The sequence below is a fragment of the Pollicipes pollicipes genome, unplaced genomic scaffold, assembly GCF_011947565.3.
Source record: "Pollicipes pollicipes isolate AB1234 unplaced genomic scaffold, Ppol_2.1 Scaffold_7262;HRSCAF=8765_pilon_pilon_pilon, whole genome shotgun sequence".
In the NCBI taxonomy this organism is placed as follows: domain Eukaryota; kingdom Metazoa; phylum Arthropoda; class Thecostraca; order Pollicipedomorpha; family Pollicipedidae; genus Pollicipes; species Pollicipes pollicipes.
In genome coordinates, this window is record NW_023597055.1 from 25,880,463 (window position 1) to 25,952,551 (window position 72,089).

General features: G+C 50.6%; 2 protein-coding genes across 5 annotated transcripts in view; both read right to left on the minus strand.

Moving 5' to 3' along the window:
• The window catches only part of LOC119114374 (uncharacterized), a 7,228-nt gene extending 7,018 nt beyond the window's left edge, over positions 1–210 (minus strand). For both annotated transcript variants that reach the window (XM_037238569.1, XM_037238568.1), the window contains exon 1: positions 1–210. This exon is cut by the window's left edge and continues 174 nt beyond it. The gene's annotated coding sequence lies outside the window, so the exon portion shown is untranslated.
• Positions 211–10,669: 10,459 nt separating this feature from the next.
• On the minus strand, positions 10,670–55,083 carry LOC119114326 (beta-1,3-galactosyltransferase 5). Of its 3 annotated transcripts, none has more exons than XM_037238522.1 (6): positions 54,736–55,083; positions 27,518–27,944; positions 26,856–26,986; positions 21,395–21,585; positions 19,596–19,737; positions 10,670–13,386 (listed from the first exon to the last, which is right to left on the minus strand). In XM_037238522.1, the coding sequence occupies exons 1-6, from the start codon at positions 54,753–54,755 to the stop codon at positions 13,167–13,169; spliced, it is 1,131 nt and encodes a 376-aa protein (XP_037094417.1). In that variant the 5' UTR covers positions 54,756–55,083; the 3' UTR covers positions 10,670–13,166. The 3 variants fall into 3 exon arrangements, with proteins under 3 accessions (XP_037094417.1, XP_037094418.1, XP_037094416.1); XM_037238523.1 differs by having other exon boundaries at positions 54,973–55,063; XM_037238521.1 differs by lacking the exon at positions 54,736–55,083 and adding an exon at positions 52,480–54,710.
• Positions 55,084–72,089: the final 17,006 nt, after the last annotated feature.

Below are 72,089 nucleotides of genomic sequence, written 5' to 3' on the forward strand. Positions count from 1 at the left end.
TAAACACAGCAGCATCACTAACAGCGTTTATTATTTGCAACTAGAAATGGAGACATACCCAAAAATAAACAATAAATTCGAAATTGCCATGAATTAATTGTCAAGGTATTGTTAATGTTGTGGTAAAAATTGATGAATAGGATAAACCACTGAGCTTTTGTGTAAAACTGATGCAAGGACTATGCACAGCAGGCAAATATAGGTCAAAAATCCGGCATTACGATACCCAACATTTCTCATGACAATATATGACGGTTTTCACAGCAGGCCATACGTTGATTTATATAAACTGGCAAAAAACTGGCGATTGTTACGTTGCGCATGTCAAACAGTTCACCAAACTTTTCCTTCGCCCAGGAACAAGACACAAAGAATCTGAACACCGCCCTCTTACCCCGCACCAGACGCAGCTGTCACCACGAAAACGGCGGCTGGCATCAGCTTGCGTGTATTTAGAGGTGTTCCTGAGGTGTGGTTACCAAATGGAAGCAGATGTTGCTGTCGTCACACAACGAATCCATGACGCCATCAAACAATGCCGTAATGGGACGCATTTTTAAAACTTTAAATTTTGCTACTTAGGGTCATTTTTGAACCTTGAAAGCTTCCCAATAGTTACAAGTAAACCTTTAGCATCATATCCGATGCTTATCTCAAAATCTTCAAGTGTGGAACATTCCCTTTAAGCGATGCTTGTCTGGAAACATTCAACGTTCAGTCAGAGCCGATAAGTGGTGCAAATAATGTAACGTTGCGTTACTACAGTATTTTTGAACGGTAGTCTTGAACATGTGGGAGTTCTGAACATGCGCGATCGCAAATGTTAGCAACAAAAACCTAAACGCTAGGCGTTGCAGTCTCCGCGGGCCGCGGAGCCTCGACCTGGTGGCTAACATTAAGCCACGGCCAAAAAGTGGATGCAAATTATGGCGTTTCTGAGAGAGGTACCCTTGAACGCTCTCAGACGCTACATCCTACATTAAGGAGGTATTACGGGCGTATGTTTCAACCGTACGGTTTTAGAGTGATAAAATGCATTGGCCTTTACCGTAACGTGAAATGGTGTCGGAATCTAGTGGTGGGACTAGAGAAGTAAAGATAGCACCTCTATTTTTGGTGTTACTATAACTGCTAGTCTGTTTAGAAGACAGCCTCAAAGCTGTAAAAGTGATGCGCCCAGCCTAGTTTTTAAATGACACGACTTACTTTTGAAAGACGTTCGTAACCATCATTTCATCCCGGTCGTTCTCGCGCGCATGACGTTCGACGTTTGGTGTTACTTGCAGTGACCAATGCCGTTCGGTTTTACGGAAACTGCAACCCTGGCCATCGCTGTCCTTGCTCCCGAGATTGCGGGTACGCAGGCTCAAATCTTTTGATGTAATTTATTTCAATAGTCGATTCTGTAAAAGAATGGGCGTTCTCAGGCAAATGTGGAATCGCCTTGTTCGCCTTTGATCTCATTTTGACGCCCTCCATTCAATACTAACAAGACTCCTTATTTCTCTCCGAGCAAAGGGCCCCTTGAGTAGAACACTAGAGGCACAATTTTGTTTCTCGTCAAAGGCTGAACGGCCATTCTGTCCCACCACGGAGTGCCTTCCGTTTGTCATTCTGGTGACACGGGGCGGGATCCCCTGGCTGATCCGGAGACCCTTAGAGGGATACAACATGTTACATTGTTCCCCTCCTTGACGCGGGAGGCCAACCGGCGCGGTTGGTGCCACACCGACGTGGGAGCTCTCAGTGATGTAACAACATCTCTATGGGCCCCTCAGAGCACAAGGGGGGGGGGGGGGTACGTGCCCCTTGTGCCCCCCCCCCCCCCTCCCACCTGCGCAGCTGCCTCATTCTGCGGTGCCGTGCAGTACAGTACCGACCGTGCAGTGATTTAAGGGAATGCTTTAAATTTGAAAATGTTGAATCAAGCATCAAATGTGGCGAAACGGTCTCACTTGTTGGTATACTTTTTAAGGGACAAAATTACTCTAGACGGCACAATTATATGGTTGGTAAATATGATTCTCGATGCGTTTTGGTTTGACTACGTCATCGTACCCTGCACAGCATTGATTGAGAGCCAGCTGACGGCCGTTGCATTTGAAAACCCCACGCCAGATATGAACGCCTCGACATCCGGATTTTACTTGCGAACAGCACCAAATGGCATTCAGGATGGCAAGTTCACTTCAAGACCCCATATAAACGTGCAGCGCATTTTTTGAGCAGCGCATCTAGGAAAACAGTGGCACGGGGTTCCACCCCCACGGTGCCCGCTCTTCCTGTCAGGGTGAGAGGCGGACGCGCCATACAGCCTGAGCAGTTAAGTGTGTCTCAAACCCTCAACCAGACACACTCGAATGAACAGCTGTTGGCAAGTTCTGTGGCTGAATACACCATTGTTGATCACGCCATCCACATGCGATCAAGACCTGCTTGTTTGCCGGACATAGAAGGCATCAGCATCGTATCGATCGTTGCTAGTCGCTGCTATGACAACAGCGCCGAGCGACAACTCACCTGTAAATACTTATTCACTACTTATTGCACTTATCACCTCTTGGCCGACTAGGTAACGGACTTACGTAAGGTACGGACGGTCGTCAGGCGATTGCATTTGTTCACAAGCAAGTCGTCACTGCTTACAGAGCAACGCCTAGGAACGGTGGACGTCCGGTTAACAGTTTGCATAAGTCTCGAACCTAACGGGCAGGGGTCAAGAGAGACTTCACCAGCCATGGAGGCCGCGCTATGGTCACCGTGTGTGCTTGCGTCGGGAAACAGCACTGGCGGGAAACCCCCTGCGACAGCCCGTGCACTGAAATGGGACCATGAAAAGAGGCCATCCAGAAAGATCAGTGGTTATGTACAGGATTGCAGCCAAGAGGGGAGGGGGGGGGGGGGCTCAGGCCAGACCAGATGTTTTCTTCCGGTCACCATGAAAGGCTCCTCCCAGAATGTTAAAAATCGGTTTGATTCTCTGCCACCAAGGTCCCCTTTCTTTTGAAGGTCCCCTTCTCGCAGATTCGTGCTCTTGGCTTCACCAACACGGCACCCGACGCATTGGAGGCGCAGTGGAGGGTGCGAGTGCCAGACTACATGACGGACAAAACCTTACAGGGCCTCCAGGACCAGGTGATGTTACCGACCATCGCCTGGATGTATTAGTAATATTTTCGAATAATAATGCAACCGACGAATTCCAATAACACTGTTACAAAGGAACGGGGCTCACTGCATGGAACACAGAGAGTCTGTCCGAATGCTGGGTGGATACTCATGCAATATTTCGGTATAATTCCTCGTGCCCCCCCCCCCACCCAAATCGCCCGGTTTGATCAGCCCATATATGTCATGTATACACGATAAGCAGTGGATATCGGCAAGGTGAGCACCGTGCGACTCCCATGGGTTGCTGACCGTGCGACTCCCATAGGTCACTGACCGTGCGACTCCCATAGGTTACTGACCGTGCGACTCCCATAGGTTACTGACCGTGCGACTCCCATAGGTTACTGACCGTGCGACTCCCATAGGTCACTGACCGTGCGACTCCCATAGGTCACTGACCGTGCGATTCCCATAGGTCACTGACCGGCCCTTTTACCCGTCTGGATTATGTAACGCTGGACGACAAAAATGTGGATTCATATAAAAACAAGGATGTGCATGTTTATGTCAAAGACGTTTTGCTCTTGCAAGGGCAAACAAAATGGCTGACATGTAACAGGATGTAATTAATGCGCCTGTTCGTCACATCGAAATGACTGTGTCGTCGTAGATCCAAGATCCAACTGTGGTGGAAGCGGCGGGACATGCGGACAGTGTGGAGCTCACGACCTTCCAGCAAGCAGCCGCGACTCCTCCAGTACTCTTCCTGAACGAAGTCGACGAGCACGACGGGGTTAACGAATGAACGAGGACAAGCTGCGTGGCGGTGACAGCGAGAGGAAAAAAGTATCCTCTGCCGCGGGGGCGAGATTACAGGCAATGCTCCACATTTGAATACATTAAAGCAAACACCAGATGTGATGAGATAAGCTCACTTACAACTATTGCCTAGATTTAATGTATAAAAGGCTGCTCCGGACAAAATAATTTCGTTATTTCGTGAACATGTTCCTCAATACGCCGTTGTTTGAGTGCGTCGTCGTGCCTTGCACAACATTGATTGGAAGCCCATTGACGGTCGTTGTATTTGGAAACTGTGCCCACGAGCACCTGATATAAGCGACTCGACAATTATATTTTGATTGGCTTTGATCGCCGCATGACAAATTTAATGAGAGTAGCTGAATGACGCTGTTATGGCGCAATGGAACCCTGGGTGAAAATGCACAGAATGATCTTCGCAATAGCTATTTAAGTTCAAGCCCCCATACAAACATGGACACTTCCCTTATCATTCAGCACGAGGCGCTGGCCTTCGTTGCCGGGCTCGCGGCGGCTAAGTATAGACACCTCGACCCAAGCATGGGACCGTGGACCCGTGAAGCGTCACCCAGCTGCGTGCCGAACAGCCGGATACACATGAACAGTAGCGGTGATCTGATGGCACCGCCACCGGTCTGTATGAGCGTTGTTGATACCCCAAGGTCGTGTTCCAGCTAGTCATGTGCTCAGGCAAGACCGAGACATTGGGGTCGTCGACCGCCTCACGAAGCTGCTGCTGCTGCTGGAAAAATGCTCCGTGCTAAACAAGTGGGTCGCACGACAGCTGATGACGACGTGCAGCCATCTGCACATCAGATGGCTTAGTCAAGCTAGGGCTGAGCGGGCTGCGGCCAGGCGCGCGGCCAAACAGGTGCGACAGCACGGTACATTGCGTAGTGAATATCACTGTACCTTTCTTTTTGGGCTTTGCAGGGGTATGTATCTTTCTGAGCCATAGGTGTTTTCTTGTCAGAAAAACGTTTGGACTATTTTAGACGGGTTTGTCATGTCGCATCACCATGGAATTGGGATGCAAAAATATAGCTGTGTTCCCCATCTCTGCCGCCCCCCCCCCCCCCTCTCTCTTTGCTCTGTGTCATCACAAAGTGTTCGCAATGATGCGTATGTCGTGTACAGGAATCGTTTTGATTAAAATACGGTGAATGATGTGTTCGATGAATGGGCAGGATGGCTTGACAGATCTGCTATTGATTTACGCCATGCGCCTCGGCCTTCGGAGGCTTCGTCGAATAGTTGACACAGTGTGCAACAATGCTCTATTTCCTACCAGGCATGAGACAGCACACCGCCTCCGCCGTCTCAAACTATCTCAATCGCAAACCAGCGCGACCCCGCACGCCATTATGCACAGTGCTGAAGTTCACCGCGACAGTCCAGATGATGACGCTGGTGTCGCTCAGCTTCTCCTTCGTCAACAGCTCGACCCTGGGCAGGTCCGCCAGGTTGGACCTGAGCACCTGTAGGCCGGCCAACTTCAATGCATCGCCATAGACTCAATATTTGCCATTCTCAGAAGGCGGAGGTGTTATGACACACGGACTCTCGGTTCCTAGGCCTATGTTCGCCGTTATATACTAAGCGCGGAAAAAATATCCCCGCTCCACATTTCCCCAGAAAATTTCCTGAAGCGCCCTGAGGCGAACAGGCCGCGGTCGCAGGTATGCCGATGTGGCAGACGCGACGGCACTGCAGGCGGTGTGGCGATGCCAAGCTGCGATCTTGTGACGTCACTGTAACAGTGAGGAGAAGTGCCGGAAAAATCCCCCGATGATCATGCCTTATTACTCGGCCTTGGTATGCGGGGAAGATGAGCAGGCCTCGATCGCATGTCATGATCATCAATGGTGTTCTTGCCACAGACCTTGCCGATAATTGTTCAATCGAGCAATAATCAAGTCCACCATTCCAATGCGCTATATTGTGCATGAGGCTTGATCAGAGCGCTCTTCATTGACGGGCGTCTGTGACGACACCGGTTACTACCTTAATGAACAGAGCCTGGGCCCGAAGTTTGCGAACAGCTGGGTCCTGCAGTGACGATGCTGGGCGGCGGCGGCAGGCGCACAGCGTCGAGGCGCTCGCGGTTGGAGCAGGCGACAGATGATCTTAAATAATTGTATCCTTCCGTGCCCCAGGAAAGGCATAGAAGGACTGCTGATCATTAGTCAGTCAAAATAAACCGATCATGTTTTCAGAGAAATTACGGAAAAAATCATGCAACTGATTGCTGCCAACTGAGACGTCGCCGGTGGATTTAATTGCATTTTTGAGTTCCAGGAAGGAAACAGGTGCCTCCTAGTCTTCTGTGTTGTCAGAAAGAAGGCCATGAGGATGGAGACAAAACGGGCATGCACATGATACACAAAATCTGTCTGGTGATTTCCAGAGAAGCTACAATGAGCAGGGCTCTCAGCGGGAACATGTCATAGGTGGCCCTGGCCAACTGGTTTGGCTACTAATGCGTAAATGAGGCAGGGAAAAAGAAGGGCGTTCTCCGGAAAGTGCTCTAGCCATTATCTATAGTTGGCCCAGGAGAGAAGCAGCGTTCAACAGACAAATATAGACTTGCCAGAGCGACGTTTGGCATTCCTTAGATTCAACGGGGCTTGAGGACGTTCATAATCTCGGGCAAGAATATGGGGTACAGTCACGATAGCGTCGAAAGTAGCGGAAATCCCTGGTTCCAAGGCTCGCTTGCGACCCGTTCGTAGCATCTTTTACGTGCCCTAAGTTCGCTTCCGGTCTCGCACGGCGTGGTTCAGAAGGCCGTTTCATGACCGAACTTGCGTGTACTGTTAACGAATAACCTGCTTCCCTTTGTTCTTTGAGAACAACTCGTCATGCATGCCGACGACGCTCATTCTATTAAAAGCTTCGCTCAATATTGGTGCCCTCCGCGTTCGGATATAGACAACCCTTGCATCGCACTAAACTGGTTGGCGGAGCATCGTCTTAAAATCAATCCTCGGTAAACTGTTCTACCCTTAAAATGACTGGACTCAAATGAGAGAAAAAATGATGCCAACTTTGAGCAGCCAAAAGCGTAAAATATCCTCACCTCCAGCAAAGGTTGTTGGGATCATTGCTGATGCTTACTTTATGTGGGAACGTCAGGTTTCTGTGACCGAGGAACGATGCTATAGCACTTCAGCAGATCTTGCCAAATTGAGCCACCAGCTGCCAGTTGGAACTAAAAAGATTGCGATTGACGGGTTCGTTCATCTCCACAGAAGATGCTGTCTCGCAGTGTGGGGTGGCTGCTCTCAAACACGAAAACAAAGTATCCAAAAAACGTTCAACTTTGACGCCAGAATTATCAGTGGAACCAAGAAATCCGGACAAATACCACCACCCTGAAAATGTTCTGGTAGCCCAAAATTAATGGAATTTTGGACGAGCGCGACCTTCTAGCCCTCCACCATCCACTAAGATCACCAACCGGCCAGCGTGTTCCCGTGCCCTTGTTTTCCAGCGCTGCCACGTGTCTGCCCGATCTAGGCCAGGCTCTGAACGCCTTCGGTTACAGGCTCCGCGCGCCCGAACTGAACTCGGCTGCCTATCATTTGCGCAGCGCGCCATTTACACGTGGGGTTGTCCACCGCCGGATACCAGGGCCCTAGAATCGGCGCGCCATTTTTGAGCAGGTGTCAAAGTGGTCACAAGCTGAGTGTGCGGAGAGTGCAGCCTAGGTCCTTCATAGCCCCTAGGTCATTCTCTTCATAAAAGATGATAAATTCGTACGTAAATTGCTTATGGACCACCAAATAAGTTCGTCGCTGTGTTATGTACATGTACTGACTCGGAAATCGGAAGAACGAGGTTTTGGAGACTTAAGAATGCACATACACACGTACGCACGCACGCACGCACGCACGCACGCACATACACACACACACACACACGCACACACGCACGCACGCACGCACGCACGCACGCACATATGCACACACACGCGCACGCACGCACGCACGCACGCACGCACGCACGCACGCACGCACGCACACACACACACACACACGACCAGGTTTCCGGCTGCAGCAGCACTTTGGTACACCAGTGGTTCACCACTATATTGGGATGCGCCAAGATGATGGTCTTGTGAGTGGAAATGTTGCATCTGCTGCCGCATGGTTAGTTACTTAGATTTGGACTTTTTGGCCAGAAATGATCATTCCAGGCTAGCTGCAGCATGCAAAATATCTATCGCAAGTCTAATACCATGTTCTGATGAATCGTAGCAATGGTAGCTGACAAAACAAAGTTCGTGAACTTTTGGCCCAGTCGGCTTTCCGCAAATTGCATCTGGATGTAAATCGTGGAGCTGTGCTAGCGGTGAGAAAAGGCGGTGTTAAATTTGATTGGGAAATGATCGCTGTCGGGCACACCTCCCTCAGCACTCCGATCAAAGAAAGTCGCTACTGTGGGGCGCGCAGGCGACGGGTTGATGGCGGTTTCCGTGTATGTGGATGGATGGTCGTAGGCACCATGTCGTGTGTTCAGTGCGCTAAGACATTGCACGTGTGGGCTGGTCACCGGCTGGGCGCGCCTTGCCTGGAGCGGGTGCACGGACCAGGACGGGCGATTTGCAGTTTGCCGGCGCGCACTCCTCTGGAGGAATGGGATCGCCTGGAGGGGGTCCTTTTTCCGCTCGCGCTCGCATCACAAATATAGCTTTCACGCCGTTAGAGGTTAGCGGACAATAGTTGTCTTTATATGACACATTTTGGTAGAGTTTGGACTCTCCAGTGCGATATTCTCTATCTGTGAGTGTTGAGGATTGGGCTGAAAAATGCTTCGTCTGATGTCGGTACTTGTTTGATTGTCAAAAATTGTGGTACTTGTTTGTCAACTGAAATTACTTGGGACTTAATCATTTCTCTCTTCATTCGGCGCTTGGTGGTGATGGCGGCTACTTTAAACATTTCCAACACTGTGTGCAGCCGGTGACGTCATCGATAAGCATGGCCTCATGGAAGTGGCATTTTGATCCATTCGTGCATTCTTGGCGATACAATGGTTTCATAATGCCTGAGTGAATACATAAAAGCGTCGTGTTTGTCGCTCAGCCTCTTGACCAAGGGAAGCATGCTTCACGTTGGCGTGGTAGCGTTCGTTTTTGGTTCTATATTGCTCACCTGCGTTCGGAAGCCATGCCATAGCTCTTCGCAATAGTACAAGCCAGAGTTATGAGAGCGATCAACCTTGGTGGCCGCGGGTGACTAATGTGAGCACAGATAATATCTTCGACCAAATTTCGTGGCGATTAACAGTGTGTGTGCCGTTGTTCCAAGCTGGGCTGTGGCTTAAACTGTGTCGTCGCAATGATGAAATGAGTGATTTTGCAGGTTGAAGCTATACGAGTCTGTGGCACGAAACCAAGCTTCCCATGCAATGATAGTGGGTTGGAGCTAACATGGCAAAAACGCTTTTATTTCAGATCGTTTGGGAACAAGATCGTGGCGATGCCCTTAGATGAGAGACGACGCTTAACGATGCGTGAACCCATCCACACGGGATGGTGGGAATCAGCCGAACGAAACATTCTGTGCTCGTCCCATGGCCACCCTCGCCGCTTGGTGGCACCGGCAGTCTTCGCCCGGGCTTATTACGGCTAACGTACAGCCGGAGGGACCCGGCTGCTGGCCGTTCGTAGCTGAAGGGCTTGAACATCGGCCGGTCACGGGTACCATGCGTGGCCGGAGGGCGGGCACTCCGGCCAGCCTGGGGACGGCAGGGCACACGCGGCTGCGCATTTTAACGACTGACCAGGGCCGGCTCGAGGGAACGCGCCTGTTGGGATTATGTGTTTGATCTAACCGATGCAGTTTTGAGTGGAGCACACATTTTCAGGAGAGACATTTGGTAAGTCGGTTCAGTCTAGGCACTGTGTACCACACGCTTCTTTTATTTTTGCTCCTTGTGCGATGATTCTGTGGAAGACGGCAGACTTTTGCCTCGACATTGCTTCGCGCCTGTTTGTGGGACGCATCTGTCTTGACCTTTTCTGAGCAAACTTCTCTGTCCTGTTGCCATGTAATGCGCTGAAAACAGCTGGCGTGTGATAAACTCGCACAGCTGAAGCAGGTCTGTGTCTTTGTGCAGGCGGGTCCCCGAGAGCGGTTTCGCCACACTTATGACATCTGGCACATTGTCAGCAAGTACTGTAAACTTGGTTTGCAGCGCTGGCTGCCGTGTCCGTCCCGCTGACCTGAGTGGATCGGGTGACCCTGACGTCACATCCGAGCGTGGTCAGCCGTCGGGCGTGGCACGCGCACTCGTCTCTGAGGTTCGCCAGAATCTCCTCAGTCATGCAGCGGAGCCCGTGTGCGAAGAAAGCCCCTTTGATTTGTTATGTTGATAGTGCTTTGGTGTTGTGTTGGTGGCGCCGGGCCTGCTGGTTCAGCCGCGGCCGGTTAGTCTCGCGCACGGCTCGGCCGCCTGCAAGGCTGATGGCGTTTGCGATCGGCATTCTCGTTCTAAAGTCGCTACGCAGGCACAGTTTCACCCGGCTGCCATACAGTTGTTGCAGACTGTCAGTCACACGTGACTGGCCGTCGTATGATTAGCCTCCTGTCTTGCGATGGCCGCGAGTTGCACCCAGTGGTGCAACTCGCGATCTCCTGACCCTCTGACCGTGGGCAGTGATAGTCACGCGCGTTCGTGTGGACTTGCCCTTTGTCAGCACTCGTACAGGTACAAACACAAGCGTGGACACTCCTCGGTCTTGTATTTAAACCCACACCATTAAAACTTCCACGTTCGTCAATGACACCACCACCTGAGAGTACGCAACCACATCACGAGCAGAACTCCCAGCGGGCTACATCCTGATGGACGCCGCCGAACTCGACCTGAACCCAGTGGGTTTGCACTGCCTGACACAGGTTCAATTCTGTACGTGCTTGGCGCATCACACAAAGCTGGCCTGACCCGTGACCAGTGCGACAGAACGCTATACTGCTGCCAGTGCGGTGGGCGCTGCCCCTGCGCTACATTGGACACTGACGCGTGGTAACACTGCAGCTGCAGCTGCAGCAGCACCTGACACTGCAGCAGTCGGACGGTGGCCGCTGCCGGCCGAGTCAGGTCACCATCGTGAGCCTGGACGGCTTTTATCAAGTATACGCGCCATTTATCGAGTTGCGCGCCTCTCCGGTTCGGGCGATGCCCGAGACAACCAGTCATATTGATAGAGCGAAGCAAGGCCCAGTCTCTAGGGCCCGGAAAACCAATACGCAAGGTACATCCGTGCGTTCAGATTGTGCTCCCGATGGTCAGGCAGCCCTTGTGGGCCGTCACATTGATTCCTGCCGACATAGTGTGAGTATGGTCACACTGGTAACGTCTAGTTAACGACATCGAGACTAGGATTGGTAAAAACGAGGCCAGGAGAGGGATCGGGGTCCTGACAATGGTAAGAAGAACTTGCGGGCAGGAATGGTGAGCAAAAGCCAGGTGAGACACAGCGTGAGAGGTGGAAACACCAGACAAAACAAACCGTTGATCAGGTCCAGACAGAACAGACTGTCGATCAGGTTCGGACAGAGCAGACTGTCGGTCAGGTCCAGACAGAACAGACCGTCTGTCAGATCCGAAAAGAATAGACTGTCGAGGAGGTCCAGACAGAACAGGATGTTGATCGGGTTCGGACAGAACAGACTGTCGGTCAGGTCCAGACAGATAAGACTGTCGATCAGGTCCAGATATAATAGACTGTCCATCAGGTCCAGACAGAACAGACTGTCGACCAGGTTCGGACAGGACAGACTGTCGATCAGGTCCAGACAGAACGGACTGTCGATCAGGTCCACATAGAACAGACTGTCGATCAGGTCCAGACAAAACAGACCGTCCGTCGAGTCCAGATAGGACAACGTCTCGCACCAACCAAACGATGGGCTGCTACTTGGCTGCCCAAGCGCAGCATCACACCGGTTCTGGAGCCACAACACGCAATCATTGTCTGGCATTGGAAAACTACTAGGCATGCGATGCAGGGGAGCGCTTAAGTCACCACGCCACAAGTCACCACGCCATCGCTTAAGTCACCACGCCATTGTCACAACCACGCGTAGTCGCAACCGGACAAGCTAAAAAATTAGCACCCGTCCACCTTAAGCCGCACCAGTACCGACGACGTTTAACCACATTGGCACACCAAAATAACATCGAAACACTTCCAAAAGTCTTACCCAGCTGGGCTGAGAGCCGCATCACGTATAAATCGGCCGGCCTAGCGCCCGTCCGGCAGCCGCCGTTTGGTCTAAATGCGTCCATAAAATCGCTATCAAATCACTGGAGAGGCTCGCTGTGCATAAAACGATAGGAACGTAACTTACCCGCGGCGATTACGCAAATAAGTGTCAACAAACAACCGGCATATATCACGGCTCATACATCATTTGTGCGCACATTGCCGCTCTGTAAGTACAAATAAATATTGTGACGATTGCCATGCGGTTAAGGCATTTACCCCCTCCCCCTGACAGCGCCCTGCTATATTCCAAATACGCAAAAATGCTTTCCAGCACTAACCACTAGAGGAGCGCACGCCGAAAAGTACAAACATGATACATTGTGACGCGGCGAGGTCCATCAGCTTTAGTCACGTCGGTCGATCGCCCACTCACTCGCTCCACACCGGCCGCCGCTGTGGCTGCGCCACAAGCGCAAGACGCGTCTGAGATCGAATGCGCTGTTACACAGCCAGGTAGCAGCACAGTCGCCGTGGCCGTGACCTTTCTCCGACAATCACCGGCTGCGGGCGAGGCTCGCGCGGTGCGTCCACCGCGCACCCGTCCGCCCCTCTGCGGGAGACCCCAGTGCGACGCGACGGCCCTCGCGCGCGCGGCCAGCAAGCCGGAGGCGCCACGGCAGATCATCAGCGGCGGCTGCTGACGCTGCTGCAGCTGATCAGATCATCAGCAGCTGCTGCCGCGCGCCGCTGACACGTCTGACAGGTCTGGTGCGGTCCGACATCGGTCCGACACAATTCGACACGGTCCGACACAATGACACGGCCTGACATTGGTCCGACACAAATTGACACAAACCGACACGGTCCAACACGGCCCGACATCGGTTCGCAAATGTCCGACACCGATCTGACACGGCTCGACATCGGTCCACCACGGCTTGACATCGGTCCGACACATGTCCGGCACGGCCCGACACGACCTCTGACACGACCTGTTACCGTCCCTAGCCGCCGATCACAACGTGTTTTTGCAGTTCGGCAGCCGGGCCCTCACGTCGCAATGATAGATGTGGCAGTAGCGTGTCAGCTTGTTGAAGTCTCGCAGGGCGGTCAAGTTCCTGTCGGTGGGACCGACCACGAAGCTGGGCTTGAAGACGGGCTTGGGGCTCTGCTTCTCCAAGCTAAAGGTCTGTTGCACCGTCAACTCGATGCACTTACTCAACGTGACGTACATCCTGAGGGAGAGCCAGGCGAAAAGCGGGTCAAGAGGATAAGGTCTCAGGCACGGCTTGAAGAACAAATGTGCCATAGATGGTCCTCATGTATTGCTGTTGCCTTCAAAAGGGTCAACGCCTTTGACGGCAGCAGTTTCGGACAAATTCGCCCGCGGTTACTGCTGGAGACAGGCCCGTGAATTGAAACCTAGCTGGGCTCCATATCTGCCTCGTTCTTCAACTGACCTGATGCCGTTTTTTGTGCTTTCGTCCGCGTTTTCTTCCAATAGGTCAAATTCTCAAACCGCCCATGTTGCAAATTGTATCGTGCGTGCTGTCATCAGGTCATCCATATTCTCCATTAGACCATCAACCGCTTTTGGCTGGCATTCGCCGTTAATAGCGCATGTGGTACACCAAGCACTTCTTGGCTAGTATTTTAAACGTTTTCCTGGTGTTTTCAGATACACTTTTTGGATGAGTTTGGAAATATTGTTGAGCTGAGACATAGTTAACGTAAGGAGATAATATTTCAATCAGCCTGCTTTGATTGAACCAGGGCTTTCGGACCGTCTCTTTTTGGTTGGTTTTGGCCGGACAAGAATATGGAGAACAGATTCAAGCACACAGTTACGAAACCCCAACAAATGCTAAAAAATCACGACCAAGTTACCCGTTTAGTTCGATAAATCGATGCACGGCATGAGTCACTACTGTATCAATACAGCCATGTAGAATAACCAAGCACATGATACATACGCATAGTGCGGTGACAGCTTACTGTCATATGACATGGTAAAACTCAACGAAAACTATATTGAGCGGATGTTAACAAGCGCTCGGGTGGGGGTCAATCTGATCCCCCCCAAAGGTTTTTCCAAAATGGCTTCCAAACGGTGCGGCGTAGCTGCGCCCAATTTTACATGACTGTATAAAATTGAAGAGCGGATTGTTTGGGATCACCAATTTAGATGTACTTTGTAAGGTCGCTGACCTATGGCAGGTCCAAAGTCAGGCCATGGTTTCAGCGAAGGCAATTTCTGGGGAATCCTTCAATCTGATCCAACAATGGAGCGTTAGACGAACCCATACATCTCTGAGATACTTTATTAGGCAACACAACAGTTGAATGAGCAAATTACATTGACCTAACGTCAGGTATGAAGGTCACACCAAGGTCAAAACCAACCTGTTTTGTTACTCTTGGGTTTACTTTATGGGATAGTTTCTAGTGCTCATTTCGAGTTTATTGATAGCAGGAACTGCATTACGCATCTTCCATGGACTTCTTAGAGGTCAGAATAGGTCATTGACCTGAAATGACCCAGGTCAACATCTTGTTTTAGGAACATACTGTCTAGCGTAATCTTTGTCGCTTAGTCAAATACAAAACCCAAAGCAATCTTGCATGATTTTGGTCACCTTGACCTTCACAAAGTCAAACAGGATCACTGACCTTGAATGAGAATGTAACCTTTTACTTAGAAACGGTCATCTACGTTCTGGGGGCACTTTGGAGAGCCAACCTGGAACTTGACGTTGCTTGACCTTTTTGACCCGAAAGTCATTCCCAGGAACCTGAAACTTTGACCTAAGTGAGTTCACGTACAGGTCAACACACCCTGTAAATTTAGGTGCCTTTAGCTTTCTTAGTTTTTGAGATCTCAGGGTGGTCAAATTGTCCCCCTCCCCCACCCGAGCGAAGGGTTTCTAGCCGGCCACCCTGGTGCGTGTTAAATCGTGAATGTATTGCAAGTGCTTTTGTCAGGGTTTGTATTATCTGTCTGCCTGAAATGTATCACCGGCCACCTATCTTCCTATCGTTGCCTCAAAGGAATGCGTACGTTAAATTTTGTGTAACTTTTTTAGGTTTTACTAGATTTTCTTAATGCGTACCCGAATTCGTTTTTCATCTTGTTGCCCGCGCAAGACTGGAAAAGAGGTAGAGATGATCCCGAAGTCAGTCAGTTGGAATTAGAGAGAGAGACCAAAATTTCAATTTTCCCCGCAATACTGCTTAAAAATACGTAACAGAGTAACATTAGTTTCTTAAATGTATTAGTGGTGTACTCACTTAAATATAAACTACAATATTATGTTCACAAATATATAAGGAATATCTTCATGCAAGGATCAACTAACGCCTTCATCGAGCCACCTTCTTCTCGTACACTAATGACCGGGTTTTTGCCGCGAAGGAATTCAACATAAGGAAAAGGTCAACGGCGTGGAACCTTGAATAACGACTAAACATTTTTAAAATCTTACTTGCTGTGTAAGATGCGCCTGTCTGTTTGTCAGTTGTTTTTTTTTTGCCTTGGCCCGTCTGCACCCCATGCAGTCGGCAGGTGTTGCGCGGCGCACATTACCAATGGTATTTTTAACCCATTGGTTTTGCATGTGCGGCGCAAAAAATTAAGCCCCCCCCCAAAAATCAGCAAGTGGCCGTCAGAAGCAGAAGACATATCTCGGTAACGAGAAGTCGGAGTGTGTGGTGCCACGTGGCACGTATCACGCGCGCACGAGCTAGAAAGATAAAATTATTAACCATTTTCGGCGCTTTTTGTGGTTTGATTTGAGGCACATCTCGGCACCCATCACAGGTAGAGTCGGGAAGTATGTTTGAAAAGGTTGGCAAATTTATCGGTTTCAACGTCACTTGCATCACGAGTTTGTGTCACGCACTGATGTGAGGACATGATCGGGAATTCCGCGGATGTTGGCATTTGAAAAACGTCGCCGTACACGAGACGCTGCTGTTAAAACTGTGAGCATTTAGTCAACAAAAACTACACCAGCGCGAGCTTCTCTCTCTCTCCTCTCCCCTCTCCCCCTCCCCTCCCCCTCCCCCTCGCCCTCGCCCCGCCTCGCCCTCGCCCTCGCCCTCGCCCGCCCTCGCCCTCGCCCTCGCCCCTCGCCCTCGCCCTCGCCCTCGCCCTCGCCCTCGCCCTCGCCCTCGCCTCGCCCTCGCCCTCGCCCTCGCCCTCGCCCTCGCCCTCGCCCTCGCCCCTCGCCCTCGCCCTCGCCCTCGCCTCGCCCTCGCCCTCGCCCTCGCCCTCGCCTCGCCCTCGCCCTCGCCCTCGCCCTCGCCCTCGCCTCTCCTCGCCCTCGCCCTCGCGCCTCGCCCTCGCCCTCGCCCCCCTCTCCCTCGCCCTCGCCTCGCCCTCGCCCTCGCCCTCGCCCTCGCCCTCGCCCTCGCCCTCGCCCGCCCTGCCTCGCCCTCGCCCTCACCGCCCTCGCCTCGCCCTCGCCCTCCTCCCTCGCCCCTCGCCCAGCCCTCGCCTCGCCCTCGCCCTCGCCCTCGCCCTCGCCCTCGCCCTCGCCCTCGCCCTCGCCTCGCCTCGCCTCTCCCTCGCCCTCGCCCTCGCCCTCGCCCTCGCCCTCGCCTCTCGCCCTCGCCCCTCGCCCTCGCCCTCGCCCTCGCTCCTCGCCCTCGCTCCTCCTCGCCTCGCCCTCGCCCTCGCCCTCGCCCTCGCCCTCGCCCTCGCCCTCGCCCCCCTAGACCTAGACCCTCTCTCTCTCTCTCTCTCTCTCTCTCTCTCTCTCTCTCTCTCTCTCTCTCTCTCTTCTCTCTCTCTCTCTATCTCCTCTCTCTCTCTCTCTCTCTCTCTCTCTCTCTCTCTACACCCTGATGTAGACTTTTTATATGACTTTACTATTCTAATTTTTATGTATTCATAACCTAAACATTAATTTTTAATAAGCACATTTATATTTAGTATTTCGCCACCACAAAGTTTTAAAGCAGAATGGCTGACTGCACGTGAGCGTCCGTAATAAACCGCCGTCGCCAAGCTGCTTCGCCATCGGTAAAACAGGTTATTGGAAGTTGGCTTCTGCTCGTCTTGAGTACTCACCGGCTTGGTTACCTAGCGATGAGGCACGGCACCTGTGCACGCTATATCAATTTGCCTCGGGTTTTAATTGGCGCTGTGTCTATCTGTTTATGCTGCCACTTTGTAAAATTATTAGCATGGCCTCCCCAGCCTGTGCACAAGCTTGCCCCAAAAACAATGTATGACCCCAACAGTACGAGTGGCCAGCATCACTGTTTTGTCACTAAAAACGGCGATTGTCTCACACATGGTGACAGGGGGCTTTCGAAGGTTTACCGGCTTGACCGAATTAATATGTGATACTCAGCTGTCTTATGCTATGGGGCGAATCAAGAGTGATCTGGCATTAAATCTTGACGAGTCACTTATCGAAGTAAAGATAGGTTATTCTCAACAGGAAAATGTTTTTGAGTTGTCATGGTATCTCTTAACATCGGTTTCGGTCCAATCGTGAGGTGGACACTGATGTACATGATGTACATGATGATGTACATATGCGGGTTTCCTTCGCCAATTTCCCGGATCAGCGAGTGATGAGATGTACAATAAACTGATTGTGGAGCTCGAAGTAACAGTGAATCCACCTCAAACTGATCTCAACAGTCGACAAAGACGAAGCAGTCGAGTCACACTTGTCTTTCAACGGTTTGCTTAAGATGCGTTTGTCTGTGTGCCCCGTTTTGCGTAGCGTCGTGCGCGGCCAAACGGCAGGTCACTGCACGATGAAATTTGGACCCGACATGCCGGCGCACGAGGCGGCTTTGCACGGTTTTCCACGAGCCGTTCCTGTCCGTGTTCGGGCGTGGCACTTGGCGGAAAGCCGTTTGAGACCCCATCGGTTTTGTTCGGCTGGCTCGAAAATGCGACCGACGACAAAGCCGACAGGCAGCTGCTCAACACTAATGCCACATCCCGGCAACCAGTGGTCGCAGTGACAAGAAGTTGACCCGCTAAGCTGGTGACTGACCGGCGCGTGGCGTGGTCCCAAGCGCACGGTCGCACGTGTTACAGGTCACGTACACAGAAGCGGCCGAGGACAATTTGGTCGGTCTTTACATTTTTCGCATGTCATGCTGTACCTCGGCAGCCAGGTACGTGAAGGCTCAGTCCAAACTCCCAGCGTCGCCCGGCGAACCGCCGACGACTCGTGTGGCCAACACGAGTTTGTACCCCGCACGGTTGCGCCGGTAATCGTCGGGCAAGCCGGAAATGTCCGCATTTCGAAAAACGGCGCCAACTACCATATGCTGTCGTTAAAACTGGCCAGGGTCGCGGCTAAATTTCCATCGCCGAGTGCACCGATTCCTTGCCGATGTCTGCCGCCCATTTGTAAGCCATTCCGTGCATCGCTCCGTCCAACCATCAGCTTCACCTTAAGCGTTGCAATGTCACATTTCGTTGTCGCCAAAATGCCACCAGTTGACCGCCCCGTCGTCGACGGCCAGTACTTTATGTAAACGACTAAAGACGCATGCGCCGTATGTCGCCGACGTCGGGCAGCCATCATTCATTCAATCATACATTCATTCGTTGTGGCGAGAAACTAAGCCATGGTGACGATCAAATGCGTTACCAGAACTACTTGCTTTGAGAAATTCCAGAGAAACTCCGCGCATCCAGTGAAAAACGATTTGCAACGGGTACCATAGGTGGGTCTACGAAGTGCGAAATCCTTCAGCGAAGCTCTCTGCTACGGCAAAACAGCACTTCCACTAGCTTCGCGGAGTGTGTGCTGGAGTCCCTTAAGAGTCTCGCTACATCAACACATTGCAGCAGTATTGCCAGGTAGCAATGACGAAATTAGGGAGCTCTGGCATTTGCGACCGTAGCAAGGGCGGTTTTCTTAAGCTTCTGGAATGCAAAACAACGCTCCCACCGCATTGGAAATCTGAAGAGCAGCATTTAAACGTCCCCGGTGGACAGCGCGTCACACCCGGCCTCCGTCAGGCATCCCGGCAGCCAGAGCGGCAGCCAGAGCGGCAGCCAGAGTTCGGCTCGGCCAGGGAATCCTATGAATGATGTTATAGGAACTCCGTCGCTTAGCAAAGCGAGTGTGCAGACTTTTGTATGTAACCATTGAACAACAGTGCCACATTGCGCTCTAGTCCTGTGTCATGATCATGCACAGAACGCCTTTTTATATCATGTACACTGAACAGTTTCCCTTGACATGGTTTGCATAATAATGGGAAGCAGCCATTACTACTGTCATTGTATCACCGATGCAAATTCCACGACTTAATCGCATGTACGGCAACTTCATTTTCCTTCCACATCAGGAACACAACCCTCGACTACGAGCGCAAATTACCTGTTTTCCCACACTTTCTTTTCAGTTTGTGGGAACGCCGCACCAGGCTTATACTAGTTCGACAAAATGCGTTCGGTACATACTTTTTCAGGTCCCTGACAGTGATAGGCAGCTGCTCAGCCAGAATGCCCGTGACGTAGGTGTCGTCGATCCAGAAGAAAGGTATCACCGTGGACTGCATCACCAGAGCGCGCGCCACGTCTGGGGTCACCACGTACAGCCAGCCTGCAACACGTAACAACACTGGACATGACATCCATCATCGGATGCGACATACAAAGAAACACATGGCTGTCTTTCTCACGGCAAGCGGCCGTTTAGTTCGGGGAAATTGCGGCATGAATGCAGAAGAGTGCGGTGCTTAGGCTCCCTGCCAATCTGGACGTACAGCATGTGCCAGCGGCCTGACTGCTCACAGACACGTGGGGTCACTAGCGCGCTTTCTCTCCTCACGATATGCGCATGGAACCCGACTGCAGATAAGCACGGACGGCCGTTTAGCTCGGGGAAATTGGGGCACGAATGTAGCAGAGTGCGGCACTTAGGCTTGTTGCCAATCTGGACATACAGTGCATGCCAGCGACCTGACTCCTCACAGACACGTGGGGTCACTAGTGTGCTTCCTCTCCTCACGGTATGCCCATGGAACCCAACTGCAGATTAGCACGTTCACGTCCGCCAGACCGCATTCCTATCGCCGTGCATCCCGTGAGGGCGGCCCCCTCCTGGCTATTCAGTTTGCAGCATCCCATGCGTCCCATCTGGCAGCACCAGTCTGGCAGCAGCGATCGTTGTGCTCGCGTTTGCAGCCGGTTGCAGAAACTACACAGAAAGGGAGGTCACCACCAGACTCGGCAGACGTGCCGTTCCCTTCCCCCTCCCCTCGCCGGACAAGGCCCCCACAGGTCATGATTATTTGAAGAGTTCAGATCACTGAAGCCAAACCATGGGAGTGTCAGAGATGGCGTGCACTGCATCGGACTGCTGTCACAAACGGCAGCACATGTGACCTCTTTTTTGGCGGTAAAACTAGGTTAGTAGAATACAAAACTATGTGCCCATTCTCATCTTGGAAACAATGTATCCGCACAATGAGAAACGCGATATTGCACGGCCTCCGCTTCAGGCATGACATTGGTGTGACGACATTTGTTTGCCGGAGCGTGTGTGACCCATGACATACCGCACACAACCATCACTAAACACGCTAACTGGTAAGCGCGTGACCCTTTCGCACCCCATCACGTGTTCTCAAGAACAACACGGTTACAATGACGCGAGTGACGTTGCTTGCAGCCAGCCGTGGTGACCTTAAGCGCTCCCCTGCATCGCATGCCTAGTAGTTTTCCAATGCCAGACAATTGATTGCGTGTTGTGGCTCCAGAACCGGTGTGCTGCTGCGCTGGGAAGCCAAGTAGCAGCCCATCGTTTGGTTGGTGCGAGACGTTGTCCTATCTGGACTCGACGGACGGTCGTTTTGTCTGGACCTGATCGACAGTCTGTTCTATGTGGACCTGATCGACAGTCTGTTCTCTCCGAAACCTGATCGACAGTCTGTTTTGCCTGGACCTGATCGACAGTCTATATATATATATATATATATATATATATATATATATATATATATATATATATATGTGCATACATATGTGCATACGACTGTTATGATTTTTGAGGCAAGTAAATCGTTAATATTTCGTGCATTGAAGGGCATGAGCGTTCTTTCTATGGAACCACGCTCCATTTTACAAGATACATCCAAATCTAAAAGGCGTTCGCTTCCGCCCAAGTAACAACATGACGCCGTGCGGCCAGACGTTCCGTCGATCCCTTGCTGCAGCGCCTGCCGGAGTTCACGGGCAGCGTTGGAAGTATGCCTCACCTGACAGGTATGGAGGGTACACGTCCCGCGGCCACTCCTCCTGCGACACAATCCACTTGGACCTTTTGCGAAAAGGAGCGGCTTCGTGGAAGATGTTGCCACCGATGTAGCCGGTGTCCGGGATGAAGTGGAGCATTTTAAGCAGCTCGAAGATGTTGTATACAATATCGTCGTCCATCTTGATGATATACCTGGAGCCAAACGAACACAGGGACCTGATACGGTTCTTCAAGCCCGGCCCCACAAGCAGATGTTGAACCTATTACTAAATATATATATATATATATATATATATATATATATATATACATGTTTGTGTGTATACTATGTTAGTACATATACATATTAGTACATAAATATATACCAATAACAGCATAGGGTCGGCGAGTTGTTACCTCGCTACAGTATGATCACGCCGTGATTGCCATGAACCCGCTGCATTTCACCGCGCCGAGTGTGTTACTTTCGCCGCCTGTTTTCGCTGCACTAGAATGGGTGGTACTTGAGCTGTACGTCAGGGTGACCCTGCCAGACGCCATCGTGCGGATTATTTTAGCGCGCCCCAGAGGCCCTCCACTGGACATGGCTGAGGCACACTTTACCGTTGCGTCCCACCACGCGCTCGCTAGCGCTGCGGTGCAGCTGGTTCGCCCAAACTGCATTATGGGTAGCTGCCAGGCGTGGCCGAAAGACCCGTCACATGGCGGGCGGCGCCGGTACAGATAAGGAAACAATGCTTTCGTAAGGCACTGCCCTCGACAGAGTTCGCCGTCCATGTCGACACGGCTGTGACAGATCACAGCACGTGACGTCACTGTGGCGGAGTCACGACCCAGACGAGTCCTTCCCGCGGCATCTTGCTTTGGGTGCGGAGCCGCACGTCAGAAGCGACTCCATCTAGGTTGATGGAGAGTCCCTTGATCGCCGGCATGTGAGGCCCATCAAACAGGGAACAGCTTTGTCGTCCACGTCGACGTCTAATTTCATGCGCATGCGCATCAGGACGCTGCGCAGCTGCCGGATCCGTGTTTTTCTACGCTGCCATTGGCATCAATGACATCCAGGGCCTTGCTTCCGGTCTTATGCCGCTGACCAGGGCCTTGCTTCCGGTCTTATGCCGCTGACCAGGGCCTTGCTTCCGGTCTTATGCCGCTGACCAGTTTCTTTCAGCAGTTTTGCACGCCGCTTGTCTTATACGAAACTCGCGGGCAAACAAAATAAAAAAGACAACAATGCAAAAAGACACTAGAATACGCCGCCCTTGTTCGCAACAGAATACCGCAATTCTAGCTTTTTTGCAGTCGTGATCAGTTAAGCAGGGCACCCGCCTCACGGCCTTATGTTCCCGCCTCACACACTTATGTTCCCGCCTCACACCCTTATGTTCCCGCCTCACACCCCTATGCTCCCGCCTCACGCCCTTATGTTCCCGACTCACTCCCTTGTGTTCCCGTCTCACGCTCTTACGTTCTGGAGCTGCATTCTTCCCTTCATTGCACTCTAATGATGGTACTTACCCAGGGGTTTCACTTTTCAAAATCGGTTACAGAGAGAGGGGCTGAGTCAGTAAAGCTGACCTAACCTGCTCCCAAATCCTCATTGCGGCCACTTTGTTCTGCATCACTGATACCAAAATAAAACATCAAAAGAGCGGGCGGTTTCAAATAGTTTTGATGGTGAGGAATGACTTCTCATTCGAGGCCAATGTGATAGTGATAATGATTATATGCAAATGATGATGATGTTGATAGTGATTCGTTTAGGCACCTTGTGTATCCGCAGTTCAGACAACCGCTGCATTTCTTGGGCTTCGTATTCCCCTTTTACTCATATGTATTGGGAGGGGGGGGGGGGCAAAAGAGCACTGGGGGGCTCAACTTAGCATTGCGGGGGGCCTCAGCCCTTCCGAGAGTGTACAATGTGACACCCCTGAAAGTGTACAATGTGACACCCCTGAAAGTGTACAATGTGACACCCCTGTAGATAGCGCAAGCCGGCTGCTCTAGACTTGGCTGTTCTAGACTTGTTCTAGACTTGGTGCGGGATGAATCAAGTCCGCTATCCTGTACGCAGTGCTCTGGTCAACCTATTTTGCGACCACAGTTACATAATGGTGACTGGAAAGGCTCCACACGATGAGTAAAATTTACAACGTAGATTAATAGCATTTGGCTTGCTTGTGATCAACAGAATCATTTTCCAGTACGTAAGAAAACTATTTCGATGGGCTTATCGCTGTAAATCAAGCCTGCAGCTCGTCTGAGCACTGTGCTCCAGTTTTCATCCGTTGGCATCGTCCGCGCCCAGCGCTGAGAGACGAGGCGCGGTTAGTCAGGAAAATCATCAGCGAACGGATCAGCTCAGCACTTAAGCGTTCTGGACAGTGGTGATAGCGGTGACATGGGGCTTGAGTCAATGGCAGCTACACCAGGGGCCTGAGTCAGTGGCAGCCACACCAGGGGCTTGAGTCGGTGGCAGCCACACCAGGGGCCTGAGTCAGTGGCAGCCACACCAGGGGCCTGAGTCAGTGGCAGCCACACCAGGGGCCTGAGTCGATGGCAGCCACACCAGGGGCCTGAGTCGATGGCAGCCACACCAGGGGCCTGAGCCAGTGGCAGCCACACCAGGGGCCTGAGTCAATGGCAGCTACACCAGGGGCCTGAGTCGATGGCAGCCACATACGGGGCCTGCTTAGCCTGGGGAGCATCACCGGCTTCGTTGGCTGGGGACTGATGTAGCTCTGTCAGCGCAAGCGACCTGGTTAGTGAGGGGCCATAGCAGCAGGACAGAGGGCCGAAGGTATCATGGCGAGGAAAGAACGCTACCACTATCATAAAAGTCCCTTGTCGCATGACTAGAACTTCTGCCGTTGGATAGTTTGGCGCTGCAGACGCTTCAACAGTGTAATAATCACTTAGTTCATTTTCGATTCACGCCGTACTAAACGGAGCCACCGCATTTCAGCGAGGCTGCGCCACCCACCCAACAGAGTCTGAGGCCGCCTCTACGTCAACAAGGAGCGCGGCCGCTTCCCATCCCCTTCCCCTCACTCGCACATCTGTAAAGAGCCGGCCCTGCCCCACCCGCGGCCGGCGAGCCGGTCCCGAGCGCTCCTCTGGCGCCGCCGCTGCAGAGGCGGCGTCTTGGCCGCGTGGCGGCGGCTATTCCTGGCGCGGGTCGCCGCCCCTCCCCCCCCCCCCCCCCCCCCCTCCCTCTCCCTCTCCTGCGGGCGAGACCCGTCTCTCCCGGACTGTGACAGGGCATCCCGGTCTGTGTGAGAGCAGGCGGCTGCAGTTCTGAGCACCTGTTCCGGTATTTCTGCCCACGCCCAGCGCCAACCAGCCGCTCCCCGCAGCCGGAACGACTGGAGGTTGACCCTGCCGCAGCGGGCACACGACGTCAGCGGCGGTGGAGGGTGAGGCTTCAGCCGTTGCGTGGACCCTGCATATTATATATGTATATATATATATATATATATATATATATATATATATATATAACGAAACATTATCTCATGCATCTTAATATCTTACAATATGCCTTTTTCACTACAGCTGCGTAATGGCGATTCCTCAAGCCGATCCTGTTGTTATCCGCGAAACAACCGTCAGAGAATGGCCAGCTGGTGGCCACTTCACATTGTGGAAAATAACCAGTGCACAGCACCACGTTCGTTACGCGAAGCAGCCCACAGACCTGTTTTGCACGACCCGTGGGTTCCCGGAAGGCCAGGGGGGTGATAAAACCCAGACGACTGAAGAAGCAGAACTGGGTGAGTAGGTCAGCAGAGTATGAGCCCTTACAGGCCAAAGCCGGGGAGGAAGACTTCAGGTGGAGAAGGAAGATGCCTTGTACGACATGACTCATGTGTTTGCACCCGCGGCTGATAAGCATACTTCAAGGTCACAAGGCTGGCAATATCAAATCAAAAGAGCTCTTCAACATTGTCTTTACACGGGCTGCTCCAATAGTTGACATTTAGCTGTTGGTATTTAGTTGTTCACAATAGCTGTTTTGAAAATAATGCAGATTATCAAATTAGCCAAAAAGGCCAGAGACCACAGTATGAAGCGAGCAGCGTTGGTTGGCCACTTAAGAATGGCCAGTCCGGCGGAGGCCACCCACCCAACATTGGGTTCACCAAGGAGCCGCTTCTGAGAGCACGCGGACACCAGATGCGTTCGAGGACAGGTGTGGGCTGCGTGTTTATCGGGACCGTTGTCCGTTCGGGACCGTTTATCGGGGCCGTTGTCCGTTCGGGGCCGTTTATCGGGACCGCTGTCCGTTCGGGACCGTTTATCGGGGCCGGTGTCCGTTCCGCATTTTTTGCCGCCTGTTTTGCATCAATCAGGCGTTTGTTACACTTATGTCAACGTTTGAAGCGGGGGGGGGGGGAGGGGTCGGTGAGATACGGACCCCAGAACTCTGGGCCAGTCTCAGCAACTTAAGTAAGTCAGGCCGTTTTTTGTGCTTTTCGTTCACAAAAATAGCACGAAAGCCAATTGGAGTCCACTAAAGTTCGATGCGCCAAACGTGCAAATATAGTCCGACACAACGGCAGCAATAACAAAGGTTGGGGGCAGGCTATAGAAAAATCATTTTTGTTTGTAATATCTTCCAACTTGATACCGATTGCCCGGTAGAGTGGAGCGTGCTATCCTGAATTTAGTTATCTTGCGCGGGGCAAAGCCCCGAGAACGGCGGATCGATGCGTTGCAGCGTAGGCCGGCCACCAATGACGGCGACAACTGGCGCCCAATCAATGGTCGATGGCGAAGTGGAACGACACAGCCCCGCTACCCTCCCCACTCGTCGGGCCCCCTCCCCCCAGCTACGATCATTGGGCGGCTGACCGACAGCACCCGAGGTACATTTCCCATGCGAGATGGAGCGTTTCCCAACGCATTAGCGCGTCCTTGGTACCCTTCTCAAGTAATAAAGATTGCTGAACGGCAAACAGGCTGCTTTATGCCAGCTCATGGGTATAGCCAAATATATTCTTATTCCGAAATGGATGCAACTGCTCTCATTCGCGTACTAACCACATTGTATATGATGTGCCCGTGAGGATGTACGCAATGACAAGACAAGACAATGCGCGCACCACACCAAACGTTAGGGCAAATGCTTTGCAAAACTTTCGGTGACTTTCGGTGACAAAACTTTCTTTGTGCGATTTTCAATGCTTTCCTTCACGATGCGACCTTGACCACCAATGATACATACGTGCCTGTCAACGGGCATTAGTCACTGGGCACGCATCACTACCAACGCGGTCCACTGCAAGCCGCGATCTATGACCTGTTATGACATGAACGAACACCGGACCTGCAGGCACCATGTTTGTCCGGCCAGAGCCTGGTGGCTATCGGCATCAACAGAAAGATGACACGGCGGCACCTCTGAAGCCCATCACGTCTGCCGGAGACCTAGGAGACGGACAGGGCTCACTCCGACCCACCTCGCTTGAGGGCAGAACGTGCCGGCCCAATCCAGCGCCATGATGTGCTTGTAGGTAAGGTTGTGGTAGGAGTCGTGGAAGTTTCCTTGCACCACGTCCTTGTACTTGGCATTCTCCTCGGCAACGGTGCTCTGCAACGCACCACCGCCAATTGTCATTCAAGAGTCTGGGCGTGCTGCAGGCGTGCTGCTAGACACTTCGTTGGGAAAGAAGTGACAGTGCTGTGGTGTAACCACAATGTTCATGAAGTTCGAGCACAAATTCGGTGATATTCACGACGCTGAAAGCAGGCAGTTAGTTGACGGCATCAACTAATTATAGCCAAACATTTATCAAGCAGCCGTCACGTCTGCGCTACTTAGAAAGCAATGCTTCTGACCCGAAATGAATAGATAATTAGAGGAGTTGTCTACACAATACTACTCTTTTTCTCAGATGCCGCAGAAAACAAAACTTCAATGACTACCGCAGCACAAGTTCACGAGCCCTACGTCACGTGCCACGAGTCGTTCACGCGTTCGCTCCACTGTTACTTTCAGAACGAACGCCCATCCACACTTCGCCAACCAACGGAAACGGAAACGAACGTGAGCGAACGGCCGGAGATAGGCCTGGGCTCGATCCCGCCCTGGCCGTGCGCCTGCGGTGTCCGACCGGCGCACCTGGGAGATGACTGTCTCCGACTCCTTCAGCTTCTGCGAGGCGTCCGCCAGCATGAAGGCGCGGCGAACGCCGAGCCGTCGCAGCAGCGCTTCTGGCAGTGAGTCGCGAATGGCGTTGCGAACCTCCGGGTGTCGCGTGTCCGAGTGCACCACCACCACGGCGTCGACGGCGCCGGCGCCGCACACGTCATTGTTGAGCAGGTACTCGAATGAGTCGTGGTAGGGGATAATGGGTCCGTCGCGCGGCGCCGAGCTGATGGGCAGCGGCATCAGCACCGGCTCGTGGCTGCTCCGCTGCATCACGCAGAGCAGCATCACCAGTGCGCTAGCAGCGACGAGCAGGTACCACGGGCGCGTCTTCAGGGCCATGTCTCTCAGCAACACGCAAAGCAGACGGCGAACGTCAGCCAGCGCCTTACCGAGCAGCCTGTGCAGCAGACAACAAACGTCAGCCGGCCGCCAGGGAACGGCGCTTCAGAGGCGGCGTCGCCCGCGAACACGCACACGCACACGCGCACACACGTGACCTAGCGGGCATAATGGGCGGTAGCTGTACACACAAGCATCCGGGATTCTCATCGCCCTCCTTGCCCTCTTAACAATGGCTACCAACGATAGGCGTGGAAGTCACATGAGGGTTTATGCAGGCACCATGTTAACCAATTTTTCTGACTCCTGACCAACCATCTACAAAAGGTCTCTGTCGTTAAAATGATAAATCATTCACAAAAATGTCTAACCGATAAATACCAAACCAGGGAAAACTGGCATGTGACCAGCTTCTCAAAGAAAAAGCACGATCTTAACCCGGGTTATTAAGGGAATGTTCCACATTTGCTTTACAAGACAGCACTGTTAGCTTTATTCCTCTCAGACTAACCTGGTGCACCCAGGAGATGACTCTCTCCGACTCCTTTGATAGATAGACAGATAGATACAGATAATGTTTCGGCTACATGCCTTTGTCGAAGCGAATATCCATATCATAATCAATGAAATTCTAGAATTTCAGCGTGACTTTTTGTGCGGTACGGCTAGGTGGGGCGCATCATCATATCAAACGTTAGACGTGATCCGACCGCCGGACGTCGACGGTGCGTGCACAGTGCGCCACTGGTTTAACACACGCTCAAATCGACCCTCCGAAGGTTTTTCCAGAATGGTTTCCGAACGGCGAGGCGTAGCCGCGCCAAATGTTGCATAGCTGTAGAAAATTGAATAGCGGATCGTTTGACATAAACAATTTAGGTGTACCTTGCAAGGTCGCTGACCTGCGGCAGGTCAAAGTCAGGCCATGGTTCCAGCGAAGGCAACTTCTAGGGAATCCTTCAATCTGATCCAACAACGGAGTGTTAGACGAAGCCATACATCTCTGAGATGCTTTATTATGCAACACAGCAGTTGAATGAGCAAATTAAATTGACCTAAGGTCAGGTATGAAGGTCACACCAAGGTCAAAACCAACCTGTTTTGTTCCTCTAGGGCTTGCTGTATGGGATAGTTTCTGGTGCTCATTTCGAGTTAATTGATACCAGGAACCACATTATACATCGTCCATTGACTTCTTAGAGGTCAGAAAATGTCATTGACCTAGGATGACCCGGGCCAACATTTTGTTTTAGGAACATACTGCATAGCGTAATCTTTGTCGCTTGTTCAAATGCAAAACTCAGGACAGTCTTGTATTATTTTTGTCACCATAGCCTTCACAAGGTCAAACAAGGTCACTGACCTCAAATGGACTTGCGACCTTTTGCTTAGAAGTACTTGTCTAGGTGCTGGGTGCACTTTTGAGACCAATCTTGATTTGACGTTTGACCTTATTAAACCTGAAGCTCATGACCTAGGGAGCTCGAATTCTGACTTAATTGAGTACGCGTATAGGTCAAGACACCCGGTAAATTTGGTGCTTCTAGCTTTCTTAGTTCTCGGGATCTCTGAGGGGGAGGGTCAAATTGACCCCCCCCCCACAAAGACACTCAATTCACAGGGTGTGTTGGCCTGTACTCTCTGAACTCTGTGAACTCTCTTGGGTCAGAGTTTGAGATTCCTGGCTTATGACTTTCTGGTCAAAAAAGGTCAAACATGGTCAAACTCCAGGCTGCTCTCCATAGTGCCCCCGAACCTAGATACCTGTTCTAAGCAAAAGGCCAAGCGCTCTTTTCGGGTTTGGCCTTCAGAAGGTCATTGTGGCCAAAATAATATAGGTCTGCTTTGATTTTTGCATTGTGATAAGGGACAACGACTACGTTAGACAGTATGTTACAACAACAAAATGCTTGTCCGGGTCATTCTAGGTCAGTGACCTATTCTGACCTTTGAAAAGTTCATGAAGTATGTATTATGCGGTCCCTGCTATCAATAAACTCGAAATGAGCACCAGAAACTACCTTCACAGCAGCCTCTAGCGTCCTAAAATCGGTTGGTTCTGACCTTGGTCTGACTCTCATACCGGACTCCAAGTCAGTGGAATTTGTTCATTCAATTGTTATATTGCCTTAGAAGCTATCTCAGAGATCTATGGCTTCGTCTAACACTTCGTTGTTGCATCGGATTGAGCGATTCCTTAGACATTAACTTCGCCGAATCCATGACCTGAATCCATGACGGAAAACCTTCGGGGATCAAATCGAACCCCTCCTGGGCGCGTGTTAACACGCAAAACGCGAAATTCGAAAGTTGCCAAAAATCGCCGAAATGTTTGGCAAAACGCGGCTGGCAGCTGCGCAACGGGTGTTCATAACGGAATGGAATTAGCACCTATAGACGAGAAAGAAACGGACAATCGTGCAGACAAGCCGCGAATCCACGCTTGCTCAGGTACATGCGCGGTCGTGCGGAAACCACAGACTCGACGGTTTTGAGGCATTTTTCACGAGTTGTGTCAGATTTAGGCAACCAGGGAAAATAACGACGAGAAAACACCTACACCCTGCAGGCGCGTGGACCGTCTACAATCACCCAAACAGCCCAACACATTCAGGCCCACAGCGACGCAAGCGGACGACAGGGAAGAGGCCCATGTCGCGTTTTACAAGCACAATCTCGAATGCAGTCCGCTGGCGTCTACACCCAGCGAGCTCGAACCGTAAAGGTGACACTGACGCAAAGCCTCACTCACGGTGACCAATATCCACTCGAAACATTTCCACATGTGCCATCAGTTTGGTTGTGAACCTCCCACACGTCCGACATTGCACAAGTCGCTGCCGTCGGCGCCGCGAACCGCCGCGCTTATTTGCCGAAAAATCGTCGACTTTGCGATGGCCTGGAAGTCTGGGTTTTTGGTCGGTGGTCTTCCGCACGCCAAATATTTTGGCGCATCAATGAACATGCAGCAGACAGGGACTAGCTACACAGGGCAAAGGCGATTGTAGTGAGACGACAGCAAAGTTCCAGCTAGGCCCTGCACCTGTTTCTTCGCGCAGCTGGCTTTACTCATGCCTTCGGATGGCAAAGCCGAATTGACTTATTCACATATGGCGTAGGCAACACGCCAATGCATCGGCTAGTGTGCGGGGCTATTCGGCAGCCCGAACCACAGCGGTGCGGAAAAAATGACTGAGACGCAAAAACGTGTGAGCACACCTTGCTGTTCTACAGTAGCGGTCTAAAGCAGCTACTCAACCCCCCTCCCTCCCCCCCCCCGACCAGCACACAGGGTCCTCTGCCTGGCATTGGATGCCCCTGGATACGACCTCCGAAAGGTCTTTCAAGCCTGACCCTCAAATCAGACTCTTAATCGCAGGCCCCGAGGAGCCCGAAGAATCATCAGTGCCTAAGGCGAATGGGGTGTGCGGGGGGGGGGGGGGTGGGGGACGTGCCCCCTGTGCTTCCTGCCTGCGCCGCTGTACGTGATAAACAGAACCACGTGTTGATGCTATGTGTGGATCTGTGCAGATTGATGATGAACTGGGGACATGATTTGGCAGCAATGTTGTGCGCTATTGATAAGTTCGGTTAAGTCAGCTATCTCCCACTTATCAGCTTCTTACTGTTCAGTTTAATCTCAAGATGCTGCCCACATAGAGAAGCTTCGTTTTGTACATCAAGTACATAATGGCATATAGCAAGCGCATAGCGCCTGTGCTTCCTACACATATGCCGGGTATTGGAGATGGGACAGTCAGACATCAGCTTCCAGAGCTTTAAGAAACTTAAAAAATTAACGTGACCTGCCACTGAACACTGACAAATGGGACATTTACGGACTCAAACATAAGCCTCTTGACTTACTGATGGTTGGGAACAAATTTATATTATGTGACTGATTACTGGCCACAGGCTTCTCTGTTGTTTTTATGTTGCCAACTATTGCTTACGGGGTAGCGATCCACAAGTTGTGTGCAGCTGTGTTATTCATGTGCATGCGATATTAGAGTTAACTTATTTGTCGTAAGGGGCTATTAAATTACCGTTTATTGCACACCAGCCTGCTTTCACCCTGGGTTAACTCTCTAGGCAACATAACTCGCACGGACACAGACAGCATAAAGCTATTTATTGTCCGAACCACACAGATTTCTCTGCATCCACCCCGAGGGCACAGCCATGCCCAGGGTAACTGGAACACTTGCATGACCATCGCGTGACGAGTGGTCGTTACTGGTGACGATCTCGCCTGCAACTGGCTGCACGAGGATGCCAAGCAGCGTGTTCGCTGATTTAATTACTTGCTACATCGTATTGCTCATCCAGCTTGCACCTGCATCAAGGTGACCCGCTTGCCCAGGGAATGAGAACAACTGCTGAAGTGGTTATCCCCGACTCTCGGATCCAACCAGATCCAACCAGATCCAACACACGGCCGTCGTCCCTGGGCACTGCAGTGACATCACCTGGTCACCTCATCAACACCGATATGTTGATATAACGTGCAGACAGCGAGCCAAAACGGGCGGACAAGATCCCCGCGGCGTGAACCGACCCGGAACCAGCCACGGCCTGACCCGCCCGGCCAACCTCATTGCTAATGCAGCGAGCGACCTGTACATGGCAATAAAGTGTCTTGCAGGCCCTACCCATCAGCTGCTCTGCACATCAGCAATCTTTCTGGGTTAATGGGTGGTCTGAGCTTGGTGGTAACCGGTTGCGATGGGGCACCGGGTGAATGGCCAGTCGGTCCGAACTTCGCACCGCTGCCGAGTCTGGCGGATGCCAACATTAAGAATGCACGTGGTGTACCGGATGGTGCGAGCACGACCATGTGACGAGCCGTAGAAAACACATGAGGTACAACAGCTTATGTGCCATTTGCTACGAAATCCTGCCTCCGCCAGCACTTCATACGGTTGCGCACTAGTGCACGACGATCCTAGTTGTGATCTTGTATAATCGTTCTCTGATGCCTGAGTGTCTCTTACGTCCAACAGTGTAATCAATACTACTGCCTAATGTGCTCTACTGCACCACTCGCGTAAGCGCAGCGGGAGCTACACCGCTTTCTTATTTGTTTATTTTCGATTATGGACATGAAGCTGTAGATGATATGACGAGTGGATTGGCGCATAAACGGAGCGCTTAAATCTGAGCGTCTCTCCCAACAATAACAAATGTAGTCATCGCCGCCAGGGAACCCACGACCGACAGCTCACTAGTCTGATCTGCAAGCCGACGCGGGTCAGGCGTCCGCCGCCGCTCCGGTTTACACATGTAGCCGTCTCGGGACGGCGGCGGACGCCCGGCCCGGCAACGCCACCCAGTGGCCCGTCTGCTGCCCGCGCCCGCTGGGAGTTTTTAAGCGAATCGTTTGGTCTGAATAAGGAAAGCTGGCGAAATTTTTGCTATCTGCTGCCAGTGCAACTTTGTAAACCGTTTCCTCTGAGATAGATTGTTTGAGTGAGTTGCTCTTTTGTTGTGAGCTGTTGTGAGTTGCTGAGTTGTTCATTGTGAGTGAGCTCAGAAAAGTTTGGAATGATGCGATTTGTTTTACGTAGCATTAAAATCCTGATTTCAATAGCACTGAAATTCTGATTTAGCAAAGACAGTTCAATACAAGGTGTTAAGGGTTTTCAAATGGATACCCACACAAGCAAGGGGGACTAGGTGTAGCTGGATTTTGAATTTCGAACATGTGAACATCAAGGTCTGACATTTCCAATCTCAGTCCAGTATCCAGGATGTTACCATGCCTGAGAGGCTATACCATGCCATGGCTGTAATACATTGGAGGCGCAGCCGCACTGCAGCGCTAGTACATTTGCCGTTTCAAGGAACGAAAAGACTGGAGAGACGACACTTCAAGCGAGAGTTGGTTCCATCTGCTCGTGGTCAAGGAATGATGAGACAGTCAGCCCATTCTCAGATGGAGCCTTGGCATGTTGAGGCTCTGTTCGGTGGTGATGTGATTGTCATTGCATTGCGTAGTGGACGTGCTGTTGCAAGTGCTCATGTGTCAGGTAGAAGTGCAGTGACGTTTTTTGGCGGTTGATGTTGGTTGTGCATGAGGGCGCAGGACAGCGTTAGTTTGTGTACTTTTCCTCCTGACTTGAGAGTGTTCCATCCAAAATCGTCCAATATTGCGCGAGTGTGTGTGTTGTAGAGTGCACCGGTAATAAGTCTCACTTCTCTGTACTGTAATCTGTCAAGTGCAAGAGAGTCGCTGGTTGGCAAAAGTTTGGCATATACTACGTCTCAATAATCAGACAAAGGAAGAATGTAAACCGTGTACATATCGTTGAGAATACGTCGAGGCAAAAGTCGTGATAGCGGGTACAGAGGCCCACGGGCGCAACTGATTCTGGAGATGGTGCCATTAGTGTGCTGATGAAAGCGCAAGTCAGTAGATATCATCAGGCCAAGGAGTTTATGGCTTGTGACACGAAGGATTTGTTAGCCATCAAAAGTCAGCCGCGGTGGGCTATGTGCGTTACTGTTGGTGAATGTTTGCTGAATTGTTTTCGTGGCGTTGAACGTGATGAGCCAGTCTTTACCAAACAGTTGTATACTTTGCAACTCGCGTTAGAGTGCCGCTTGTGCGGTCACTGGGTCGTGTGATTGTGCTGTGCATAGTGAGGCATCGTCGGAAAAGAACAATATGTCGTTGTCAGTCCTGTCGGCTAGGTCGTTAAAATCTGTACACGCAAGGAGAGGCCCCAGAACCAAACCCTGCAGGCGTCCAGAATGTGCTATCATAGGGATGCTTAAACTGTTGCCTGTCTTGACTACCTCTTTGCGGCCTGACAGATATGATTCTAGCCAATTTAGGAGAGTTCTTGAGACACCGCAATAATTCTCGCACTTGAGTAGAAGGCTTCTATGCCATATCTTGTTAAATCATTTACTTGTGTTCAAGTAGATGCCTGAAAAGTAACTGCCTCAGTCCAACGCTAAATAGATTGTTAATTAAAAATAAGCAGATTTAGCACGGCTTATTTTGGACGGTATCCTTTTTGTTTCTAAGAGAGCAGCCCACTCTCAGTTATGTGTTAATAGGTACTGTTAGAGATAATCATTTCAAGAGTCTTTGTCACAAAAGGAAGTTAACTGATTGGTCTGTAATTAGCAGGATCCGAGCTTGACACTTTGTTTTTTTTAAATGGGATGAACCTTTGCTTCTTTTCAGGTGAAAGAAAAACGCTCCGGCTTAGAGATATGCTTAACAGTCAAATGAATGGAGTCTATATGAATATGACAGTCATTTTTAAAAGTTTACCGGAGATTGCTAGAACCGCATGATTTGTTTGGATCGAAGGAGTTGAGTGCTGCTCAGCACTTCGTCCTCTGTCATAGTTATGCTATCTAACGTGGGTGGTGGATCCGCACGCGCGGTCTCCTGGACAAGCAGGTCGTCAGTTGCGAGTTGTGACTGCCTGATGAAAAAGTTACCTGGTAGGTTCGTTTCATCTGAGTATTCTGTCAATGGCATTGCATCAAATCCTCCTAGCGGTGGCACTGTCTCAGCTTGTAACCGTCCTATCATTTGTTAAGGAATGTGATGGTTCACGTGTGGGTTTTGCTTTACATGCAGAGGTTGTTCGTTTGATGTTGCAAGTGGTTCTTCGTAAGTTGTCTGATCATACGTGTGGTCAGATTTCTTCGTTGCCGCCCGCGGTCCCAGCGATCATCAGTCTTATACCTCTGAGAAATTCTGAAGTCCGTCTATTTTCCTCATCTCTCCCCTTGGTGCAGCATTGACCCAAGGTTTGTCACAGTCCCTCATTCTAATAATCTTTATTGGGACGGCTTCAGCAGCTGTTGTGAGCATGATCTGAGTGAACTTATTTGTGGCTGAGCCACTATCGTGGTCAAGTACTCTGTCCCAGTCAGTGAGGAGAACCCCGCTGCCTGCAGTGATGTTTGTGTTAGATGTCAGTATCAAGTCTCGCTCGTTGGCTGTGTTTTACGTAATGCATGTTGGCTTATCAATGGGCTGAGTCAGATTGAGTGAGCCAACTGTGTATTCTAGACTGACTTTAGAGAAAAGATATGGCTGGGTTTAGTAGAGTGAACTTGACTGAGACAGTTGTTGCAGTATTGAAATCTCCCAATATCAATATAGATGTGGGGTTATCTTCCTGTGCGATACCAACATCATCTAACCAGGTATCTAAGAAGTCTGTCAACTGGCTGCTGGAGAGATTGGTTGGCACATAGACACAGCAAACCATAATAAATTATGATTTGAACTTAGTGGACCAAATCCATTTAGCTCATTCCAGTTAAACATCCCGTAGTCTTTTTGCAGCGAGTGTTTGTAAACTTTACTGCTCCTCCAATTACATATCGATCCCCGTGCTTTGTCAACGCGGTGAGGCAGCCGCACAATTGTACAAGCTAGGATGGAACTGCGAGTCAAGTTTGGTTTCAGTCAGAAGCAGGAGGTCAACGCTGTTGTATGTGATGAAGGGAGCAAGCTCGTCTAGGCGTCCTGGAGATGTCATGTTGTTCATGTTGACATGCGGCATTGTGACATTCTTGGTTGCTGGAGGTCCTGGGTTGACTTCCAGTCCACTGATTATTAACCACATCTCAATGTCAGAATAAAGCCTTAAGTAACACTTTTGAACATATGTGCACAGGAGCTGAGCAAGTTAAGGTAAGATGTGTGCTTGTAAGGGGATAGTGGGTGAAAATTGGATAATGTCACGTCATAAGGGTTGAAAAGGATATGGAAAATGCACCAGCAACTGCCGAGCAGCTCGCCTCCATTGTCCCAGCCGAAAAGGTTGACTGAATGTTGTCAGAAAAAAGCCCCTGGCAGCAGCAAAGTAGCTTTGGCAGCAGGCGTGCAGAAGCATCCCGTAACCAGTAGCAAGTGGGCAGCGATTTCAGGGTCGTACGAGTAACAGTGTAAACGATAAGGTAGATGCCATTAGACAAAAACCCTACAATGGGCAACAGAAAACAAATAAGCAAAATGGCTATTTTGACCATTTATCAAACATGGCTGTGTCACTGGGGCAGACACACCAGGCATGAACAGGTCACATTATGAGCTATGTAATCTCATCCAGCAGGACAACTACAGTCAACAAATGCAGATGCAGTCAAGAAAACACAAATATTCAGCAAAATATGCCTGATACTTTGAAATGATGACTGTGAGCATAAGTGAAAGAACTCAACCTACAACAAACAACCGTAATTCAGGTACACAGCACCATCAGCAACACAGCATCAAACACAACTTCCATGCCCGACTACCAAAACTCAGCAATAATAAACAACCACAATTCAGACAAACAGCAGCGCCAGCTGCACAGTATGGGACAAAACTACAATGCTCGACCATAGATGTTGCTGTCAACAACAGAAAACGGGTGGAAAACCAGCAAAACCGTATGAAACAAAGTTACCATGCTCGACTACCAAAACTCAGCAATAATAAACAACCACAATTCAGACAAACAGCAGCGCCAGCTGCACAGTATGGGACAAAACTACAATGCTCGACCACAGATGTTGCTGTCAACAACAGAAAACGGGTGGAAAACCAGCAAAACCGTATGAAACAAAGCTACCATGCTCGACTACCAAAACTCAGCAATAATAAACAACCACGATTCAGATATATAGCAGCACCAGCTGCATAGTACGGAACAAAACTACAATGTTCGGCGATAAATGTCGCTGTCAACAACAGAAAACCGAAGGTGTTTTTAAAAGGTATTTTTCGACAAGAGCGTAAAGGAGTCTTCGAGAGTAGGATTATTGTCAGCGCCATCCGAGGAAGGCTGGCTTTACCGCAGTTCAGCGGTCAGCGCCATCCGAGGAAGGCTGGCTTTACAGCAGTTCAGCGGTCAGCGCCATCCGAGGAAGGCTGGCTTTACAGCAGTTCAGCGGTCAGCGCCATCCGAGGAAGGCTGGCTTTACAGCAGTTCAGCGGTCAGCGCCATCCGAGGAAGGCTGGCTTTACAGCAGTTCAGCGGTCAGCGCCATCCGAGGAAGGCTGGCTTTACAGCAGTTCAGCAATCCCGCGGGTGGGTAAACTAACCGCACACATAGCATGCGTACAGAATTGTCATGTCACGGAAACTGGACAGCCAGCCCAGCCAGCAGCACTGTTACAATCAACCTGCATTGCGCGTGACACTGACACAAGGTGCGTTTCGTTTGACACAGGTCAGAACTGCGTCGGAGGGGGACGTTTTTAGTCCAGAGGCTCAGCTCGCAGCAACTGGAAACAGTGCCCCACTGCAACTGCAGCAGACTCGCAACGCGTGTTTATTGAAATGAGTGACGAAAAAAGGAAGCTTAGCAGGTGATCACCCGCCTAAGCGTCTTCGGGAAATCAACTTTGTTCAGTGGTGCGTCGAGGAGCGCTTTATGTTTTCCTTTACAATAATTGAAAGGCATATGCTTTGTCGATGAAATTATGGGCTGTCAATGATGTACATACGCATATATACATATATATAGCATATACATACATATATATATATATATATATATATATTCTTTTTTACACTGATCACCAATCCTTTTCACGAATCGACACCCGTGAGTCCTTTACCATTAAGGCCCCGTTCAAGCTGTCGTCCGCACCATTGCCAGCTGGACTGCGCGACGTCAGGCGCGCTGACAGCGCGTCCGATGTGACAGCACAATTTTTAACTTTAATTTCCCTCCCTTTTTTTACTTCAGTCCACACACTAACTCTGACTTATCGCCGACTATGACACACTACGTACAAAGTGGTGTTTGGAAGTGTGGCTTCTGTTCTGGTGTTACCGTTATCTATCCTATCCGTACGTCGAGTGCTTCTGCCCATGCCTAATTCTTTTCAATTTCGTCCCCCTCATTTTAAAAGTTTATTTATAACGCGATCACTTTACTAGGCAACGCGACCACACACCACACCAATCCCTGCCACTCACCTATTCATGGGTACTCTTGGCATCTCAAGTCGCTCCTTATCTATCTTACGTCGCATTTTCCCCAAAATTAGAGACAAGCGTCCCCATTTCACCTAACGGCCGTACACGCCAAGGGAAGAGCCATTAAATCAAACTCCCGCCTGAGCCAGAGGGATTTTTTAATCTGGTAGCGCTTTCTCCCCATGCCAACAGGTTGACCAAAAAATCCTGGCATCATCGTCAGCCGGAGCATGACGTAACAGACCACGTGACTTCGTGGTCCCGTAAAGAGACGTAGGGCGAATGCCGGGCCATGATTAGTGCTGACAAACGTACACACGACAGAACGAACGCGGCGTAAGATATGCTCAGCACACAATGTCACGAACCACACTCTTCTGATTTACGAAGAAACACGCTTGTTTCAGTTTCATGTCGCTACCGCGCATGGGCATCGTTTCGTACATAAGAGCATGACATGCCAAAAAGTTTCGATACTCAGGAAAATTGTAACTTGTTCCTTCTCCCTCAGGTCAGTTATTCATAACGCAACAGAATGTTGGCCACTGGCGAGATCTCGCTGAGACGAATCTACTGGTCTGTTTTCCGTGAGGTAGCGGAGGTATCAGTCCACGCTATGAAAAAGGCAAATCAAGGGAGCCTACCTCTACCTACCTCACCTACTCCTCGACAAGCCCGAGACGACCCAAGAGTGTGGTGGTGAGCCGACAGGCCTGAGGATGTATATCAGTACGGCACTCCCAGCGCAGCAGCGGCAGCAGGCCCCGCGGACGCCGCCGGCGTCGCTGCCAAGCGACGGTCGTCTCGTGCGGCGGTGGTGTTCCGGCCAGCCGCGGGCACTGCCGGCACGTCCGCACGAGTACACCAGGAAGGCATGCACCACAGTGTCGCACCGCACGCAATGCCGCCCCGATCTGACGTGCCCTATCGGCGCAAACGCGGCGCGACCGGCCACTATCAGTCACGTCTCGCGGCTGAGATTGGCCACGCCGGGCAAGCACGTGCGCGCCGATAGGGCGAGCGCTGCCGGCGGCTGGTGAGGCCCGGGGGCGGACGCGGGCTGTGCCCACGTGACCGGACGTGGCGTCAGCTGTATCGGCGGGGGCAGCTGACTCACCGGTGGACATCCTCCGCTCTACGGCTTCATCTCCGGCTAAGTGCACCATACGATTTTCAGGAAAAAAATGTCGCGTAGAACTGTTGTCACCGTGGACTGTCGCCTTCAATATTCACTGAAGCAATGATGTTCCAACACCACGGGATGGGCACCTCCAGCCTGATGTCTCCCAGCTAGGTGACCCCATGTGCTCGTCCCCTTCAGCATTTTGGTGAGGTTTAACCTAAAAAACAAATTGGGATGGACAACTGACGGCTGTAATTTATGGATCGTGGCTAATTGTATCTAATTGTACAAATGTTGCATTCAGTGCTGGCCCAAGAAGTAAAATCGCTTACAAGTACAGACTGGCAAGGTTTTAACAGCAGACATAAAGAAAGACATGGGATTTTTACTGTAAGTTTTGTATAACTCAAATTTATGTGAGTTTCTATAATAAGTTTTGCTGTTTGCTGCTAATGCCATCTATATATCATGGCAGCTGAAGCAATGCCGCGTATAATAAAGGACAATTCAAGTTCTTACGTTTGAAGCGATGCTGCGTATTACTAATGTCGTAGCGCTCCTGTCGGTACGTGTATTTGCCGCATCGCTAAGGCCGCGACCCCCATCACCGGCCGCTGTTCCCTCTTCCCACCCTCCCTTCTCTATCCGACTAGGCAAGGCCGCGACAAGCCGTTGCTACGCAACCGACGGCTGCGGGCCGCCCGTGTGGCAGTAGCCGCCGCGGCAAATACAAGGGGGCTGGGCGACGACGCGAAAAGCCGCGTATGCGAAACGACCGGGCTCGCCGGGCGGCAGCCGCGCCGCGGCAGTTGGGTTCAGTATTCAAGGCCGGATGTGATCGGTCTGCCATTATTGGGGAGGGGGAGGGGGAGGGGGCCTTCCATGGTGGGGCGCGTGCGCAGCGCGGCTGCCCGGCTGCTGCTGGCATTCCGCGTCACCAGCTGCCGCTAACGCGCCTCGTCACAACGGCAAATTTAGAATGAGGGGCCCATTGGCTTGCGTGCGAACCGCATGTCTTATGCAATGTACCACAATGATATGGGCTTTGAACCGAAATAGCCATCTGGGGGACCTTGCGGTGCTGTTAACAACTTGCCCTTCTGAAGACCTAAGCGCCTCTAGCTTCTGGGGGACACGCCCGCCGCGGGGGCGGATCCAGAATTTTGTCAAACGGGGGGGGGGGGGGCACGCAACATTGTGGGGCCCCACGCAGTTTGGGGCCCCCTCCAAAAAAATGTTCTTGCTTTTCCGACATTGCATTTTAAGACAAATCGTATGTAATATATATATATATATATATATATATATATATATATATATATACATATATATATATATATGTATATATATACCTATTTATTTAACTGATAAATCGGAAATCCATCTTACTGTGTACAAACCTATAAAGCTGGCGTGCTACGTATGCATACACATAGAGCTCACTCATTTTCTACAGATCATGTTAGATGCTATGATTTTCAGGCTAGGTGTTCTGAGATAACAGGTACAATAAACTTGAGTTGGCTGCTAACAGCCATCAAAACCAAGTACGGACTTAATTCGTAGCTTCTATATTTACGGCTGGCCGGCTGGGCGATGTAATCAGCTGATGGCTGATGACTAATGCAGAAGTTTTACTTTGTTTTCAAGGAGTACAACATATCCTGGCATTCAAAGTATGTTTAGAACGTGATGCACTATTATGATAAGTGTCACACACTCAAAAGGCAATGGAAATGACACATATGACGTCGACGACATGCAAAATTGCGTTTGGCAAATGCGCGTAAAAATTCAACGGCGCATATTCCACTACTGCTCTAAGGTGAAGGCACCGAGGCCAATTTGGACAAAACCTGAGCGATCATGGGTGCCACAGGAGGCCGACAAATTCGCTCGCGTCAACAAGTATAGGATCGTCAGAGCAAGCAAAAAGAACCCAAGACCAACGAGGTAGGCCCCCTACCGATCGGTAGTGCTCAGGCAGGCTGACATATGTCGCCCCACCCAGAGCACAAGACTCTCAGAGCAAAAGGGAATTACCCAAGACGATGAATTAATGCCCCTGTGTGATCGGGAGTGTGCGAGAGCGTTAACAGAAAGAGCTTCGATACGAGTGAAGAGACCTCCGCAAATGAGATTAAATGGAAATATATTTAGATCAAGGTAGAGGACCACTGAACGTCGAGTGTCTCGGCGCCTTACCTTATAAGGGCCCCAGCAACAGCACGAGGCCCTCCAAGAAAGTGGAAATAACCGAAGACTTATATGAAGGGCCCCTCAGCAATTGAATGTACCCTGGCATATGGGGCCCGGGAAAAGCGTATAGAGCATTTCGGGCGAATGGGAAAAATCCACGGAGGAAAACCTGAACGATCAAGAGTACCCAGGCATGGAAGCAGATAGCATCCTAATAGCAGCGTTGGGCCCTACGAGGAAATGCAAAGAGATCAAAGGCAACAAGGAAAGCTCCTTAGCGATCAGACTGACACGGCAAGTGGACACAAGGGGCCGGGCAGCAGCGTAAGGCCTCTGGACAGCGCAATGAGCCCCGAAACTTCCCCTCAATTAACACCTTTTTAATCAAGAGAGTATTAACTTCGTCTGCTCGTGAACTCTTTACTTTTGCTAGCACTTGTTCTTAGTCGTCTGTAGGTCTGAAAGCGTTCAATTTTGTTCTAAGAAAACTGCGTCTGTTTGGCCACTTATGGACCCCCTCGGAGCCTTTAGCCCCCCTCGGCATGGTCCCGCGTCCCTCCTCCTTGCTTCCGCCACCAGCACGAGCACCTTAATAGATGGGGCCCGCCGTGAACAGAGGGCCATTCATTCAAATAAGAAATGCTTACGACAAAATATGTAGGGCCCCAGACGATGCAGCATGCCCGAGCAGGTCAAAATATACAGTCCCCGTCAAGAGCGTAGGGCCCTCCATTTAACTAGGGACTACCCAAGATCCAACGTGTACAGCCCCCGAACGATCGGGTGTGCCAGAGCAGGTTACCAGATCGAGCTCCCAACAAGAGCGTACGGCCCTCTATTCAAGTGGGAAGAACCCAAGACTCTCTCTAAATGGTCCCTCGAACGATGGAAGGGGCAGGTTGTGCCCAAGAAGGTTATCAAAAGGGGCCCGACAAGAGCGTAGTGCCTTCGATTAAAATAAGAAGTGCCCAAAACTCAGTGTGGAGGCCCCCGAAAAATGGAGATTACCCGCGCAGATTATCATATGGCTCCAATAGGACTGTGCGGCTCCGGATTCAAACGTCAAGACCCAATATACAGGGCCCCCGAACAATCCAATATAGCAGAGGAGACAAACAGATGGGGCCCCTGACAAGTGCGTAGGGCCCTCCATTCAGGTGGGAAGTACCCAAGACACAATGTGGAGGGCCCCTAGATATTCGAGTGTGTCCGAGCAGGTTAACAGATGGGGCCCCGGCAAGAGCGTAGGGCCTTCCGCTCAAACATGAAATATCCATGACACGATGTAGAGAGCCCCGAATAATTAAGTGCTCCAGAGCAGCTAACAGGCACGGCCCCCGAAAAGAGCGGAGGGCCCCCCATTTAAATAGGAAGTACCCAAAACCAGGTGTAGAGGTGCCCCACGATCGAATGGGTCCGAGCGTCTTATCAGAAGAGGCCCCGACAGGAGTGTGAGACCCTCCATTCAAATAAGAAGCACCCAAAACCCGGTGCGGAGGGCTCCCGAGAGATGGCGTGTACCCGAATAGGTTATCCGATGACCACATTAAGAGCAGAGTGTCCTAGAATTAAACATCAAGAACCAATGTGCAGGGTCCGCCGAGCAATCCAGTGTGGCAGAAGAGGCAAACAGAGGCGCCCCCCGACGAGTGTCCAGGGCCCTTCTCAGATAGCACGCGGGCAGGGCCCGATGTAGATGGCTCCCGAATGATCGAATGTGCCCGAGCAAGTTATCAGATAGGCCTCCCCACAAGAGCGTAGGCCCCCCCCCCCCCCATTCGGAAAATAAGTACTTAACACCTTTTGTGGAGGGTTCCCGAACAGAGTGTGCCCAAGCAGGCCGTCAGATGCGCCCCCGACAAGACTTCAGGGCCCTAAGCAAGTGGCAGCGAATTGGAAATACCCTAGACCAATGTACTGGGCCCATGTGCGTATCGCAAGTGTGTCGGTAGGTTAACCGAGGCACACGTAAAGGGCCCCTGACCAACCAAAACTATCCCGGCTTTAGCTTACAGAGCCTTTCTGACGAATGGAAAAAACCCATGGAAGGGCCCGTGATTGACAAGAATGTCCCGGTGCGCTGACAGGAAAGACCCAACAACAGTGCATGCCCTCCGAGTAAATGCAAGTAAGTGAAGGGCAACGTGGAATGCTCCTTAATGATCGAAATGATCCTGCAAGTGCGCATATAGGTCGACCGGAAACGGCATGGGCCCCCTACACAGTGTAATAAGGCTTAAAATTTACAGCTTACATTTTTTTTCAATCACTGAATATATATTTTTTAAATTCTCATAGGCCCTTCACTTTCGGTCATAACTGTTTTTGGTCGCCTGGAAGTTCAGAGATACCAGTTTTGTTACGTTTTGTGTAAAAAAAACTCCACCTGTTCACCCGCCTATGGGGCCCCTCGGAGCCAATGGACCCCTTCGGGGCCCAAGGGGGACCCCCTCCCTCTGGATCCACCCCTGCGCCCGCGAAAATGGGGAAAGCGACATCGGGAGAGTATTTCGAAGTCATCTTGGCATTAATGACGTTATATTAACGTCATTTAGATCCTGCCATTCCACACGCCATGCGGCGATCAAGGCCAAGAAAAATATAATTGTCGAGGCGTACATATCTGGCGTTTGTGAGAGCGACTTTCAGAAGTAACGGCGTCAAAAAACTCAAACGATGTTGCGTAAGGTGCGATGACGTTATCATACCATGACGCATTCAAAAGCAAATTTACTAAACAGAACATTGTGCTGTCTAGAGCGGTCCTTTCCGCTTAAAAGGTACACCAGGAATTAAAAGTGACTGCTTCATCATATCTGATCCTTGCTTCAACATCTTCAAATGTTAAACATCTCCTTTCCGTGCACGGCTCAACACATATAGACTAAGGTACACCGACACCGACATCAACGCACACGTGTGAGCCACACAGCTGGGATGAGGCGGGTGACCGGCATGTTGGCGGGATGGTAGGTCCGGGCAGGCACCGCGAACGACTGCCCCCGTCTCCCCCCCCCCCCCCCCGTACATGTTGTGTGCCCTTAAATTAACCACGGTATCCCACTGCCACCATTTGGCTGATGATAATATTCACACGGGACAAAGACGGAACCACATGCATTGGGAGAACTGACCGTCCAGAGTGTCATGGTAATCCAATATTGGCAGGGATCCTACGCAACCGGTGAATTACATTGGCAAGGGCCCGTTGGATATTGACTCTGAGACTCATCCAATGGGACCCATCGAACACATGGGACCTCCTGACCCATCGTCCTTAATTAATCCACGCAGACTTCATGCATTCGGCGTCCCACCACATTGACTGTATGCATACACATCCGCTGACGCCCACATCCCCTCACTCACTCTTGGCTCGCACACAGGTGGGATCCCCGCCTTTGCGCTCCCCTCCCTTATTTTGAGCTTTGGCATTATAATTGGGACGTCTGCGCGAGTCCTCGCAGAGCTAAATTAAAGTTGTTACCGCATTTCAAGCATCCAGTGAGGTCACGTGTATGCTCTGTCTAAAACATATGAGGCTAATTTGTTATAAGCGGCACCGACGCGGCCACTGGGCCAGCATCCGGTGTACCAAAGCTGGACGACCCGTTCCCTCGCCTGACCTCCAGTGTGCAAGCTCCCTACATGAACGATGCTCACTCACGTCTCGTCCACGGCGGGACGGCCCAACATTCCTTTGGTCACGCCCACCGCTCGCAGCTTCCTGCTGCCGCGCACAGGCCCTCGGCGGCGCCCCGTCCCATGCGGGGGTCACAAAAACCGGTACGTGACGCAGTCACGCGAGTTTTCCGAGAGGCCGCACTTTTTCTTGGAAGCAAACATAAAGAAAAGCAATAGTTATTAATGGTGCCATACTTGTAGCTTCAACAGACAATTAGGGTAGGTGGCATGCTAAATGTTGAGGTTTGGCAGCAATCAGCGTGGTAGATTCTAAGCTAGATGTTGTCTACAAGTAAGAATTTTTGACTTTGTGATGTTTGACGACCTTTGATCCGAAACAGGGCCGCCAAATTTGGAGCTGCGGGAGGGAATCAGGTATGGGGCATACAATGGTGAAGGTTTGGCAGTGATCTGTTCGGTAGGCCCTGAGCTTTAAGTTGTCTGCAAACAAGAATTTTGGACTTTGTGAACTCTGACGACTTTGGTCCCGACCTATGGTCACCAAATTTGGAACTGCGATATATAATCTGGAATGGGGCATTCAATGGTAAGGTTTTACAGTGATCGGTCCAGTAGGCTTTGAGGTCTGCGCTGTCTGCATTCGCATGTAAAATTCCCCTTTCCGTTTTCGAGGTTTCGACCTCAGGTCATGTTTCGATAATGCCTCTCCATGACTCATTACACGGGATCGATTGGTGAAGGTTTCAAGGCGATCGCGCAAACCGTTTCGGAAAACTTGCGTGTCGACGTCATATGCCGGTTTTCAGACCCTACCGATAACGAGACGTTATCTCCAGCGCTTCTGCGCTCTCGCCTTCCGCGTGCCGCGGTGAGCTTTGCGAGGCATCGCTCCACATCTCGCCCCTCAGACGCCTGGAGGTAGACAGCGCGCCTGATGGGACGGTGGAGGCCATCAGCAGACAGCGAGTGCACTGCATGACTTGCGTTTATGCCTTACGGTCTCTACGGTCGGCGCACTCTGGAGACTCGGCCTGGCCGGCCTGTTCGACCGCTTGGCCCCTTGTCGCCCTTCCTATAAGCATCGATGGCGGGATCTATATTCGTAACGAGCATCCCCATCAAAGGCTTACAAGGCCTAGCATCCAACGTAACAAGAGAACGGGCCGTGTCTTGATCCCATCCGAGGTGTTGCACACCAACAGATAGATCCAATTATCGCCGTGCATAGCCCTGCATCCCCGCAGTCCGAACTGGTCCCTGGGCATACCAGGAACTTCGTCTCTTCATGCCGTCACGCCCGAGGTCGAATGAGCGGCAAATAAACGAGTCGACCGTCTCCTAGTTCATAAAAAAGAACAAACCGTGCCCTCGAATCCCGCACCCCATCTCAAACATTTATCTGCGTAAGAGCAGGACTGCGGTCGTCTGGCTCGTCCATCCCGACCACAGCCGAGCCGCACCGCTCGGACCTTAAGAGCTGGACTGCGGTCGTCTGGCTCCTCCATCCCGACCACAGCCGAGCCGCACCGCTCGGACCGTAAGAGCAGGACTGCGGTCGTCTGGCTCGTCCATCCCGACCACAGCCGAGCCGCACCGCTCGGACCGTAAGAGCAGGACTGCGGTCGTCTGGCTCGTCCATCCTGACCATAGCCGAGCCGCACCGCTCGGGTGCGTTCGCGCCTGTCACTCTTCGCAGCCATTGCCGTTACTGCGCGACTTGTCCCTCGTTCAAGCGACAGCCGGATGCGAATCGACTAAGGGATCTGTCAGTCTGGTTAAAGCTTTGCGAGCTGGATCAATTAACCAATTAAAAGGGGAAAGAAGCGTAATTGTAAGCAGAACCCGCGCGCACAGGCTGGACGGGGTCTACCGTAGCTGAGGGCTCTGCCATTCCCAGACAGAGTTAAGCTGACAGCTTTACCGTCCCCACTCATCGAACAAATTACGGAAGCGGGACATAGACGAACCGACGAGCTGACGAAAAGAATGACGTTCCAGGCACCGACAAAACTAAGGTATATGCGGACGCGGCCCGTACGTCGTGCCCCGCCGTAACGCATGACTGGTGAGGGCGATAACGGAACAACCTGGATCCTTATGGCCGCCTACAACAGGTAAAACAACAGAGCCCCGGCGCAGGCCAGTGAACGAGCCGCCGCGCCGAAGCGCGCGTCACCGGCCTGGGTCATGTTCATCGACGCTGGGCGCGGGTGCCCTGTCGCCGCCCGATCAAATCGCCTCCGGCTTCGCTTAAATGCTTCAACAGTTAAAACGCAGCCCACCACCTGTATTTAGTCATTCGCACATAGCGACATATAAGAATACTGGTCAAGCTTTCGCTCTCCGTTCTCACACGGTGACAGCCCCACCCCGGTTCAGCGTCGAAACCGCGTGACATAGCCCCTTCCCCCGCACATCATTAATCGTGGGATCCCACCTCTCGCCCCAAGTCGCCTCTAGCGAGTTTTTAGGAACAGGTCCCAGCCCCGTACATGGTTCAGATGATAATGGAAGGTTTGCCGCTGGCGTCCGCCGCCGTGGCGATGCTTCATAAGCCTCGCAGAAGCTTAAGCCATCACCGTCCGGCATCGCCATCCCCGTGGCTGTGTCTCAAGGCCTACCCGCGCGTGCCACGCTCTCGGGCCGGCTGAGGTGGGGAAAGAGGGCTTTGGACAGTTGCGTCAGTACCTGAACTCATATCTGCACCGGCCCACGGCATGTGAACTCACACCTGCACCGGCCCACGACATACGAACTCACACCTGCACCGGCCCACGACATGTGAACTCACGTCGCTCAGCGTAAGCAGTGCATAGGCAGGACGATGAAGGTCGAAAAATGGGCAAAATGGACAATGCAGATCGTGGACGGCCCCGTGTATAATACCGTGTATGACGGCCCCGTAACAATGACCGAGCTACTGCCTGAAATGCAACGCAGCGCACGTTGCCTGTGCCCCGGTGGAGCCAACCTCGTGGCAGCGGGCGCCGGGGCTTTGGCCTACCGCCGCGGCGCTGCCGGCGGGGTTTTAAGTCTGTCATGTGGTCCTAGACCGGGCGTCACTGCGCTACATATTGACATTTGGGTTTGAATTTGGCCCGGCCGTTCATGAAACACGCATGAATTCGCACTTCCCTCACCTGTTTAACGGTCTGTCTCTACTGGGCCCGGTCAAAGACCGGTTGAAAGAGTACGCTTCCGCGTGTTTGGATACCGCTCGCTAATTGTCAGTATCACTGCTTGCATTTGGCTGTGCAAACGGTACATGCAACACAATCTTTGCACAAGCTCTACGGCAAAGAAGCCGCAAAACTGCTGCGTGTGTTTTTGATCGGCGCTCACCTCTCAAACAAACGAGCAGTATGCAAATGAGGCAAACGAACGTTTGGCAACGACAGGGCTTGGCGGCAAACTCCGATAATCCAACCAAGCGTTGGCAAACCCCTTCGTAAAAACTCCACTGTCTCCACTGTCTCCTGTCCTCCACTGTCTCTTTAGCGGCCCAAAAAAGGTCACGTCCAGTGGCTGTGTTAGGTGGGTGCTGTTCGGCAGCAGACAGATGAGAACATGCCGTTTTCCTTGCAGGTCGTGATCACCCTCTCCGAGAGATGTGACGACAGGTTATCGCCAACGATGGCTTTCCTGCCAGTTTTTCCGTCGGAGATACGGCAGACAGATCCGGAAGAACCGGTCCTCCAAAGATTGTTCATCGAACCACCCAGATGGTGAGAATGTGTGCTTGGCACCCAGATGGACCGCCTGCTGTCCACTCCTGACACATATTTTGCGCCTTGTATGCTACATATGGAGGCAGACGCTCCCCAGATGCGCTCACAGCAAGCATCGCTGACACTCCAGCCTTGCTGTGGCTTTTCACGGACCCTGGGTACTTCATGCCCCTTTTCACAACAACTGTCTTACGGCTCGGATCGTCACCCAACGCCGTCTCATGGTAATCGACTAGATTCTCGGGTGTCACACCATCAAGAAATGTCTCAAGGTGTGTGAAGTACTCCTAAATCGCATCGGGGTCGGCTTTCGCCCGATACACTTTGATGTTGCTCGACATGCGGTTTGTTAGGTCGTTCCAGTGCATGAAGCTCTGTGCCCAGGCCCATCCAGGCACGTTGTTGAGGAACTGTGGGTGTTTGATGCCATTTCAGTCAAGGCCTTAACTATCATCCTTACGTCCATCAAAGTATAAGGAAATCCCCATTCCGCCATCTGGATCAGCCTCTTGGCGAGGTACCTTTCTTCTGGCTCGCTTAGAGCGCAAGGACGACCTGGTTCCTGGTCATGTTTGCGAGATAGTTTGTTTGCTAATGTCTGGCAGTTTAGACCATGCAAGAGAGCCGCTTTCCTCACAGACATAACACTGTTTACATCTTCAATCGCTTTCCTAATGGTTCCTAAAGTATAATTTCTACAGGGACGAGGATGAGGCATGGTGCAAATCAGGACTGGGCTTTGACCTGGAACTGAAACGCATGGATGAGGAAAGGTCATGACACTAAAAAAAAACATGGAAAAGTTATGTAGAGCATTACGTGGAGTTTCACTTGTGCATCCACTATTTAATGACTGGTAGCATACCTCCTAGGGTCCCATTTAAGGAAACAGGGGTGGCTAAGGTTTGCATGATGCCAACTTTAGCCACTCCTCCTCACCTTTAGTCGCAGCTCCAGTAAAAAGGAACCAATAAATCGTGTCATACTAAGTCGGCAATGACAGTAAACGCCTAAAAGGTTATGCAGAAATGCTTATTTTTGCTGTGTTAGCTCTTCCTACTTGTCTAGAGGTACCATCAAATTCACCTAATTTTTTAGGAACTTTGAAGAGTGTTCGAAGCCGCAAAATAATTATTTCTGATTGGTGAAATGACTGCTGTTCAGTACCAACTTAGTCTTATAAGAACGTAAATCACGCTGGTAAAGTTTATAATCCCCACTTTGAAACATAACATGCACGTGATGGATTTAAAGTCTGAATCACAGTTTGGCTAAGCTTACCCTAAAGGCTAAAGTTACCCTGAATGATGGTATCACTTGCAACTTTCGGCATGTGAAATACGCTATTTTCGCTAAAGTGGAGCAGTTTAAAATATGAACCATGTAACAAACATAAAAAGACCAATTAGTATGCACCCTATTAACTTTTGCTTACTTCGGTCTCCTCCGGGCCCTTGGTGAGGGCATTTCGGTACCCGTAGAACCTTTAGCTGCAGACAATGTGACACACTGCACCGACACGGTGGCCACCAGCGGGCGGACACGTTGTACCTCGTGAACCAGAGCTGGCACGCCGTCCGGGCCAGGCTGAGGTGGCCTGGTCCGTTGGCAGCGGCTGCACCCGTGGCCTCCCCTGACCGGACCTACCACGCAAGCTCTCGGCTTGGTGTGGGCTCGGCGCCTCCAAGACACGTAAAAACTGCCTATGATGGTTTTGCCGTACCCAGAAACTTTATCACTCGACGAACCGCGCTGTCTCAAAGGCCGTTGCGATGCCAATATTAAAGGCGTATAATAAAGTATACATAATCAAAACGTCTCATACAGCATTGTTTTCGTTTTGGTGTAATGCGTATCTGCAAACGTCACCGTTTCAGTGACGTTCACTTTCTGACAAACAGCACCAACGCGCGCCACTTCATTTGACCAGTTGTCTACACTCGAGATGGAATGTCCGGCGAGTCTAAGCACCTTGCTTCAGTTTTATCGCGACACGAACGCGCATCATAGAGCGGCACTGGACGGATTAATTAAATTACCGAAGAACATTCCAAGCAGGTGCAAGGCGTGACCCCACAGACCAACTGGTCCAAACAAAACGCATGCTTTATCGACGGTCGCTGCGTTGGCTTGCCGTATGAGCCTCAGTAAGAACCGTTGCGTCTGATCGCTCAGCGGGCCATCACTGCACCTGCTGTTAGGCTGTGATGAAAGCATGAGTCAGCGGTGAACGGCCTGGATCAGGCTTGCGCTTGATCCTGTTTTAGTGAAATTGATGCGGAATCCGACTCAAAACGGATAACGGCCAAAAAGAGTTCGTTGCAAAGTGCCTTCAAAAATGGAAAATTGTAACCGAATGCGAATGCGAAAAAAACGAAACCGAATGGAATAAGCACACCATGGAGTGTTTGCACGGCGACGCACTGCCTACAACACCGAATTTTGCTTGCTAGCCTCAAACCGTTTGTGAGAGAAGCTAGGGCATTATGGGTGAAACCAACAGGCTGGTCACCCAAAGATCATATAAAAACAGATCATATAAAAACAGACCATGTAAAAACAGATAATATAAAAACAGATCATATAAAAACAGACGAGTAGCCTTTAAATCATGCATGCTCTTCATGAAATCTCTCTCAAACAAATAAAATGACGAAAGAAGCTGTGGAAGCCTTCAAACGGCCATGAAGAGACATCGTCCAGATCCGAAAGGTAACTGATGACATGTGATGGCCTCTTCCCCCATTATGGCCTCTTCCCCAGCTATAATGGAGCAATTGTCTCCCATGCCGAGAGAGGACAACCGAAGGACAGTCAAAGAGACCAGTCTTGAAGTGAGTATCACATACAGGTACAGGCACAGGCACAGGCACAGGCACAGGCACAGGCACAGGCACAGGCACAGGCACCTCAGCCATGAACAGAAACAGTGCCGTGCCACCATCTCACCCCTTTATTTGGCTGCTTCCTGGCGGGAAGGCCACAACTTTCTGAAAAGTATCGTGGCCTGCGATGAAATATGGGTTCATTGGTGGAAGCTGGAACACGCCAGAGCGTGGAGGGTATGGGGGCCGATTAACCCCGCCCAATGGGCTTGATAAGTAAGTGGGAAGAGGCGACCTTTGGTAGATTCGCTCTAAGGAAAGATGAATCATGTGGGAGAGTTAAAATCCCAACTTGATTTACGGTCTCGTTTATCTCATGTCTCGTGTATCTGCGCCATAGTGATCGTGGTACATTTGTGGGCTCTGGCGTAAGCCGACCGCTCTGGACGTAATCTGTTCTGGTGGTGGGAAGAACAGCGAATGATGCGGTGAACGCTGCGGTATGACGGCTGCGATGAGGTGACGGCCTTGGCAGTGAGGACAACTCGCAAGGTCTTTACGAACCGTCAGGGGTGAGGTAGAGAAATAACAGGCCTCGCGATATTCGTCGCCAGGCACACTCGGGCGGCTCAAGGCGCCCGCAACGTACCGCTGTAATACAACATCCGTCGACTCCCAAACACATTCGCAACAACACTGCACTGCTGTGGACACAGCTGCAAAGCAAAAGTTTGTCTTATGACGCTAATCCAGGTCATGGCGCTGGTGCACTTTAAACTGAATCATCAGAACACATGCCCGCCATCCAGTCCTCTGCGCGCTTCACTTTTGTCCTATTTCATTACCAAAACACAGACACAAAAAACAATATTTGCAAAACGTAGCTGGCTATTACGAGATTTTACAAAGTGCAATACAAATTTTGGACATAAAGCCATATATATCCACTCCACTAATGAGGATCAGCATCGCTCGAAACGAGTACCGTCAATATAATAATCATTTGGCGTTGCAACGTATATTAAATGTCGAAAGTAAATATGAGAACAGTGGACCAACAATGTTACACGAATTCTGTGTTTGTACGCATTAAACACTGTTAGCTTCTCTGCTGCTTTCCACCTGCTACCAGTAAAAGTATCATAAAAATCCATTAATATGAAAAATAGCATCGGTCCGCAGATCTCGAGGCCTTCCAATCGCGCGCATCTGGATTCACCGCCGTCATTGGGACTTTAAAACGCACTCAGCTTCTGAGGCTATATGGTGTATCTTGTCTCTCACCCAGGTAGGAAATGCGGGCATCGAGGGGGATCGAACTCCGCACCTCTGGTTTCTCTGACACGCAGTGGTTTGCGCATACGCGTTGGCCACTGCACTATCAGCACCCTCGATTTGGGACTGATACAGACCTGGGATCCAATGCCGGGACCAGACTATTAGCACTGGAACCATTATATCTGGTACTTCTGGCATGGCCAACAGAGGAAACTTGGTTGCAAAGGAACAGAGTCAATGCAAATTTGTATCATGCCTATTACGCATTGTATTTCATTTATCCTTGTTTGCGTGGTAAATCGCTCTTAACCTTACCCAGGAACGGTTTCAAAATGTGTTGATAGGATCTATATATTTAGAAACTGGTGATCAATAGATTTGACACGATAGAATGGTTTGACCATGAAAAAGATTTGTTTTAAATGTGACGAATTGGGCAGTCCCGAACTGTGTTGGTAACAGAAAAGGCGAAATAAGAAGGCGAGTCTACACTTCATTTGAAGAAGTGACCAACCGAGGTTGGCTGCAAACTCAGCCACTTTTGGAAGACGTCATCGCACTTGTCTACACCTCACTGACAATTTTGGCTCCACCCAGGCGGCAGTATGTGATTTGCGGAAACGTGACTTTTTCACCTTCTAAATCCGCATCATACATAATGATTTTGCCGCATTAGTCTTGGTTGAAGCGGTCATCGGTAGCAAGAGGCAGACAATGAATGGATGACATCCAGCAATAGTGGGTTTGATTCGACTGGATTGTAAAAATGCACTCCGTCGGTAGCTCTCGATGTCATACCTCACTGTACCTGCGTCCTGTGTTAGGCAGACATTTCTTACAACTTGGCCAAATGCTGAGTGTCAAATGAGAAATGCCTCTTACAGCTAAAAGCAGAATGCTGGACGAATATCTCGTATCAAGAAAAGGCAGCGCACTCAAAACCTCAACTTGCGATGTTCAGTGCAAACGGCGATACGCCCGGATTACACGCACGTTGCGGCCATCACATGCTGCAAAACGAGCTTAAGAAAAGCAAAACCGCAATCTGATTCCCATACTTGTCATCCTATGCTTTACACCAGCACGTCCCCCTTTTACTTACCTGATTTTTTTAGACAGCATGTTATCTTGGCGATGGGCGCCTGGCGCCCTGGGCAACTCCTCAGTTCACCAACAAATTTAAACGGGGCTTCAAATGGCGCCTCTAAGAACGCGTGACCTCATCCAACGTTATGATACTTGCTTCCTGTCGCAGACCACGGTGACAAGGCGTACACGCCAGGCACGAGCGCGGGTACCAGTCGCCGGTCCGGTGTGAGTCCGCGGAAGACCCACCGACCTGTATGGCACGCCAAGGCTGGTGGTGGGTCTCGCTGGCGCGGGTGAGCTGCCGCCGCCGCCCCCGCTGCCACCGGCCTCCCCCCCTCACCCGCGATCCTTTGACGCCGACTGGGCCGTCTCGCACGTCGTCGGCCTGTCCCCCGCCGCTCCCCGGCCTGGTCTTCCTGCGCATCGATCAACACGCGGACTGACGTCATTCGCTCGCTGGGATCTGGGCTGCGCGCGCCGCCGGCAGTGCGCCGCCCCGCCTCCAGTGCCGGGCAGAGGTCATGGCTGCGGAATGTGGCACCCGATCCCGCCGGGTGGGAGGGGGGGGGGGGGGGGAGCAGCGGCGTAATTTTGCAGCATAAGTTTGGGTAGGAGCTGAGCAGTGAACCATAACGGAATCTATCGCAAAAAAGTTAACGAACGGTCTCTGCGGATTTGGCCCGCTTTCTTTTAAAAGTTGGGTATCGTAGGTTTCGGGGTGTTTTTGATGGTCCTTGGCCTTACTCTTGGTCGCCGTATTTTGGGAAGGATGGATATCGATCACTGTGCATCATTTCGTGAAGATTTCGTTTCCATCGGCTCCATGGGCTCAAAGCAATGGGTTGCTTGCATCACATTCGGGGGTTTTCAAACGTTTTTGATGACTTTTAACCCGACACAAGACTTGATATGGACCACTGCGTATCAATTAGCAAAGCTGTTTCGATCGGTGTCAAAGGGTCAGACCATAGGTTAGTCGGAAAACTGGTTTTTCCTTATTTTACGTTTTTAATAACCTTTCACCTAACACGTGGTCACCATGTTCGGTAAAAGACAGGTTATCTGCCATCACGCATTGATAAGCAAAGGCGTTGCGCCGACCGGTCCCGTAAACTGTGAGCACGGGATTGTTTGCAAGCTCATTTCTGGTGATTTGGGACTCGTTTGGCCCAGGCCAAGTTCAACACGTTCTGGTGAAGATAGGTTATCAACCATGTTCCATCGATTAGTAACTGATTTGATATATTATTATCACACACACACACACATATATATGTATATATATATATATATATATATATATATATATATATATATATATATCTCTCTCTCTCTCTCTCTCCCTCATATATATATATATATATATATATATATATATATATATATATATATATACGATAGCGTTCCCAGCGCTAGAACGACGTCCGCCACCATCAATCTTATCAAAGAGCACCACGAACAAATAAACACAAATGGACACAAAACCTCACAAACAACTACGTGCGGTTTGGTCAACGTTATTTCAAACAGATGGGGCCAGTGGGTTTAAGAAGCCGCATTGCCCCACCACTGGCATTTGTTGTTATGAACGCAATCGAATCGTCGGAAGCGATAAACGACGACCCTCGTTTCAAAGCATGCCCATCCGGTCGCCCGCATGCGGCATATAAGCGACATTGTGGGGATATTTTTTTAAATTTTGCATCGGTACCTTTGAATAGATATATGTCTCGGACCAGAGTTCACGCTAAGCAGTGCTTGGTATGTGAGCCCTGGCCCCCATCATCCGATCTCGCAATTCCATGTCAACGGCAGAATTTGGTGGCGAAAGCTCAACGTGCTGCAATGCTAGGCAAAGTCTCTCCTGCGCTCTGACGCCACCTGAACTTTATTGCGGCCGCTGCCACCGACCACGGGCCATATCTGTCAAGGCCAAATAGCGAACGCCTGGAGCGGCTCACACTCACCCTGCCACGGTAGGCTGAATCGAAATGTAGACGTTCTAACCCATTGAGTCATCGGGACGGACAAGGTTTGGATTTGTATGCATGGGTCTGAGAATTGGGATAGTTATTTGAGCTTAATCAACAACTTCCAGCCTATTTTTCAAATTTGTCATGAAAAGAACAAATCACTCCAACTCTAGCCGGGCCACCATGTTCTGGAAGGGATAGGTTATCGACCAAGCGGCAGCGAACTGTGAATGCTTGGTGTCAACTGGTCCCACAGGCTCAGAGGATGGGACTGTCAACAGGTTTTGTCGGCCGTTTGGTCCTTCCCTGCACTGGAACCGTATGGCGGTTCTGGCCGGTTTCGGTTTTCGCATTGCTTGCGCTAAGCCCGTTGAGGTGGCCTTGCTTGCCTACCGTCCGAGGGAGATTGCTCTAGGCTTTGCCGGATCCGCGCCATTTTGCTCTGCGGTCAAAAGTGGGACGGTTTGTAAACTTGGCGTGGAGGAGGAAGGGTATTTGCCTAAGTTTTTCCGATGGGGCCGAATTATTGTGTTGAAGTCTTGACGAGGCGAGATTGCTCTTGACGAGAGCCAACCCAGGGTTCGGAAGGCTAGCACAACTTTGTGTGGATCCGTGGAGGGTGCTTGTATATTGAATGAGATTAATGTACACGGACAGCGCCACGGGTTTTGAGTTACGGGGGGGGGGAAGGGGGTGACAATAATTTCCAGGGAGCTTCCTGGATAGACTGGAACCTACTCAAAGCGTGGGCCAGGACTCCTCGGCACTACTGTATTCTAGGGGAGGGGCCTCGAAGGCACGTGCCCTCTTGTCGCATTGTTACCGGCATCAATATCCACGTAAAGTAATGTCGGTAGTCAAAAAACCGGAAGGAGGGTCTTTTAGTGAATGCTGGTGTCTTGTTCATCCAGAGAAGGGCCACCCAACCCTAAAACAAGGTTTCCTCTGCCAGAAAGGGGCTTTCTGATGCAGAACTTCCCGATTCAGAGCAGAACCCTTCCGAATGACGACAAGGTCACCAAGCCCAGCAAATGGTTCCGTTATCCTAAAGCAGGAAAGACTGATTGGGAAATGCGGCTTTCTGATACCCATAGCTAGGCGGGAGCAATAGGTGTAAGTGCATCCACGCATTCAGTCTGAATGAAACCTTTGGGCCCATTTCCCAAGCAGAAGCAAAGCTTGTGCCACGATTTGTATTGGTCTGGGTCTTCGAAACAATGCTCAGGGGCTCACAGCACCTTACAGGGGTCATGTGTCGGCTAGTGGCCACGAGTCGTTCACGGACATCGCTTGAAGAGGTCCGAACGGGGGCCGAAGGGTCTCTCGGGACAAAAGGTCAAGGGCCCGCTTTGAAGGCTAAATGGCTAAAGGTCACATGACGGGCTTCGCTCGTCCCGCTAATGCTCGTTAAGAGTAACATCACAATCATGTCAATAATTTAAATTTGTATGTAACTGGTCCTTAAGTAAGGACACCTACATTCGTGGTGATATTCTATTCGTGTACAGCCCGAATAAAACTTTGACAAAACTTCTGAGTTATACCGGTTTAGAAATAGCTAACTAGACCAAGTTAAAATGAGGAGCACCGGTGCTTTATTTCATGATCTCGAGGTAGCTTCTGGCTTCCATTTCAGTTATAAAGGTAACATGTACTTTTGGGCCTCGTGATCCGGAGCATAGGCCACGTTATTCAAAAAGGCGGCCAGGTGATCCATAAAGAGGGCCTCTCGACGCAGAGAAAAGTCTTTTGAGCCGATTTAGCAGCCTGTAGCTCAGTAAGGGGGCCTCCTTGGTCAGAATTTTGGTAATCCACATAAACGTTTTTTTCTGGCAAAATGGGCCTCGCAAAAGTTTTGGGAAGGGGCAAAATGGGCCTCGCAAAAGTTTGGGAAGGGGCAAAAACTTCCCCCTTCCTGCCTGCCGGGGGACTACCTCCTCCGCCCCCCCCCCCTCCCCTCCCCCCGCTCCCACTGCACCGCCCAGGGTAATGTCTATGTGCATAATTGCGCGCCATTTTGCTACATAATGTCCGACAGGACGTTAACCAAATGATGATGCTCATGATAGAACGAGCACCAGTGACCAAATGATGATGCTGATGATAGCACATGCACCAGTGACCAAATGATAATGCTGATGATTGCACGAGCACCAGTGACCAAAAACGCATGACTAATTTGACACATCGGGGATCCAGATCGCACAGATTAAACATCTTTAAGCAATTATGTCACCGAAAAAAACTCAAGAGTGATCGTCAAAATTGTCAAAGTGTAGCGTTATCTCAGTTAACAATAGGCAGGTGGTCATTCGCCGAGCACAACTACCCGCTGCACTTGGCTGTTATGGTGAGGGTGAGGTGCAAGCAGACTTGGCTCTCTCATACACCAACTAGATCTTGTAATCCACATAAATGATTAATGACATAAACGGGAAGTTGTGAGCCTTTCATTACCCCAGTCTCGCTCACTTGTTAATTGACATGCCGAAGTTATTCATGCCGCAGATTTATGCATTGATACATACCGCAGTTACTTGTTCATGTTCATGTTATTAAGGAGTCATTCCAACAAGTGGTTTATTATTTCACTCCGTGCAATTATAATATCAATTTAAGTCAAATATTAAATCATAACAACAAAGGGACTACGTTAGCACATTGTTAGTCATGCCGTTCGATCACGCAGCTTCGTCTAAAACAAAATCATTAAACATCAAAACATGTTATACAACAAGCAAGTAACGATACACAGCATCGTGCATTGTTCACTGTCCACTGCATTCACGAATAATTCCAACAAGTGGCTCAGTGTTTGATTCGGCACGGGTCCAGTAGGGTACACGGGTAAGTAGCATTAAATGCGGGATCAAAACATGACAACAATGCGACCATATTTGCATGCTATCAAACATCTGGTCGTTCGCACAACTTCGTGAAAAATCAAAATACAGATGGTCAACACCTGCTATACAACGGCAAGCCAGCAGAAGGGACCGTCTAAATCTGCTACGGTGTTATTGGCGCCAGGAGATTCCGCCCATCCGAACCCAGGCCAGACCTCGCTGCAGCCTCCAGGACTTGGGCTGCACGGAGCTCCTCTCGGCTTGGCCAGCACCCCATGGAGTTGCAGTTTACGATGAGACGCTGGTTTCGGAAAGCCACAAGAACGCCCAGTGGTGGCCCACATTCAGTTGCAGCAGGCAGGCGACAGCCGGGGTTTGGCGTCTATAGAGCTGAAACATGGAACGATGACCAGCCCACTTCAGGCTCTGGCGCCAATGTACCGGTAACGCCAGTGCCGGAGGTGAGGCCAATGCGCCGCCGAATAGATTCGCCGAAAGATCGGTTAGCGAGTCGCCATCTGGGACAGGTTCCAAGTCACGTTTCACCTGAGGGGCATGATAGGCTGGTCGGCAGCGCGCTGACCGGACGTGGCGCCAACTACGCGGCGATTACAAGCCGTGACAGAAGCAGCACGGCGCCCACAGGCCGTGATAGCAGCAGTAGAGCGCCCACAGGTCGTAGCAGCTGCAGCAGGGCGCCCAGATGCCGCGATAGCAGCAGCAGAGCACCCAGATGCCATGATAGCAGCAGCAGAGCGCCCACAGGTCGTGACAGCAGCAGCAGAGCGCCCAGAGGCCGTGGCGTGAGCGGCGGGCAGCTGACCAGTCGATCTGGTGATTGATGAGCAGCGGTCTATAGTTTGATATGGCAATTTTGACGAAATTTGTATAAGCCGCCTCAAATGACTGCGTTTTTTGATCGTCTATACTTTTTCCCTTAGATGAGACAGGCAATTTGTGTTGAAATTTTGTATTTGGGTTGATTTCATTGCTCTTGTTTTCGTAGTTTACATATATATATATATATATATATATATATATATATATATATATATATATATATATATATATATATATGTGTAATTATGTTTGAGTCGATTGAGTTGATTTCATACGATTTGCAACTCGGCACCAGTTTGTTGGTAAATAGATGAGAAATCCCTCATATATATTTTTCTACGAAGTTTCGACCACATAGATATTAATGGCCAATATGGTTTCTTCAGCCAGATTGATGAGCATTGGTCATTGGTCATTGGTCTTTGGTTCGATGGGGGCAATTTTGAAGAAAATCGTAGGGGCCGCCCCATAGGCATGTGCTTTTTGTCGTCTTTAACTTTTCCCCCCAACAAGACAGGCAATTTTGTGTTGGCATTTTTTATTTGAGTTGACAAATGTTTTCGGATGACGTGCAAATCGGCCTAGATTGGCCGGTTAGTGAAAAATTCCGTTGTATATTTTGATCTGTGGTTTTGACCCCCCGAAAATTAATGACCATAGGGTTTTTTTCAGCCAAATTGACGAGCTTCGGTCTATGGTTTGAAGATGAAATTTTTGAGAAAATCCTAGAGTACAACCCAAAGACATGCTTTTTTGAACATGCATGATGTTATTCCCAGACAAGGTGGGCAGTTTGTGTTTGTATTCCTGCATTTGGGCGACAGAGTATTTCATATGATATGCAACTCGGCATACATTTGTCGGTAAGTGGAAATTCCGTTCTATATGTTGATGTGAGTTTTGACCCCTCAGTTATCAATGGCTCATGGCTGGTGTGCGGCGAAGTCGTCTATCGCATGGTCTGGTGAAAAACACTTACCACAAACAGCCTGGTTGCAGCAGGTTGCAGCAGGTCCTCATATGCCCAAATCGCTGACAACCGAAACATCGCATAGGGTTGGGAATCAAACGACATACTTTTATCCCCATATAGCCCACTCTGATGTCCTGCGGTAGGTCGATCCTGTCAAAGGTAAGGAAGATTTTGTTGGTGGGAATCAGGTCAGCACCACGCCGCACCCTGATCCGACGCACGTCAGTAACCTCAAACTCAGCCAATTCTTCCACAACATCCACTTCACTCACGCCATTTAAGCCAAAACCATTTATGATACCCTTGGCAATTTTTTTTTGTCTTATGAATTTCCACAGTCAGGGCGAGAAATTCGTCTCTCTTACCCTCTGCGTCCCGCACGCTGCACACGAAACGTATAGCACCCATTGTTCGCTTTGCATCCTCTTCGATGCTAAATTCTACCTTTATGCTTGCTGCCATTTCGAAGTTTATCACATCACACCACAGCGCCAGAACGGTTACATCCATTCCGACGCTGAAATGGATAAAGGGTGAAAGGGTTCTTTAATCATTGCGAAAAAACAAGATCCGAGGAGCAGGAGCAGGAGCAGGAGCACTACTGCACCCGGGCGCCTCGACGGTCCGTCCCTCTTTCGGGGGCCGGGTGCTTTTGGTAGTTGGAGTTGCTATGCAATACACGTTTAGCTTTCGGCACCGGGGCTTCCCACCCACCACAGAGCCCAACTGGGGGACGGCCACACACTCCCTCGGGAGGTGGTCACCGCCAGGACTACCCCGGTGCTATACGGGGCGAACGACGCCTCCCACACGGCCAGGTGTAGCCGGGGAGACCCCTCCCCGTCCTGACCGTGATTCAGTGCCGCGGCCCCTCGACCTCTTAAGTCGCTGCGCACAGCCAGGCGCCCCAAGCGCAGACCCCACGGGGCACCCAGCCGCAGCGTGAGCGACAAGCCGCTAGATCCGTATGGGGCCCTACGGGCTCCCCGCGCCCCCGGATATCCTGGCCAAAGTGGAGTGTTGGGACGCGCCGTGACTGACCCGCACGATGCGCCCCTTAGACACCAGAATCCGATCAACCCAGGGACACGGGCGAGGAGGCACGGTGACCCCGATAAAACGAGGATTAGGAGTGATGAGTGGGCCGGATGCGGGAAAGCGGGTAATGGGAAGGAAGCGGGCGGGATAAGGGGCAGGAGCTCACATACCGGCAGGGTTGCTACGCCCCGAGAGGAACAGCTTGCGCCGTCCACCCGTTACCGGAGCTGGGACCCGAGGGGTCACTAGTCCCCGACGCAGGCCGAAGCCGGTGCCCCTGCGGGAAACCAATTTGTTGTTGTAATTTGATGGCAATTAGGATTATTTCTCACTGTTCAGCTGTTCTCACCAACTAATTTTGCGAAACTACACCCATGCAGTCTATGCAGGCTTGTTTTTGATCAGTCATTTCGGAGCCACTAGTGGCTGCTTTTCTCTACTCCCGTAACTGTTCCTGGCCATTATTGACCATGATAGGCAAAATTGCCTTTTGTGCCAGATTCCAAGCACTTGGTTTAAGGGGATGTGGTGGTGGTAATCTGATCAGAGTCGAGCACTAAAAAATACTTGAAGCTTGTCTATGTGCAGTTCGGTCACCTCGTTCAGCATTGTACTTTCTGATCTTTGAGTTTACTTCAAGAACTTTCATGACTACACCGCCATCGCGCTGTTTCGCTGTTAGTTTAGGGCTTTGGCTGCCATCCCGTCGCGCATCCGAAGCGGCGCAGTGTAGAGGAAGTGAGCCCACATCCAGCCCAGACCAGATTTGGCAGCACAGATGTAGCAAATTCCCTTTATCGGTCGTTAACCATATCCATATCCATAATCCATAATCACGTTCTGATACAGCGACTTTCATACACTTGTACCCAAATTCCTGGCGCTGGCTCCAGGATTTTTTTTGCAGCAGGCTCCGCATAGCTGGGTGGACTCCGTAGAGATCCAGCTCAAAGCCCAGTATGAAAATGGCCGGGTATTACCCCTCCGACTTTGTGACTGGCTGACTGCGAATGCCGCGACTTGACTTGATGTTCACTGGTGTTAACACACGGGTTACTGCGTCGCAAGGGTGCAGGGAGGGGCACTGCTGGTTACCTCTTCTTGGGTAACAGCATAAAAGTATCTCACCACGGACGCCGACATTTTGCACGGGAGACCCAGCACTTGAGGGTCCGCTTTAATCTAAACGAAACTGTGCGCATAAAATCTGCCTACTTTGTTTAGGAGAAAACTTCGTGCGATCGGAAGCACATGTCTGCGCGGCGGCGCTAACGATTTGCTTCAAAATTGTTGCATCGAATCATACAATGATGCTCATCAATTTGGCTGCAGAAACCTATAGGGCCATTGATGACTAAGGGGTCAAAACTCATATCAACACATATCACGGAATTTCCACTTACCGACAAATGTATGCCGAGTTGCATATCATATGAGAGACTCTGTCGCCCAAATGCAGGAATACAAACACAAACTGCCCACCTTGTCTGGGAATAACATCATGCATGTTCAAAAAAGCATATTTTTGGGGTGGACTCTACGATTTTCTCCAAAATTCCATCATCAAACCATAGACCATAGACCGATGCTCGTCAATTTGGCTGAAAAACCCCATGGTCATTAATTTTCCACGGGTCAAAACCACAGATCAAAAGATACAACGGGATTTTTCACTTACCGGCCAATCTAGGCCGATTTGCATGTCATCCGAAAACATTTGTCAACTCAAATAAAAAGTGCCAACACAAAATTGCCTGTCTTGTTGGGGGGAAAAGTTAAAGACGACAAAAAGCACATGCCTATGGGGCGGCCCCTACGATTTTCTTCAGAATTGCCCCCATCGAACCGAAGACCAATGACCAATGACCAATGCTCATCAATCTGGCTGAAGAAACCATGTTGGCCATTAATATCTATGTGGTCGAAACTCCGTAGAAAAATATATATGAGGGATTTCTCATCTATTTACCAACAAATTGGTGCCGAGTTGGATATCGTATGAAATCAACTCAATTAACTCAAACATAATATATATATATATATATATATATATATATATATATATATATATATATATATTCATTAACTACGAAAACAGGAACAATGAAATCAACCCAAATACAAAATTTCAACACAAATTTCCTGTCTCATCTAAGAGAAAAAATACAGACGATCAAAAAACGCAGTCATTTGAGGCGGCTTATACAAATTTCGTCAAAATTGTCATATCAAACCAAAGACCGCTGCTCATCAATCACCAGATCGGCTGGTCAGCTGCCCGCCGCTCACGCCACGGCATCTGGGCGCTCTGCTGCTACTGCCACGACCTGTGGGCGCTCTGCTGCTGCTATCACGGCATCTGGGCGCTCTGCTGCTGCTATCACGGCATCTGGGCGCCCTGCTGCTGCTGCTACGACCTGTGGGCGCTCTACTGCTGCTATCACGGCCTGTGGGCGCCGTGCTGCTTCTGTCACGGCTTGTAATCGCCGCGTAGTTGGCGCCACGTCCGGTCAGCGCGCTGCCGACCAGCCTATCATGCCCCTCAGGTGAAACGTGACTTGGAACCTGTCCTAGATGGCGACTCGCTAACCGATCTTTCGGCGAATCTATTCGGAGGCGCACTAGCCTCACCTCCGGCACTGGCGTTACCGGTACATTGGCGCCAGAGCCTGAAGTGGGCTGGTCATCGTTCCATGTTTCAGCTCTATAGACACCAAACCCCGGCTGTCGCCTGGGTGCTGGAACTGAATGTGGGCCACCACTGGGCGCTCTTGTGGCTTTCCGAAACCAGCGTCTCATCGTAAACTGCGACTCCATGGGGTGCTGGCCAAGCCGAGAGGTGCTCCGTGCAGCCCAAGTCCTGGAGGCTGCAGCGGGGTCTGGCCTGGGTTCGGATGGGCGGAATCTCGTGGCGCCAATGACACCGCAGCAGACGGATGGCTGGACCTGCGGCTGTTGGGTCTGCTGGCTGGTCGAGGCTGCAGTCACGGGCACCAGAATGACTTTCAGGGTCACCTATAAGAAGGCTCAGTTGAGCACTCACCTCGAGGTCAGCGTGTTTGAGCCGCAGTATTGACTAAATAAGTGGATTTAAGCGTAGATGTGCCACAGCTTTAAAGCAACGCATTAAGTACTAGATTACCTAATAATATTTCAATAATCAATCTTCGGATCGCATTCATTGAGCGGGTAATTTTTAACAATCGTTGTCTGCGTGCGAAAACTGGGAGTCGATACTGTAGTTCCGCTCGTACCATACCCATAATGCCGTCTTTGTTAGGCTCAATTTTCTGTCTGTTTTACTTACCTTCTCTTTTTCTGTTACAGGCCTAGCATGGTTTTCCGCTGACACCAACTCCAGTGCGCCGGTGCGAGAGCTCACAGTCCATGGTGGCGGAGTCGCTCCTGAGCCGCTACCCCGGCACCGGGGCGGGAGAGCTCACAGTTCATGGTGTGCGGAGTCGCTCCTGAGCCGCTACCCCGGCACCGGGGCGCGAGAGCTCACAGTCCATGGTGGCGGAGTCGCTCCTGAGCCGCTACCCCGGCACCGGGGCGGGAGAGCTCACGGTTCATGGTGTGCGGAGTCGCTCCTGAGCCGCTACCCCGGCACCGGGGCGCGAGAGCTCACAGTCCATGGTGGCGGAGTCGCTCCTGAGCCGCTACCCCGGCACCGGGGCGCGAGAGCTCACAGTCCATAGTGTGCGGAGTCGCTCCCGAGCCGCTACCCCGGCACCGGGGCGCGAGAGCTCACAGTCCATGGTGGCGGAGTCGCTCCTGAGCCGCTACCCCGGCACCGGGGCGCGAGAGCTCACAGTCCATGGTGGCGGAGTCGCTCCCGAGCCGCTACCCCGGCACCGGGTCTTCATGAAAGCCAATCTGGCTACCTGGCTATGATGCCCGGCGCAGAATGTAGGTAAATGCAGGTATACTCGTTTTTCTGTGCGTCTGTTGTATCCTGATATTGTTCCCACATTACTAGTTGAAGTAATATGGTATCTTTGCGCATCTCTGGTAACAGGTATCGCTTGATCATTACTTTCACTCCTCTTAAAACATGTAGATGGAGGGCGATGAATGGACACGCACAACGATGTCATTATTATTTCATCGTCGCTTTTATCGTTACGGTCGGGTAATAGAGGAGCAAGCACCATTTTCCGTCGGTTAAGTTGGTGGGTCAGGAAGTGGCAACAAGTCTTGAATAATAAGACGCCATGAAGCAAAGCCGTCACGCGTCCATAAAAGTTTACTTGCCAACCGACTAAGTCGCCTTCCTGTGAGCATAACGTACCTTCCGAAATAGGGCTGTACCACATGTGTATAGTTTGCCACATTTATATAGCTTACCACAGGCATATATGTACCACATCTATAAAGCTTACCACATTTCTAGCCAGAAATAAGGTTGAACAGTTTCAGCTGCTGAATCGTGTTTTCGATAGCGAGCGCTTTGTCAAACCACTCCTTTCTTGTGTTCGGCAGCCCAATCACTCATCACCTCTATTCAAAGGTCGATTCGGGAAAGCAAAATGTGAAGCGTGGCGCAGTTCGAAGGAACTCATCGGTGCGAGGCCAACCGCATCCAGAAATAGTGGCGGAAGAGAGTGCTTTCCCACTCGTCGGCTGTTTGCTGAGATGGCACAGGCCTTACGGCGACCCGACCACGCCTGTCACTTGGCAGCAAACTCATATTTGGCTGACTGTTGGATTTTGCGTGACATCACGATTGCCTGCAAATTTAGCATACGGGGCCTTCTTGACACGATGATTCCGAAAATTATAGGCCTTGGGGTGTGATCTTGTGAACTTCCGAGGTAAAAGACGTGAAACATGCCAGTTTGATATTGTGGGCGCATCAATTGCTGCGGAATTTGAAGTGCGGGGCCTTCTCGACAAACTGATTCCGAAAAAACAGTGGCTTTGCGGTGGAAGTTCGCGCAAAAACTTCAGATAAGACACGAAAAAAGTTTGTTTTATGTAATACATATTTGTATTAACAAATGCTCTTGGGTGGTGAGCAAAGGAGAGGTGCGCTTCCGGTTATAATTTGCCAGCAGACGTGAGTGAGGACGATGGCATTGGGTGCGTTGCTGGGGCACAGGTGCTTAGCACGGCATAAATTAAACTGTTGGCTAAACGTGTGGGTTTGTACGTAGGTTGAGGTGGTATCTCAGAGACAGGCCGCGTTTCATCTTTGCCCTATTGCGGGAAAACTTGATGCGTTCCTCTCATAGATTTCGTTATCACTGGCGTGGACCTGCACTTTTGGCCTGAATTCAACCTTATCTCTTATGGGCACCGATACAATAATTAGAAGTAAGCTTAATGATTCCACCTGGAGTGATCGCAGCGCACTAAAGTGAGTAAATTATTCACATATAGATCATACCCGCCGAGGCCCTTGTACGCAATACCCGAAAGGCCGATCTCAGTGATCTGCATTGTGTTTTACTTGGGTCCGGCTGTTACCCTTCAACGCATGCGCATAATCCAACTGGAGTAGATGGGACACCTGACATGGGTCCGTGACATTCTTGGGCGCCTGGCTGGGACCTCCGGCCGCCTGGCTGGCATTCCCGGCCGCCCGGCCGCCCGGCCGCCGGCCCTCGGCTCCAGCTCCGGGGTCACTGACAGTCACTGTGGCCGCTGCCCGGATACCGGCATTCGAGCTTACTCCCAATGGTGCCCCGTCGCGCCTCTTCAGAAAACAATCACCCTCAACGCGTCCTGCGATCTCGCACCGCCGGGCACCACCCATGTCGCGGCCGCGAACTTTGTGACGCTTGTGCAGAGACGTGCCCCAAATTTCACCAAGAGACACAATTCGAAACATTTTCACTGAAAACCGTGTTAGGCAGGTTCACAGCTTCTTGCGTATCTCGAAACAGCGTTGCAGATCTTGATGTTCTCGTTTTTGCGAACCTATACGCAGTTTTCAACTTTCAACATTTTGTTACGTGCGCATTAATGCATGTCTTAAATTTGGTAAAAGTAGGAGTGGGGCACGTGCCGATGTGGTTTTCTACTCGGCCCCAACATTTGTCTCGGAGAAGTGCCAGAATTTTTGCAATAATAAAATGTTCTGATTTGTTTAATCCATGCCTGGCACCAGCAAAACAGTTCACAATGGTATGTTACAGGCCATGCTTTGCTGGACTCCTGTCTACCCTGAAAGACAGGCAGGACACTGTCTTGGAGTCCCTGGAAGGGCATGCTTCTGGTGTCAAACCTGCTTTTGAACAGGCCCAGGCTGCTGAGCAGGAAAGGTAAGGCACATGCAATGTTAAGAGCAATGTGCAATTCTTGAACATCCCTCTATGACAAAATGTGCAACAAATCTTGAAAGGTACCAACAAACTTCGTGCGGGCTCAGCATAGCCAACTAAGCGAGGCAAATATTTATAGGACCAGGATGGCCACCATGCTAAAAACCCATTCAAAGAAACTAGTCATGCTGTTGGATGCCTAGTAAACATCCCCACTTGCCAATCTGTTATAACCAATGATGTGTGACAACAGCAATTACAAGAAAGGTATGGTAAGGAGCATTGTATGAATGCACCTGTACCTCTTGAAAAAAGTAAATCGGTCTATTTCTCAGCTTGAGGGTATGTTCAGATTTTTCTGAGATGATAATGCTAATACTCATATTGTCCGCTACCTTTTCCACTTCCTCGTCCATCCTGTCCCGATCCCGACGAACTGGCCAGGCTTCAGCAGAAGATCTCCGACTTAACGAACTCTCTGAACCGCAAGACGGAAGAGGTCGAGGCCAAGTGCTTGGAGGTGGCAGCCCACTACCAAACCGAACTAAAGGTCCTTTTTGCTGACCAGCAGGTACATCTTCATTTTCCTCCATGCCTTGATTCCTGTCGCCTCATGGCCTATGTTTGTTAACGATATGTGAGTCACATCCTGCCCTCATCCTGTTCGAATATGATGTGTTTAGTCACGCGGCCTAGTGCACCGAATGCCTTTTAACTGGTCGCTGTTCTCAGCCGTATAGAGTACACATTTAGCGATTTCTTTATCCCTAATGCCGGTGTTTGATAGCAGTAGAGCTGTTCTTAACGCTGAGGACGGGAACGCGGAACTTTACCGTAAAGCAGGGTGACACTTATTTTGTTCCGGACATGCTGCGGAGCTACCTTCATAACAAGCCTGCCCGCGAGCGTCCTTGCACCCTGATGTTTGACGAGATGAAGGTATGCTATGCAGCAAATTTAGTGATACGTGGCACTCGGAAATGCCGGGAACCGGACACGTCCCTAAATACCATGTGCCGTGTTACGTCTGAGCGCAGTCATAGCTTTTGAACAGGAAGGCTGATAGGCTTAGAGCTCTCCTGGGGTTCACAACGCAGAAATCATGCATGCATCCATGTATTTGGTCGCTGCGTGCTCATTTAACTTTTTTAAAATGTCTGCCCCTTTCCTTTTGGAGGAGTTAACAGCTACCAGGTGTATTATTTCCAGATTAGCACCATTAGATTAGCAGCAGAAAATGAACTTAGTGGAAACCATCGCTTTTGACCCTAAGCACGTGGTTACAAGCGCTCCAGACATTGTTATTACACACACCAGGTAAAATTACATTGCATCTGCCCATCCGACGCCTCAGGTCATCAGGCTATGAAAATGTCAGGTGCCTCTCTTAGCATTGAAAACAACTGCTATCACCTTCGGATTGGTTGCACACTAAAATATCTCATTTGCATTCAGCTGACTTCATCTATACCTGTCGCCGGTTCGAAACAGCCCGCATCTGGACCGTACGTCCAAAACAATATGTGACAGTAAGGATGATGATCACACCACATTGTGGTAAAAGTCGCCTTTATTGGATGCAAGGCATGGTACAATGATCCGGGTTTGTGTTGGAATATGTGACCAGCCACAGCTGTTTTGCCCCCGGGTATGGCTAGGAGACATACCAATAAACGTCTTGAGACCCTTTTCGTTGGAAAAAAAAACACCTAAGTAACACTCGAGAACGATTGTCAGAAAATCAGTGTTGCATTGCACTTAAACGCGTGAATGCCTTCGGGCACTCCCATGGTGACGTCACCGTGGGATTGCCAGACCTAGTTTCGACTAGGTTCCGCCCCCCCCCCCCCTGCATGGGTTAGCCATGTTAATACAAATTAGGAACCCCATTTTATTTGCAATCTTCGGCCAGGGAGAACTCAACATCTCTGAAGAACACAGAAAAACACGAAACTGGAGTCTATGTGACAATTATTGAACTACCTGCGGTGATCAGGGATGTTGTTGCATCAATGAGGTTCCTGTGCTGATTCGGGGCTAAGTGCGCGGGTCAGAAGGCCTCCCGTGTCAGGGATGGAAGCAACGTGATATGATGTATCCTTCTAATCGCCCCCGGATCGACAGCGGATCTCGCCCCGTGTGACCAGAAAGATAGCCGGAAGACACTCGCGATGGAATGGAATGGTCCTTCAGCCCTTAACCGGAAACGGTAATGTACCCTTGGTGTTCTACTCAAGAGGCCCCTTGCTCAGAGGGAAAAAGGGGTTTCATTCTTGTCGAGCAGAGTGGGGGTCTCATTATTGTTGAATAGGGTGGGTGGAAATGAGCTTAAGGAAAATGAGCAGGGTCATGCCATGTATGCCCGAGGACGTCCATTTTTTCAGAATGTATTATTGAAACAAATTACATCAAAAGGCCTGAACATGCCCGCCCGCAATCTCGAGAGCAAGGGCAAGGATGGTCCGGGTTGCAACTTCCGTAAAACTGAAAAGTTTCGGCCACCGCAAGTGCCACCAGACGGCAGGGACCGTGCTTATCTGTCTTTTGGATAGACGAATGGCTGCAAAAGCACGAAAAATGCAGATTCTATGTTCAACTACCAGATTTCAGTTCAACTACAAGATTCTAGCCCCACTTCGCGGTGCTTCAAGGGCCAATCCGTTCTTTTCATCAGTGTAAAAATTGCGCACGTGAAATATGTACTCAGACTGCTCCCTGAATGTAAGATCTGATGTCGTGAAGCGTTTAAGGATACTTTTTCAGAAGCGTGTTAATTTTCGTCCACCCGATAGACATAACTTAGTATTGCTGTTAGGCTGACGCTGCGCGGCCTGCGGACATTGCAACGCCTGGGGTCGAGGCTTGGTTTTCCGAGATTTTCCAGTGCGCATGCTCAAAACTGCGCCACACAATTTGTGTTGCTAGCCGATTAAAGTTTTAAAGGTAGTAATTTCAGAAGCGTCATCATTGTCGTCCACCTAAGAGTTAGCTAAGTGTTAGCCTGTGGGCTAGCGCTCAGCGGACTACGGAGACTGCAACGCCCAGTGTTGTGATTTGGTTGCTTAAATTTGCAGGCGCGCATGTTAAAAACGCGTTACATAAATTGTATCGCTGACAGATTCTATCTGAATGATGAACCTTTTCAGACTAGCATGACTTGACCACGTTAATACACATTGTTGGCTACTCGATCTGCAATCAAATTTTCATCTTCAAATTTGGATCAAACATATCGATCTACAATCTGCCTTTGCGATGCCCTCAATGTTTGTAGAACCGAGATAAAACATTGTTACAAAGGTTCTCAATTCTATCGGTTTAGAAAGAGTCGACTCACCATTGTAAATTAAAAGCGCCGGTGATTTATTCGTGCAGTCGTTCAACGCCTGATTGCTGCAGTTTATTGATCTCAAAATACAAACAGAACTGAG

Excerpts from the sequence above, each read along its gene's own strand:
- LOC119114326 (XM_037238521.1), bottom strand. The coding sequence starts at position 52,685 with ATGATTCATCTTTCCTTAGAGCGAATCTACCAAAGGTCGCCTCTTCCC. Across the intron at positions 26,987-27,517 it reads CGGAGACAGTCATCTCCCAG|AGCACCGTTGCCGAGGAGAA; the intron begins GTGCGCCGGTCG and ends GGTGCGTTGCAG. Across the intron at positions 21,586-26,855 it reads ACGTTCTGCCCTCAAGCGAG|GTATATCATCAAGATGGACG; the intron begins GTGGGTCGGAGT and ends GTTTGGCTCCAG.